Source organism: Lactuca virosa, chromosome 4, assembly GCF_052849685.1.
Source record: "Lactuca virosa cultivar CGN04683 chromosome 4, Lactuca_virosa_CGN04683_v6, whole genome shotgun sequence".
In the NCBI taxonomy this organism is placed as follows: Eukaryota; Viridiplantae; Streptophyta; class Magnoliopsida; order Asterales; family Asteraceae; genus Lactuca; species Lactuca virosa.
In genome coordinates this window covers 335,561,027-335,633,115 of record NC_136429.1, presented here as the reverse complement: position 1 = coordinate 335,633,115, position 72,089 = coordinate 335,561,027, and the positions used below count along the sequence as shown (strand labels likewise).

The 72,089-nt window shown below is 37.2% G+C and overlaps 1 protein-coding gene and 1 non-coding gene across 2 annotated transcripts; one reads left to right on the top strand and one right to left on the bottom strand.

Moving 5' to 3' along the window:
- Window positions 1–365: 365 nt before the first annotated feature.
- Window positions 366–2,080, bottom strand: LOC145168930 (transcription factor bHLH84-like). Its single transcript, XM_079087574.1, has 4 exons — window positions 1,375–2,080; window positions 977–1,246; window positions 742–873; window positions 366–614 (listed from the first exon to the last, which is right to left on the bottom strand). The coding sequence occupies exons 1-4, from the start codon at window positions 1,984–1,986 to the stop codon at window positions 522–524; spliced, it is 1,107 nt and encodes a 368-aa protein (XP_078943700.1). The 5' UTR covers window positions 1,987–2,080; the 3' UTR covers window positions 366–521.
- A 36,090-nt stretch (window positions 2,081–38,170) lies between these two features.
- On the top strand, window positions 38,171–38,277 carry LOC145110276 (small nucleolar RNA R71). The gene has a single exon (XR_013709660.1). It is a non-coding gene; the product is annotated as a small nucleolar RNA R71 (small nucleolar RNA).
- The last annotated feature ends 33,812 nt before the right edge of the window (window positions 38,278–72,089 follow it).

Here is a 72,089-nt window from a genome sequence, read left to right as displayed (position 1 = left end):
AATGCGCATTTTATAAATATAATATTTGTTTGCTTCAAGTTTAATGATTATTATCTAAAACATGTGATGCTACCATGATACCGTCAAAATCAGACTCGGTTCATGCACATCAGTTTTCAGCAATTTCAATTTCTAGTATTAACATGAAATTTAGAAACACGAACATGCAAGAATATCAATATCTTATGTATATTTGTTATTAACTTTCTGATGCATTATTGAAAAAGAACTCATCAAAGTAATAGATTCAGTGGATCATGCACTTTATCAGTTAACATATATATGATTGATTGCAATGTTCCACGGATCTTGAGAAAGCTTAATAATCCACAACATGTCCAATAACATGGGCAGTTAATTCAAGATCCTATATCATTACACCTCATGAAATCAATATCTTGATCCAGAAAAATATATTCCGTAATTACATTATAAATACACGTCGGATTATATAATATGTTTTGGTTTCTTGAGTGAAGTAACTAATTAGGTAATGAACAAAAAGTTCTTAAAGGTGACTTTTATATGGCGGGTGAAATATTCTGGTAGAGACCCATATCCATTCCATTATATGCTATTGGAGCATACATCCACATATCATCGGAGCTCAGCAACTGCAAGATTTCACCAGAAAATAATTAAACATAGGTAAGAAGTATGAAGCACAGAATTTTATAAAATTCGACTTCTAATATTTAATAACTTTTGTAAAAACGATGATTCAGTCTCTACAAATCTTACCTTAATTTGAAGCTGCAAGAACTTCACATAATGAACTGCTTCTTCAAGCATTGTGCTAATGTCAACCTTTGTCCCATTTGGTACAATGTTTTGAAGGATTCTTAGTCTTTCATTAATTCTTTCTCTTCTTTTCTGTAAAATTGAAATTGAAACCCATATTAGTTTCAAAAGAAAATATACACATCAATTTTTTTTTGAAAAGATAAGTAACAAATACACATTTTAAAAAACTTACCCTTGCATAGATGCTTTGCGGATCAGTTGCAGCGCCTCTACCAGCTCTTGTTTTCGCAGTTAAGTTAATTGGTCCTTCATTTAAATCTTGAGAAACATTTGAATCGTCTTCGGAGCAACTAGAACTAAGACTTTGTGCAATATTCCCTTTTCCATTATTTTTGTTTGTAATTTTCTCATTGTTTTGATGTCTCTCTTCCGTTTCATCTTCATTGCTATTTGTAGCACTCATCATCTTCTGGTTCTTTAGTGGCGAATTCTTCTTGTTTTTCTGTTAAAACAATGGTTAAGTACACTTCATTGATCATTCTCTTCATTAAGAAACGTTAATCATGTAATTGAATACATCCAATTAACTCCACATTCTAAGAATAATCAGATGAAATACTGGATACTTACATTATCTCTTGCAACCCGAGTTTTCTTTTTGGGGTTTTCAAAATTTTCATTGTTGTCTCCATCTTGGAAAGTAGTGGGAAGTTCAAGCATTTCATATTTCCTCTTGATAACGGAGTGGTCCATTTTACCCTTCTCCATCTCCTCATCTTGTTTCAAACAAAGTATTTCTTCCATTATATCATCAGAAAACACCTTAGCTAGAAACAAGTAATTGCTACTGTCACCTTCCATCGTAGATAGATCCTTATTAGACTGATGGGACACATTATTTGTAGGTGTTTCAGAGTCGCAAAACTGGAAAATATCTTGGCATGGGTAGGGATGAGAATCTGTAGCATGGTTACTTTCTTGAGAAAAATAATTATAGAAAGTAGGTTTAAGATCATGATCAGAAGCATAGACTAAAATCTGATCATCAAGAACAGATGAATTAGAACTATTAGATTCATTGGCACTTGACCAAAGAATAGAAGGAGTTTCAAGGTCCAAACCATGATCATGTTCACCTGAGAACAACCCATGGCCTGCGAAATGACTGGAATCTTGATCACAAGAGAACATTGAGCTCAGATTCATCCATTCTTCATCAATACCATTTCCATAAGACGCCATTTTTTTTGTTTTGCTGTGCTTTTGATTTATGGGAGAATTTATGTTTGATATGTTCTCTCTTGGGAGAGTGTGTAGTGTGTTGACAACACGAATGTTTTTGATATGTGCTTGAGGATGATTGAAACGAGGAACATATTTATACCCTTTTAAAGTTGTGACCGAATGCTATCAGGATTGACTTGATTAATAAATCGAAAATAATTCAGTTATTGGTAGAAGAAGAACCATAATTTTATTTGTGTGTAGGAAATCAAGAGTCCACTGTGGGCCTAACCACCAACTAGTTTACAACTCCCAAGTCGGACCAATCATTTGATCGATTGAGATTAAAAAAAAAACCGTTCGCTATGTCCACTAATAAAAATTTCAAATTGTTAATATATAGTAACACAGTTGATTTTTCTTTGCCTCTTTTCCATGGTAAACTCTCAGAGCACTTGGCTCTGTAAAGGAGATTATAATCGCTTTATTTTATATTTGTCGTTTGCTAGATGATTCACGGATAAAATTCTATCAAGTTTAAGAAATTCTTAAGAATTAAGAATATTTATTTTAGCTAAATATTTAATTATTACGATTTGTTTATATATATATATATATATATATATATATATATATATATATATATATATATATATATATATATATGGTGAGGTTCAATAGAGAACCGTAATTAACCAAAGAACCAATCGTGAGCGTCGGAAATCATAACGATCAACAGCCAAGGAAATAGATATACAGTTTTACATTGGACGCACACACACAGGATTATACCAAAAAATCCACAATTTACAAAAAAACCCAACACTTTTTTTCGTTTAAAATTTTTTTTAGGCCATGTTTTTTATAAAAAAAAAAAATCGAAAATATCGTTGATCACGATTTTTCGTCCTCTTTCCATAGAGATCTATGATGATATATAAAAAACAGATTTTTTTTTTCGAAAAAAACCCACTTCATTTTCTTTAATGAAAAAAGTTAAGGTCTATTTTTTATAGAAAAAATTTAATAAATATATCAAAATTCATATTTTTTTTGTACTTTTTAAACATAGATTCATATTCATGTTAAAAAAAAAAAACGATATTTCAGTTCAGATTTACATTGTGAACCTGTTCAGATTCATATTGTAAACTTATTCAGATTCACATTGTGAACCTCCTCAGATTCACAGTGTGAATCTGAACTGATCGGAGCTTTTTCATATTGTGAATGTTAAAAATTGAAATATTTACAGTTTAGATTCACAGTGTGAATCTACATTGTTCGATGTTTTTTTTAATCGTTGTTGATCTTTATTAATAGAGTACAAAAATTTAATATTTTTGGTATAATTAGTTTTTTTTTTTTTTTTTTTTATAAAAATAAACTTAAATATTGAAAAAACTAAGAAAATTAAGTGAGTTTTTTTCGAAAAAAAAGTTCGTTTTTAATATATCATCATGTATCTCTATGGAAAGAGGACAAAAAATCGTGAACAACGGTATATTCGGTTTTTTTTCAATAAAAAACTTGGCCTAAAAAAAATTTTAAATGAAAAAAAGGAAGTGAGTTTTGTTATAATCCGGTACATGTGCGTCTATTATAAAATTTTACAACCCTTCCTTTTGCCGTTGATCGTTTTAAATTCCGACGCTTTAGATTGGTTCCTTAGTTCCTTGATTAATAATGGTTCTCTATTGAACTTTTCCATATATATATATATATATATATATATATATATATATATATATATATATATATATATATATATATATATATATATATATATATATATATTGAGCCCAAAGCCTATCAAGCGACAAGGCAGGGGAAAACAAAAAAAAACAAACAAAAGCAAAATAGAAATTACAAAATTTTGAAAGGGCAAGAGCACCGATCAACCCAATAGCAAATCCCATAACGCCCCTAATGATAACCCAACTAAACACCTGATAATGTTATCAACCAGTCTAGTGACCGACACACAAATTTTATTGAAAATTTTATCATTACGGGCCCTTCAAATGCTCCATAAATAGCCATAAATGATGGCTAACAAAATTTTCATTTCTTTAGACAGTTTCCCCAACCCGCAGCAAAACCGACAAGCCTACTAACCGAAGAGCATTGCTGAAAAGGAATATCGCACCAGATCAAGATCCGCCGAAGAACATCAGAGGAAAAAGGGCAACACACGAGAAGATAATTAGTTTCATCAACCCCATCGAGACACCCGTGACAAGCGTCAGAGGAAACATGAATACCCCCCCCCCCCCCGCCCCCGTAATAGAGCCAAAGCTAATAGAATGCAATTCACACACATGCGCCAAATAAAACAGGTAACCTTGATAGGGACTACATTCAATCATATTGTAGGATTACACATTGGGGTTGTTAGCTTGGAATCAACCAAAGCCGTATTTTTCAATATAGAATTTTGTTAGCATACGTATTGCATTGTATGTATTGTATTATAGATTAGCCCACATCATAGCCCTACTCATATGAAGCCCATATGTTTGATGTATATATTCTGTCATTGTATTGTATGTTGAGGCAATGAGAATGATTTCATTTACATTCCATAATATGGTATCAGACCTTCCCTCCTAAAATCTCTCCCTTCCTTCTTCTCTTCTTTTACTGCTGACATCACCCTAACTAAACCCTAAAAATTTCTTCTTCCCTTCCTCATCTACGACTTCATGACAGGTCCTACAACACCACCACACAAAGTGTTTTGTGTCACAAACATTAAATCTCACGTTCCGCTCATTCTTGATCTCAAAAGAATGAATTATGATGCTTGGCGTGAACTATTTTCTACCCACTGTCAAGCCTATGATGCCATAGATCATATTGACTCCACATATGATGCTCCTGCACCTCTGCCCACTGATGCAAATTGGAAGAAAGTGAACTCTGTTGTGAAAGGTTGGATTTATACCACTCTATCACAAAACCTTCTCAACATGATCATCAAAAGAGACGTCCTTGCTCGTCATGTTTGGCTCACTATTGAAAGACTATTTCACGACAACAAAGACACGAGGGCTATTCAACTCGACACCGAACTCTGCAATATATCTATGGGAGATCTTAGTGTTAATGCTTATTGCACAAAGATTAAGTCTATTGCTGATCTTCTTGAGAATCTTGACCCTCAAGCCAAGGTTCCCGATAAAAACCTTGTCATTTACGCCATTAACGACCTTTCTTCTCGTTTTGATTACGTGGCCAGCATCATCCGCCATCGCCTACCTTTTCCATCTTCTGAAGACACTCGATCCATCTTGCTCTCAGAAGAACAAAGACTTCAACTTCATAGGGCTGCTCTACAGCTGGCTCATGGTCATCACCCCTCGTCACCATCCATCCTCCACACCATGCCTGACAGCAACTATCGACATGAACGTCGCCAAGACCGCCGCCTTTCACAGAGTCGGCATCGACAGCAGGGAAACGACGACACTGGACCGTCTCAACCACCCCAGCAATATGGTTATGTGTTTATTCCTCCACCAAATCAACATCAACGCCCTTGGAGCTCTCCTTCACGACCCAATAGCTATAAACAGTGGGTTGTTTATCCCCGACAACCCACTCCTGGTATTTTCTGCCCATCTCCACAGCGGGCTCCCTTCTCTACTATACAAGCTCATGTTGCCACACCTGCTGCTTCATCAATCCAGTCTAATTCAACATCCATAACACCTCCTTGGGTTTGGTTTGGTACCGAACAATGTCCCACAACTCTTCCTCAAATGTTCAACTCGATGTCACTTCAAGAACCAACCGAATGGGCCATGGATACGGGTGTAACGGATCATGTGCATGCTAATCAAGGTATACTCCATTACCTTCTTGATAAGAATATTTGTCATAATATCCTAGTTGGAGACGGGACCAAGATACCTGTTGTTGCGACTAGACATACCCTTTTCCCTCTTCAAAATAACCACCGACCCCTTTACCTAAATAATGTCCTCATCACTCCCTCAATCATCAAAAAATTTATTTCTGTTCGTCTATTTACCCGTCATAATAAATGCATAATTGAATTTGATGAATTAGGTTTTACTGTCAAGGATTATTGTAACATTCATAAAAATCATGTCAATTTAAAACTTCTTAAAACATTTAAAAACAAATAATCATTAGAAATTTGTTTTCAAAATAGTATCATGTCAGAGTATCCCCAGAATCAAATTAAAAAAATATAAGGAGGTGCACAATCACGCCTTCGCCTTCCCGCGATCATCATAAGTACCTAAAACATAATCAACAACTGTAAGCCCGAAGCTTAGTGAGTTCCATCAAAATACCAACTCCATGAAAATATAACCATATCATATAAACAACATGCATAATGAGCCATCAGCCTGACTGGACCGCCTCACAGGCCATCAGTCTATCTGGACTGCTCTCCGAGCCATCGGCACGTTTGGACCGCCTCGTGGGCCTTCAGCCTATCTGGACCGCTCGCCGAGCCTTCGGACTGACGAGTACGCCCTAACCAGGTCTGCAGTCTATCCGGGCCGCCGTGGGTATGTTGGCACAAAGAACAAAACATGACCGCCTCAACCCAACCCCCAATCAAACAATCATGTGCACATAAATATCATACGCTAGCTAGCATGTACACATAGTCATACAGATCTAACCGATCTCTAACATAGCATCATCCTATAACTAGGATACATATCTAACCAATCTCTAACATAAAATAATCCTATAACCAGGATACAGATCTAACCGATCTCTAACATATCATCATCCTATAACCAGGATATCGATCTAACTGATCACTAGCATATCATAATCCTATAACCAGGATACAAATCATAAAGGGTCGACCTTGGTGCCGTAGACCCTGTTGATATAGTGAGAAGAACTCACCTCACAAGTAGCTCGGGATGACGATGTCAAACTTCCCAAATACAGCTCCAAACTCAAACACCTACATCCACCAATAATCCACTTCCATAAATTTCCAAATTACTAAAATATCCCCAGAAGTCAAACTGGTCAACCTTTGTCAAAGTCAAAGTCAACGGTCAAGGTCAACAGTCCATGTTGACCTAACTCATCGAGTGTAGTTAACAGACTCGTCGAGTTCCTTCAGAACACAAGAAGTCGCAAAACCCTAGTTGACTTGCCGAGTTTCCAGACAACTCGTCGAGTCCATGTGGTGTCCAAATGTCGGGAAAAACCATAACTAACTTGTCGAGTCATCTCACTGACTCACCAAGTCCATACAGAAACCAAAAACGCCCAATCTTCATCCTACTCGTCAAGTTGACCATGCAACTCGTCGAGTTCCTTTAGTCAATTCTCATTCAGATGTTTTTACGTGAACCCAAATCTCCAAACTGTAGATCTAGGCTCCTAGGGTGTTGTTATCAAGTAAAGTTGCTAACACTACGTGCATGCAAGGCTCCATGAAGCTAAAACAATCATAATTAGCATTAGAAGGAGGTTTTGGACATGAAGGAGGGCCAAAGCTTCTTAAAGCTTGAGGCTTTATGTCCATAAGGGCCTAGAGGAGTTCAGATCTGAAATTATGACCTTGTGACAAGCTCAAATCCAAAAGTGACTCCTTTTTGCACCAAAATGCCCCTTTTCTCACATAAGAAGAGATCTAACAAATGGAAGGCCAAGGTAAAGGCTTTTTACCTTCAAACGCAAGCCAAGACAATATAGACACTGGATCTGCAGGCTTCTTCTCGTTCCAAGCTTCTAAAACTGCAAGCTTCTTCAACAAATGCACCAAAAACACACTTTAGCCTCTCACACACTCAAGAACAAGGTTTAGACTGATTAGACTTTCTTCTGGCCGCCAAAAGGTGGTAAGGGGCTGTAGGAAAGGACTTAAGGTCCTTTAAATAGGGTGCAAACCATAAAAATTATGGTTTCCATGCACAACCTCTACTCGTCGAGTCGGGGTCCTCCAACTCGTCGAGTAGGAGTCATAAACCACGCGGGCTAACTAGGTTCGACACGACGAGTTGGAGCCTCCAACTCATCGAGTTCCCTCAGTAAAATGAATATAAAGCTTTCGAAAATTATACCTTGGAGTCGGGATGTTACAATTATAGGACCCGTCTACCCCTAATCCGATGTGACAGTGATGGTCCTCTCTACCCGGTTGTTCCTTAGACTTCTTAAGCTCTTGTCTCCACAAGCTCTTCCTTGTGGCACCAACAACTTGGTTATCCTGGCGTTCATGTTTTTCAGTTTTAATTATCTAATAAATTGATTCCATGTAATAAAAGTGACAATGCCTTTTTTTGTCAAGCATGTCAACTTGGCAAACATATCAAACTTCCTTTTAGCTCTTCAGATTCTATTGTTTCTCATGCTTTGGAAATTATACACTCATATGTTTGGACATCACCTATTGCTAGTATCAGTGGTTTAAAATACTATGTCATATTTCTTGATCATTATTCCCACTATCTTTGGGTGTACCCGTTAAAACATAAATCCAATGTGTTCTCCAAATGTGTAGAAATATTTAACTATATCAAAACTCAATTCAACACAACCATAAAATCCTTCCAATGTGATAATGGGGGCGAGTACAATAAAAAACAGTTTCCTGACCATTTCGCCACACATGGAATGAAATTTCGTTTTTCATGCCCACACACATCCCAACAAAACGGTAAATCTGAATGTATGCTCCACACAATAAATAACATCACTAGTACTCTCTTATTTCAAGCTTATATACCCCCAAATATTGGCTGGAAGCCCTTCACATGACCACACATATTCTCAACATACTTCTTTGCACTTCTATCCAAAATGACATACCTACATACCGCCTATTTAAAAAACACCCCACATATACCTATCTTCGTTCTTTTTGATGCCTTTGCTTCCCTCACCTCTCCACAAACCATAAATTTTCACCTCGATCATCTCCATGTTTCTTTCTTGGGTATCCATCTCATCATAGATTTTTTCGATATCTTGACCTCAACTCTCGCACTATCATCATATCTTGTCATGTTACCTTTGATGAGACAATCTTTCCGTTCAAATCCGTCTCCCTAAATACTTCTCCATGTTACACCTTCCTGGACACCTCATTCGACTCATCTCCATTCTTCTGCACTCAATCTTTTTATCAACCCGAAAACATTACCCACTCCATTCCTGAAACAGATCAAACCAACTCCCCTTCACACAATTCCCAAACAGATAATCCCCCATCGAATACAGAACCCACAACTCCAACTAACACTACCTATCCTCCTCGTCCTCATCCCATGAACACCCGATCTCGTAGTGGTATTGTCAAACCCATACAAAAATTAAACCATCATAAATCATCCCTCTCTCCTGTTCCCCGGTCGCACATACATGCTATTAAGGACCCTAATTGGCGTCAGGCTATGCATGATGAGTATAGTCCTCATATCTCGAATGGAACTTGGACCTGGACCTTAACTAGCGTCAGGCTATGCATGACGAGTATAGTGCTCTTATCTCGAATGGAACTTGGACCCTTTTCCCTAGACCCCAAAGGGTCAATATTGTTCGATCTATGTGGCTTTGTCATCACAAATTTAATGCAGGTGGCACTCTCTCTCGCTACAAAGCAAGACTTGTAGCGAATGGTCGTAGTCAGCAACAAGGTATAGACTGTGATGAGACGTTCAACCCGGTTGTCAAACCAGCTACCATACATACAGTTCTCAGCATTGTTATTTCTAGACATTGGCTGGTTCATCAGCTAGACGTCAAGAATGCCTTTCTTCACGACCATTTGCAAGAAACTGTGTACATGCATCAGCCTCCAGGATTTCGAGAGACTCAGTTCCCAGACCACGTTTTCAGAGATCACTATATGGTCTCAAACAGGCCCCGAGAGCTTGGTATCATGGATTTGCACACCATGCTGCCACTATTGGATTTTATCACGGTCTGAATGACTCGTCTGTATTTATTTTACACTCAGCTGGCGAAATGGCATATTTGTTACTCTATGTTGATGATATTATACTGATAACTTCTTCCACTGCCCTCATGCAGCAAATCATTGACAAACTCAGTCGAGAGTTTGCAATGACAGATCTTGGACCTCTTAACTATTTTTTGGGTATATCTGCAGTCAGATCATCTACAAGGCTTTTTCTATCTCAAAAGAAATATGCCATCGAAATATTGGAACGTGCAAACATGATGAAATGCAACCCATGTCCGACACCCGTTGAACCAGTTCATAAACTAGACTCGTCTGGATCTCCAGTTGCCGATCCCACACTTTTTCGCAGTCTAGCCGGTGCTCTCTAGTATCTCACTTTTACTAGACCTAACATTGCGTTTACCGTTCAACATATTTGTTTATACATGCAAGATCGCAGAGAACGTCACCTTTATGCTCTCAAACAGATTATTCACTATATAGGAGGCACTCTTGACCATGGGCTCCAACTTCATATCTCCCCCACTTCATCCCTTGTTGCTTACTCTGATTCAGATTGGGGGGATGCCCAACCACTCGACGACCCACATCAGGCTACTGCGTCTTTCTTAGGGACAATCTCATATTAGTCCTCAAAACGACAGGGCATGATTTCTCGATCTAGCACAGAGGCAGAATATTGTGGTGTTGCAAACGCCATTGCAAAGACTTCATGGATCCGTAATCTCTTACTTGAGCTTCGTTGTCCCATGCCAAAAACAACTATAGTGTACTGTGACAACATCAGTGCGATCTACATGTCAACTAACCCAGTTCAACATCAACAGACAAAACACATAGAAATCGACATTCACATCGTCTGTGACAAAGTAGCTCTCGGTCACATACGTGTTCTACATGTTCCATCCTCAGCTTAGTATGCCGACATTTTCCCCAAAGGTCTACCCACCGGCCTATTCTCGGATTTTCGCACCAGTTTAAACGTTTGTAACTCACATCCCGATCAAACTGCAGGGGAGGTTAGCATACGTATTGCATTCTATGTATTCTATTATAGATTAGCCCACATCATAGCCCAAGTCATATGAAGCCTATATGTTTGATGTATATATTCTGTCTTTGTATTGTACATTGAGGCAATGAGAATGATCTCATTTACATTCCATAATAGATTTGAAATCAAAATATATATTTTTTATCTTTGTTAAACATAATAATATTTATAATAATATATTTTATTAATTTTGTAAAATGTCAATTGTGTTAGTTTTGTGACAATCATAGTTAGTTAATTTATTAATTTTAGTTGTGGTCTATATAATTTAAGAGATAATCGCTTTATATTTTAGTCCTGGCACCACTCAGCCCTTGTGGCCATGAAGGTTCGCCTGCAGTGACTCCAGGGCATGAGGCAAAGCCTCATGTTTGCAGCGGGTGATTAGTCGGTGCGCGAAAGCTGGCCCGGAAACCCTCGTTAGGGAAGTTCCCTTTCCAAAAAGAAATACTGAAACGTTTCCACGTGATGAAAATAATAATAATAATAATAAGAACCATTGTAAAAATAAATATTCATTTTAACAATGTCATATTTTTTGTTTAAATCTATAATATTATTACATACATCGTATGTATGTCATTGGTAATATACAATGTTAATTTACAATTCTCACATCAGTTGAATTATTTCAATACTAAGATATTGAAGAATGGGATACGTGTTCATAGTATCCATATAAGTATATAACAGGTATAAATATTTTTTTTCATCTTTGACATCTATATATAATATATTGGGAATATAATATATTGGGAATATGGAACAAGTACACGGTATTTGCACGATCACATAAAATAAAGATCGAAGTGCTTACTACTTATATACATTTAATCTTCAACAAGATGTACAACATATATTTATGATATTATTCATTAAGGCTTTTCATGGTATTTTTCCAACGTCATATGTGTTTTGGTTAAGTAAATTTATTGTCTATGCTTGTAACCTAAAACACATTTAATATTATATACGCATACTTCTTTTAAGGGTAAGGTTAAAGGGTGTGGTGTTATTCTTGCCTATCAAAACTACAACCGGGAACCCATTAGTCTAACTTCAGAAACCAACTCCATCAATATACTCCTTGAAACCGGGAATACATTAGTCTAACTTCAGGATCCATACCCTAAGGTTGATGATCATCCTTTCGTGGTACCTACCCCTAGTCCCCTGATTAGGAACACCACCAAACTATGCAAAAGAAATACTTAAAACATCTTGATCGTGAATTTCACCCAATCCCAAATCTGGAAAATTGTTCCAAAATACCTTAAATACACACTTAACTTCCTGACAAGTCATCACCAACCCGCTGCTCCCACGAGCAATGATGGTCAATTCAAGAGTCTTACGTTACATCCAAATACCTCATTAGCTCAAGTGTACATCCACCTGACAATCACTCGAAAATTTACAACGAACTTCATGACTCAAGATTTCAAAACTGATACCCAACATTGGTAACCAAACTCCTAGTAACCAGCCCGCAAGCAAACGGGGTTCAAAAAGAAACAATTCAACAAGAGACTTCTGATGCACAATTAATACTCCCGAGAAACTTTTACTGTCCACATGATCCAAACTAGTTGGCCACCGAGTCTCCCAACTCCCAACAATGCGCTAACACTTAAAAATGCCAATAAGACGAACGATCTGAGACCTAAGAGCCTCAATCAAATAACTATCGGGTCCCACCCATATGAATCATACGACCACTAGTTCACGATACATCGTGATACCTTCTGACCACTAAAACGATAAGCTCACGGTATTACGCCAATCTTGTCGTCATTCCATCACTGGCCTGAACACTCAAGACCAGCACCACTAGGGCCTAAAGATATTCAACCATCAACCCACCGACTTGCAAGAAACCAATCCACATTCCTCTCAACACTAACCCAACACAACACGAGCCATACCCTTCTATAATGCACAATTCCTTTCACAGAACATGCTGCTACCAACACAAAATCAGACGAAAACATGGTCACACACAACCAACGAATGAGATAGGCTGTTGTACTCTTGTTCCAATTCAAAGGCTATAATCCAAATAAGAACCATGCCATTAATTCGAACCAAGTGCTCCTTTGTTATCTTGTCCAGTCCACATACACCCCTCATGACAATGTCTAATGAACTTACCACAATACACACCCTCAATACAACCCATAACCAACCCTGGATCTACTGCATTCCTTTTTCCTCACAACCTTACCTAAATAGTGAAGTACCAGTCAATCTAACGAAATGATGAACCTCAACCGTTATTAGAAGCATACTGGTGATTGGTCGAAACAAGGATGATTGAAACTGAATAGATCCAACCAATACATAAATAGCTCGATAAAGATTCCAAAGTGATCCAAAAATGCTACTAAAACCCTGGTTGGATCAATCCAAAATACCAATCCCGCCAACGTGACATGCCAAAATGTAATTCTACGTAGATCTAAAGTTGCGCCTGAAAAACCAACAACACTGCTCTGTCATCCGAACTTCCAATAACCAAGGACAACTGCCAAACTCGAGCCCGCTATGAATAATAATTCCATGACCAACAATTGAGGGTACCCATACCCAGAACCAACATATACAACATACGTAAATTGATGATAGTTTGACGCATCCATTGAACTTCAACTATTACAACTCGAAACTTTCGAAGAACCTCAGCTATTGACGATGAACGAAATGACCAACGACCAAGAATTCCTTGACAACTAATCCGACGGCCCAATACACTAGAGAACAAGTCCACGAGGAACTACACATACCAAACTTGAAGTTGATTGACCGATCAGTAATGCCCATCCTAGACTATAGATTGCAATGTATACAACTAGCTGAAAAATCCCTTAACAATCGATACTCAACCTGAGCGACCAAAACGTCTCTTGATCTATTCATCAACATTCCTGAAAGGAACCACTGGATACAACGAGCTTCTTTTCCAACAAATTCCTGCAACGAAGACAAGTCATGCATTCCTGAGCACATACATCTGGTGGTAACTTGTTCTGCACCCCCGTCTTGACCATATCTTGAACCAAAGTCTCGCATACCCGCACCGCAGATTCCCGTGACCCATTATTTTGAAACCATAAACTCGGACAACTCGATGATTCTCCAATCAGAATACCTAGTTCTCCCACACTTAGGGTTCGAACTACCACCAACTAGCGTTGTAAACAAACCACATCTCAAGTCGGTTCAACCATGTACATACCATCCATGATGGAGACCTCAGAAACTTCCCAATCATAACCGCCTCCAACATTTAGAATCCTATGCAGATGCACAAACAATAATTCCGACAGTCCATCCATAACACCGATTCTCTATCTAGAAACAAATTGACTACCACACACCTCATCCATAAATCCCCAACCATTAATTCATCGTGAGAATCATTCATAAAACAAGAGGCATCATTCTCATAGTTGGGATACATTAGAGACAAGAAAAGTTTTCATTCCCGATTCACTTCCCTAATCACCTGAAACAATTAACTAGCACCTGAACTACATATATTCAAAGAAAACATACCCTTGTTCTCATCTCAACGCAACCCTACCACAAGAATCCTCTTGTGCATTCCCACGCTGCCATACTTGCCACCAAAAACCACAACTATCTAGCTATATATTGGGTCTACCTCCCAACTCTAAGAATCATATGTCTGCTATCTCTTTCCTCTGAACACAGAAAGCTGGAAGAACATAACTCTCATCGTAGATAGAGACATCCCAATCCATCTGCCAATCACTCCGCCTACGGCTGCAATCCTCGAGCCGATTATAACAATCGCTTCTTTCTTGAATTCCATGTCTTAACTAACACTACCTCAAGCAAGGCCCTCGAGACTTTAAAACCAACTAACTCAGCTAGGTCTGCACCATTCAACCCAAACTGACATGGCCACTAAGGCCCAAACAGTCACCAGACTCATCCTCAGCCTGAACAACCATAACCAAGAGATCAACAGATACAGAAACACTGCCATGCATCATGGTATCAAACCATGCTATCTACCCTCAACCAACTCCTTAGAATCCTTCTGACTTCCCTCGATTCGAGTATGAATCTTGTGCTTCCAGTAGTACGGGTCCAATCCTTCATTCCACACCTATCCATACTTTCCTCAAGAATCATCCCGAGTCCTCTAAGTCACCTACTCATAATAATACTCTGAATATCCGCTACACATCGTAGCAACTACACTAAAGCACTGGCATCAGCTGCTGAAAAACCACTATTAATGTCAGCTAACTATTTCATAAATACAATTACATGCAACACAACTTAAATAATCTTTCTACTAAAAGACCCAATCCTACAACGATTAGACTCAGACGAGAGCTGTGCAATAGGGCCAAATCAATCATTCTAAAAATATTTAACCTTTGTAGCATGTAACTTAACATATTCATTTAATAGTTAATTCACATCAATATGAGTCCCACAAAGCATAAAACAAGCAATATTCGAGCAGTGAAACCGACTGGCACTAAGACATCATAAATATCAGGTACATTCTTGCACACATTTCCTAATCACCAGGCCCAAGAATCTAGGATACACATACATCCTATATCTACCCTCTCAAGAGTGGCTAATCATTCCTCGTGATGGCCTTCTACAAACCATACTCACTCATGAAACTTTCACTAACCCTGCAGCCGCTTGTGTATGCTAATCATACATAACACTGGATTTGATAGACAGTCGAATACCTGATTCTAACCTAAGCCCACAACCAAACTAGGAACAAGAAATAAGGCTAAATCAAACATTCTCAAGCTATAAAATATTAGTTATGTATAACCATGATGCATAAACTAAGCAACTATAGTAAAAATGTAAGTTCCATATAGCATAACAAGAGATTCTCCAAGGCTATCATGCATCATACATCATGAAATTCTATCATGCAATTCCTGAATATCCTTAACCTATATACTAGCATATAGTTCTATCATATCATCAATACACAAAATGAATGTGGGTATCTTGGGGAATCACTTTCCTAGGCTCCAGCTGATTGGACACATCACATCCTTTCTGTCGGTTCTTTTAGAGTTAAATTTTGAAAAACATTTTGCAGGTCTTTAGTTTGAGTCTAGAATCACACAAGTGTTCGTCCAATTCTCTCAAACCAGGGCTCTGATACCAATTTGTAACATCCCAAAAACCATGATAAAATTTTTCATTTTTTAAAACACTTTTCACAAACCATAAGATGATCAACCATTGTTTTCAAATCAAATCCATAAAATTAGAGTATCAAGCAATCTCTCAAAACATAAATCAGCAGGAGGATGTGTATGATCACGCCTTTTCTTTGCCCCTATCCTAAGATGTACTTGAAACCATAAAGACAAACTATAAGCCAAAGCTTAGTAAGTTACCCCAAAATACCACATGTATTAAGAATGTTAAAACATGTAATGGGTCCAATCAGTCATCAGACTGGAATACCCCGTCTGAATCAGTCATCGGATGGAAATGCCAACATGCAATGGGTCCAATCAATCATCGGACTGGACTAGCTCGGCCCAATCAATCATCAGACTGGAATGCCTCGACCCAATAAGTCATTGGACTGGAATGCCCCGGTTTGTTATCTTACGTACATAGTAGTAAAGCCTCAACCCATACCGTACTATGTCGACATATACAACAGATAAAACATATAACAACAAACAAATAGTCATGCAGATCTAACAAATCACTACAACATAACAACATCCTATATACTAGGATACATAACCTATTGGGCCAGCATTGATGTGTTTGATCCACAAGTACAGTGAGGAAAAACTCACATAAATAGCAAGTTTTCACCATAATAATTTCTTGTTATATCGTCGCCTCGAGAAAAGGAGCAATGCTAACACCATCCTTATATGTTGATTCCTCCTAAAAGAATGAATATTTTCATAGTTTAAAATCATACGCTCAACGAATGAATATTTTCATAATTTAAAATCATTGTTATAATTCCATATACTAATAAAATGAAAGTTGTGATAAACCAAATTAATTGGCCATACTGATTATGACCAATTAATTATATAATCTAACAATTAATAGTTCTTTCTTTAATCGAAATGGTCATTACCAAATCATAAATCAAATGAATAATTTCCTTTTGTTAGCCCGTTAAGATTCATACCTAATTATTTTTTGTACCCAATGGCAATACTTGAATAGCCCACTAGTCGAAGAGACCAAAATGGAAAATGGTCCAACTTAAATTAACTTAGTCAAATAAGTCAAAGAAGGAGAAGAACGCCTACCTGCGTCGTCCATCCCACCCGCACCGATAACAACTCCAATGACAACTCTCTTACCAGAAGCAACTCCCTTGGCCTCTAGTGACTTCCTTTTTCCATCGTTACCTCGGTTACTGACGACCATGACCTTGATTTGTCTTCCTTCTAGTGCCTTGTCAGGGCTGCAAGGACTTGTTTCTCCTTCCCCGACGACTTCTCACGCTCCGGTACTGACGGTCCCGTTGCATCCCCTTTATCTTCATATGAAACGCTTCTCCAGACTAACCATGGAAGAAAACGATGAAGTAACAATGAAAGGATGGCTCAGTGGGATTTAGAGCTAATCTTACCACGTCCAAACCTTTATAGATGATCGAAAGGACCCCCTATGGAACCTCATGGCTCTTCGATGTCTACACCATCGTCTTTGGTTGAGTTCATCACTTAGCTTCTCCTACTGCTTTTCCTATCTTCTTAGCTAGCGTCAGGAAAACACCAAGAATCTCAAAGGAGAGGTGCAGCTGGGAGCTTGAGTGCTCATCATAAAATTCCATCAAACTCATTTGTTTATCTCCTTCCTCTCGATATTTCATCACTTTTGCTTTCCATCTCTTAATCTACTCCAGTCGCACATAAACACACACACACACACACTCCCATTATATGCTAAGGTCTTGCTATTGTATTTAATCTTGTGCATGTCCTCCGAAAAATGGAGTGGAGTATACCTCTTGCTATGACGGGAAGAAGGGGACAACATATGGTTGATTTTTCCGAAACAAGCAGGAAATACCCATCTAGTTCAAGCCTTTTACACATTTACCCCTTAACTCTAGTTTCCATTCAAAATGGTGTAACATCCCAAAAATCACGATAATTTTTTTTCAACTTAAGTAAAAATCATTCTTCAATCAAACCCATGTAATAAAAACAATATATCCAAATACAAAGATACCAAAACCAGAGTATCATAAAATCTCCAATACAATCACTGAAGGATGTGTACGATCACGCCTTCCCCTTGCCTCGATCTTCTGAAGTACCTGAAACATAACACTTAAACTGTAAGCTAGAGTTTAGAGAGATCCCCCCAAAATACCCCACACAACAGAACATATAAAAAGATGCATGTTGGCTCCAAAGTCATCGGACTGGATTACCCTCGGGTCCACAGCCAACGAGCTGGTTTACCCTCGGCCCACAGTCGTCGGACTGGATTGCCTCAGCCTAATTAGTTATCAGACTGGAATGCCCCGGTTTGTTGGCTTACGCACATAACAGTAAAGCCTCAACCCATACCGTACTATGTCGACACATGCAACAAATAAATCATATAACAGAACAGATAATCATATATATCTACAGATCACTATAGCATAGTAACATCCCATATACTAGGGTACATAACCTAGTGGGCTGGCATTAGTGCCTTTGACTCATGAGTGCAATGAGGAAAACTCACCTTAATGATAGAAATATTGCAGAAACAAATGTTGCTCCAACCACCAGCTCTACGGGTCACCTATACAACACCTAGGGACCAAACCTCATTCTACCACTTAAAATATCCCAAATGACCTAAAGTCAGACTTGGTTAAAGTCAACGGTCAACGATAAAAGTCAAAACAAGGCTTAAAACAAATGAGGAGGGGATTAGGGTTTTTTTTAGATCTCAAAGAGATTGGTGGAGGTTGCGGGTGAGCAAACCATAGTCTTCCCATTCCTTTAAATAGGGAGCAAAACCCGGAAATAAGGTTTTGTCATTTGCCAGCTGCCACGCTGTGGCGGCTTAAAATGCACCCGTGATGATTCTTGATTTTCCACGTTGTGGTGCCTCCCCCATGCCGTGGCAAACATTAAAATGCAAAAAAAAAATGAATTTGAATTACCTCAGGATCTGAGTTTTACAAATGGGTTTCATGAAATGCACTTTTAGTCCCTTCATTCCACATTTCCTTCATTAAGGTCATAGTAATCATATCATTATTATTATATTATCATTTATAAACCTTAGTTATTTATTCAATTAATTACTTGATAGTTACATGGAAACAATCTTATAAATATATTTATTTATTTATTTAAAACCCCCATGATTCTCATTCTCTAAATAAATTAGTTATTCTGATTATGTATATTCTCTTTAAAATAGTTAAAAAGAGACAAGTGTTACATGTAAAACTACTCATTTTCTGAATAAAAGTTAAGAAAGCCATTTGTTCCAATGTATATTGTTTAAAATCAGAGTATTATAGTAAACGAGGAATCTTTATTGATGTTGATGAATATGTAGAGTCACACCTTCACCTTCCCTCGATAACCGATGATACCTGTAAAACAATAACAAGTGGGTAAGCACAAAGCTTGCTAAGTTCCCCCAAAACACCCCATACAACAAAAACATATATACAACACACATATTGGGTTTGTTGGCCTGTTGCCTCAACTCAACCGCTCCCCGGGTTTTTGGCCTGCTGCCTCAACCCAACCGCTCCCCGAGTTTGTTGGCCTGCTGCCTCAACCCAACTGCTACAATATGTCGACATATAAACAATCAAGAAATCAAGTAGACACATAAATACAGGCAACTACCAATCATACAACTCACTACCACCTACTGGACCACTCACATCACATTTTTTCTACTACCACCAAATCTCCATGGAATGCATGGCCATAAGTAACCAGAGATGAGATAGCCACCACCCGAACGAATGATCTCACTCTAGAGCCACAATCAAACAAGGAGTAGGCAAGAAAGCCTAGACAAGAGTTCTTAGGTTATCCTACATGGCTAGATACAACCCCTAGGCATTTCACTAGATGATAACCAGCCTATTGGTACTCTAACCAACATAACACTACTATTGCATCCTAACACATAAGGATATAAATATATCTAACAACTCGCTATAGTGCAACAACATCCTATACACAAGGATACATAACTAAATCTAGTGGGCCGATATTGGTGCCTTCGACCCATGAGTATAGTGAGGAAAACTCACCTAAATTGAAGAATCTAGAAGCACTGCGACATGATCTCCTTTCTACACTGCTTGCTTCCTCAAGCCCTCTAGCACCAAAACATGGAAGAATCTTAATCAACATCCCAAATCTTTCAAGTTTAACTCAAAGTCAAACTGGTCAAAAAAATCAACAGTCAACGGTCAACTGCCCCTCACGACGTGACAATCTATTGGTCACGTCGTGACCCACTAATAGACAAAATAGTCACGGTCCTTCGATCCTCACGACGTGAAAGGCATAGTCTTACGTCGTGAGAACTGTCTTAGTGACATCTTGATGAATTAAATCCCTTAATCCATTAAGCCACTAATCCACCTCCTCTAGAAGACTTCCTAACATCCCAAAAACCATAAAAATCGATGTTTTAAGGTCTTGCATGAACAATGCTAGACTTGAGCTCAAATTAGGGCATTTATGAAGAAAAGGAGGTCAAAACCTCAAGCATGAACAAAAACTGTTGGTTTGGGCCGAAAACTCTCTTGGGTTTAATTGTAGCTTGGACCGAAAACTCATGTGTTTTCAGTCAAGCAATTGGGTTTTTGGTTTGGGCCTTGTACTTTGGGTCTATACCTATATATAGAAGTAATGGTGAGGAGTGTAAAGGCTGGCCATATTGTAAAAAGGGAAGCCATTGTTGAGCACCTTGAGTTCTAGATAGAGAAAGTGAGAGAGAACATTGTGTGTATGAATCTTATGTATTGATCATAAGTCAAATCATTGAACACATTGAAGATTCATCTAATTCTTCTTCTTCTTCTTCTCCATTTCATCTTGCATCATCCACTTGATTGGGATTCTGTAACAACCCGATATTTAAAGTCAATGTAATGACCTAAAAGTCAAGTATTTTAACCTATATTGAGATGATAATAGAAATAGCAACAACATGAAATGTTCAAAAATCTCAGTGAGAATGTACTAAGTGGTAGATATCGTAACAAGGTTTTCAAAAATATAAAGAACACTAAAATCCGAGTTATAACGAAGAAGTTATGACCAATCAAAGATCCGCAACAAAACTTGTAAAACACTGTCAAGCATAAAACGCGAAATTCAATAAAATACTTTTTAGCCTTAGGTATCTAAATGAAAGTTGTAGATATCATTAAACCGTGAACATACATAAAAAGAACGTCCAAATTTGACTTCGTATGAGGAAGTTATGATTTTTCTAAATTTCGGATACAACAGTAGACAGCTAAAAACTCGAAATAGAGATCGAGAGACTTTTAGCCAACACAACCTAAACGAGATTCGAAGACCTCAACAATTGTAACACAACGGTAAAAAGGCAGACGAAATCGGACGTCGGATGAAGAAGTTATGGATTTTTAACGGACTTTTCCAGTCCCGGCCTGTTAAAAATACAATATTAAAAATAAATTCAAAATTAGCCGACAGAGTCTAAACGAAAGTTGTAGAGCATAATCTCACCTACGCATGGATATAAAGAACGTTAAAATCGGAGCTCGTATGCAAGAGATATGAATTTCCGAAGTTCGGGACACGAAACCTCACACTGTCAGAAACTCACGACGTGAGCCAGAAGCTCACGACGTGAGCTAGTGACTGATGGGTGCCAGGGTCGGGCTATCATACGTCGAGTCTATGGGAAGGGATAAGATCGAACTCACGACGTGAGCCACTCCATGCTCACGACGTGAGCTCCAAAAATGCACCCTATATAAAGGATGCGAGGGCTCCGGGTTTTGGTTGCTAATTCACTACTTTCTCTCCCAAATTTCGTACTTCTACCCTCTCGAGACTACCCCGACGCCCCGGTTTCATATCCAAGCTCTGAAGAAAGTTCAAAGCCCCGAGACTTCCAAGAAATCGACTTCTTTCCGGTCGAAGTGCTGCCCGAGCAAAGTATCGTTTTCATCAAAATCGTCACTTCTACCAAGTGAGTTCATACCCCTATCACTACAATTTCAAATGTTTTTAAATGCTTTGAAACACTTTTAAGGGAGGGGAATACAAGTAAACACACGGTTAAACTCGTGTGAAAACATCAATCTTTTGCTATACTTTCATACTATCGTATTAACTATCATATAAAGTTGTTAACATGCAAAACATCACACATCACAACTTTACCCTCATGGGATACAATATGTTTTATAAATAGAAATATGCTTTATTTATCTGCTTGCATAACATATCATGACAAGAGTAATCATTTTGGACATAAACATATACATTTCAAAATACGTGACCTAATTGAGAATATGTGAGTCATTCGTCTTCATCGTACCTATCAAGGTATACAAGAAAGCCATGTTTTATAACCAGAGTCTCCGCCCGGAGAACGTGATAAGTGTGTATAGATCTATACGGGACTGATGATCCCGCACCCTGACTGTTAGCTACAGTCCGCAGGGTGACAACTATCATAACGTTTCGACACTTGAAGAACGTTGCCACAGGCAAATCCATCATAGTACGGTTATGAAAACTCACAGGATAGACAATTATTATGGTATTATGTTTTTGCGGAAAAGTGATATTACAGTTATTTTTGCGTGAAAATACAAACTTCTTATAGTTTTGTTTACTAATAAAACTATACATCATTATTTTAAGTATGACATATTTACTTACAAGTTACAGTCTTGGGCATTTGAGACTGCTCCTCACTTTTAGGAAAATATAGTTTTTTTCCTGGTTCGATACATTCATTTCATACAAACAACGATTCATAACTCCTTTTATGAGAAAATATCGGATTTTCTGGAAAACAAACGTAAACTTTCGAATGGCATACATTTACACAAATATCTACTTATGAACTCACCAAATTAAATGTTGACACTTTTTCTTTGAAATAACTTGTATTCTCAGGGAATCGCTAAACCAGGTTAGCAACTGCTTTTGGGGACTAATGCTTTGGCGTTAATAATATATTTTGGAACATCATATTGTATTTGAATTTTGAAACATGTAATACAACAATCATGTAAACTTTTCAAATATATGTTATGGTGGTGTGTACTTTCTTTACTATTCAACTGTTATGATATTGCACATGACGTCCTCCGCCCCCGAATGTTTCCGCCGTTCAGGTTTGGGGGTGTGACAGATTGGTATCAGAGCATTGTTTATAGTGAACTAAGTATATCAAAACCATTTATTTTGATATACAACTATAAACACAACTGGACAAAAACACTCTGATTAAGAGACATACTTTTAAAAATATAGATTTATTAAAAGTATACATGCATACATGACATAACAATAACAGTATCATAAGGAAAACAATATAGAAGTATTATAGATGAGTTGTGCTCTACAGGTATGACTTGGAATATGTAATCGGGACTGGGATAAATATACCCTGATCAACTATATTTATCCGAGAGCCGAATAACATACGTCAGGGAATATTTGCAGCGGACGACAAGTCTAAAACTTACCAAACATACAATCTTTAGGATCAAACATAACATTTAGAATACTATAGGAGTATTTTGTAAATGCAATAGTTTAAACTTGATGTTCAAATTTATATGCTTTAGTGTTTAGACAATTCTCATATCCCTGTTCTCGTACAGACACAATGGTCGGATTCCACCTGCCAGGGAACCCTTACTACCCAAACCAAGGTAACGGAGGCTGGGTGGAAGATGATCCAGAAGAGGATCCCGAGGAAATTGTGGACGAAGAGGAAGAAGAAGAAGAGGAACCCATGGAAGAAGAAGAAGAAGAGTCAGAGGGGATCGATACAGAACCCGAAGTGTACAATCCCCCACCAGCCGTCCGACCTCCTGCAATCAGGAGAGGTTTTCAAGGACCGACCCCCATGTGGGCAAACCTCATTCACCAATGGAGCCGACTACAAGGAGTGCGCTCTCCATATGGGATGTGCCGAGACTTCTACGACGTTAGCAATGGAGGTTCAGCTGACAGGGCACTCCCTGTCATTGTGGATAAAATAGCTAACCAAAATCGACCAGTCGAGGATCTCGATGACCCGGATTTGAGAAGTCAATGCAACGGCAAAAATAACACTTCCGATATATGTCGCCTGGACGAAGTACATGATGAGAACCGAATCCATTTCGTGGCACTCCAGGGCCAAATGGATGCAACCCTCGCCGAGATAAGAGAAATGAGGGAGCTACAAGTCATCCTTGAGAGGCGACTAATTGGAGCCGAACACTCGGAAGCGGAGTATAGCTCTAAGCGCAGTACGCGTCGCAAGTAGTGCTTGCACAACTTCAAATTTTGTTATAGACTAGGACCACGACTAAATGTTTTACTTTTGTTAACTTTCGGTACTGTAGACCTATAGATAAGGTCAAAATTTTCCAACATTACGATGTATCCACGATATATATATATATATATATATATATATATATATATATATATATATATATATATATAAGTATTTGCTTTGCGTGTTAATTCCTTGGATATCACTCAAATTCATAGGTTTATCTGTTATTATATAAAATACTATTATGAATCGAACACAAATCACTGTTTAAGTCGAATTTTAATACATGAAGAATCTAAAATAGCTAACTTTTTAACACTCGACTTTCAATCATCAAAGACTTAGTGTATTTCATTGTTAATTCTTTGACAGCAAGATGCCTCCTCGCAGATCTGACAGACGCATCAACAATGCAACACCAACACCAACACCACCGCCACCACCTCCACAATATGATCCCGTCATGGTAAAGACTGCTATCACTGCAGTAGTAGCAGCTTCTCTTACTCAAATAAACTCTAACGGCGCTGACGGAGCTGGAAGCAGTACTAATCACTTGAATCGTGGCACTGGCCATGGTCATACCAGGGAATGCACATATAAAGAATTTTCAAATGCAAAGCCAAAGACATTCAACGGGGTAGGAGGAGTCATTGCACTTATGCAATGGTTCGAGAAGACCGAAACGGTCTTCGAGATCTGTGCATGCCCGGAAATAAGCAAAGTCAAGTTCGCTGCTTGCACTTTCTCTGATCGAGTCCTCACCTGGTGGAAGGGCCATGTGAAAGCCCTATATCTCCCAATTGCAATTGCCATGAACTGGGAAGATCTCAAAATCTTGATGCTGGAAGAATACTGCCCGAGGGGCGAAATCCAAAAGTTAGAGCAGGAGCTGTGGAACCTAAGGATGACTGGATCGGACCTAGCCACTTACACAGTCAGGTTCAGTGACTTGTCAGCCTTGTGCCCAGGAATGGTAAACCCAGAACCAATGAAGGTGGAGAGATACATTTGGGGATTATCACCCCAGATCCAAGGGCATGTCTTGGCTTCTAACCCAATCACGTTTGACGTCGCGAAGCGCTTGGCTCAACGATTAATTGATCATGGTGTTAAACAGGGTACTATTACCGCTGCTTCTGAGCCACCGAAGGAGGTAGAGGACCGAAGGAAACCCTGGAACAAGAGAAAGGGGCGAACCACGCAGGAAAACCCTAAGAAACAACAAATAGTGACAGCCAACACTGTTACTGTCCCGACCACCCCAGCACCAACAAAGTCGTACATCGGCAACCTACCGAAGTGCAATAGATGCAACTTCCATTATCACGGACCCTGCCGTGAAATTCATTGCACTAGGTGCAATAGGAAGGGACACACTGTCCGTTTCTGCAAGGAACTGACCCAACCGGCCGCTCCAGCAGCAAATGTCGGAGTAGGCCATACTTGTTACGAGTGTGGAGCAACAGGGCACTTCCGAAGGGACTGCCCGAAAGCAAACAACATGAATGCAGATGGAGGGGGCAGAGTATTCGCAATGGGCCAAGAGGAAGCCATTGCTGATCCCACGGTGGTTACAGGTACGTTTCTCCTCGATAACTCTTATGCATGCATTCTATTTGATAGTGGAGCGGAGAGGAGTTTCATGAACCACAATTTTGAAAAATCTACTCAAACAAACACCCCAGTCATTAAGCGAAACATTCATAGTAGAAATGTCTAACGGAAAGACAGAAGGTGCTACATAAATATACTTAAACTGTACCCTTACGCTAAACAACAATTCTTTTCCAATCAACCTCATGCCAGTTTCAATAAAGAGTTTCGACGTGATCATAGGCATGGATTGGCTGAGTTCTCATCATGCGGACATTTTATGTTACGAAAAGGCCGTTCGCCTTAATCTGCCTAATGGCGAAACCCTCGTTATTTATGGCGATAAACCTAGTACCACTCTTCATATCATCTCCTGCGTCAAAGCTCAAAAATATTTACGCAAGGAATGCCATGCGTTCTTGGCACACGTCATAGATGTGAAGCGAGGAGTAGAAGACATCAAGAGCGTGCCTGACGTCTGTGATTTTCCCGATGTCTTCCCCGAAGATCTTCCAGCAGTACCTCCTGCAAGACAAGTCGAATTTAGAATCGACTTAATTCATGGAGCCACCCCTATAGCCAAAGCACCGTATCGTTTAGCCCCAGCAGAGATGCAAGAATTATCCAGTCAACTGAACGAACTAGTCAACAAAGGATTCATCAGACCAAGCTTCTCACCTTAGGGAGCACCAGTGCTGTTCGTGAAGAAGAAAGACAGATCATTTAGAATGTGCATCGACTACCGAGAGCTAAACAAACTCACCATTAAGAATCGGTATCCCCTGCCACGAATAGACGATTTGTTCGATCAACTCCAAGGGGAAATTACTTTTCGAAGATCGATCTGAGATCGGGATATCACCAACTACGGGTCCTGGAAAGTGATATTCCTAAGACGGCTTTCCGGACAAGATACGGTCACTACGAATTTGTAGTGATGCCTTTCGGACTAACCAATGCACCCGCCGTGTTCATGGACTTAATGAATAGGGTATATCGTTCGTTCCTGGAGAAATTTGTGATCATATTCATAGATAACATACTCGTTTATTCAAGGAGTAAAGAAGAACATGGCCAGCACCTGAGACAAGTCTTGGAGATACTACGAGCAGAGAAGCTTTAAGCAAAGTTCTCGAAGTGCGAGTTTTGGATTCGGGAAGTGGACTTCCTAGGTCACGTGGTCAGCAAAGAGGGAATCCACGTGGACCCTTCCAAAATCAAGGCAATCCAGAATTGGTCAGCACCAAAGACGCCAACAGAAATTCGCTAATTCCTAGGACTTGCTGGCTATTACTGTAGGTTCATACATAATTTCTCCAGCATCGCAAAACCCCTTACCTCCTTGACCCAGAATGGTGTAGCTTTCAACTGGGGAGAAAAACAAGATGTTGCGATGCGTCCAATCAAGGGCTGGGTTGTGTGCTGATGCAACGAGGAAAGGATATTGCTTACGCCTCACGACAACTAAAAACACTTGAGGTCAACAACACCACTCATGACCTAGAGCTTGGGGCAGTAGTGTTCGCCCTAAAGATTTGGAGGCACTACCTATACGGAACAAAGTGCACCATCTTCACGGACCACAAGAGCCTTCAACACATATTCGACCAGAAGGAGCTAAATATGAGACAACGACGTTGGGTCGAACTACTCAACGACTACGAATGTGAAATTCGTTATCATCCGGGTAAAGCCAATGTAGTGGCGGATGCCCTAAGTCGAAAGGAGTACTCTGGTCGAAGAGTGAAAGCGCTAACCGTGACAATCCATTCACACCTGTCAATGCAAATGAAGGAAGCCCAACTAGAAGCCTTGAAACTAGAAAACGTGACAGGTGAAGCACTTAGAGGAATGAACAAGAACGTGGAAATTAAGAGTGACGGAGTTCGTTATCTCATGGATCGAAATACCGGAATGGAAGTGGGAGCAGATTGCCATGGATTTCATAACCAAACTACCCAAGACGCAAGGTGGTCACGATACCATTTGGGTGATCGTCGACAGGTTAACCAAGTATGCTCACTTCTTGCCAATCAAGTAGACCGATAAGGTGGAGAAACTGACAAGAACTTACATACGGGTGATGTGTGTGAAATGCACTGGTTTTAATCCTACTTTTGAGTTATAAATTAAGCATACAAAGGCAGTGAACCTGTCTTTTAGTGGTATAGTTGGGTAAGTAGAGTGTCGAACTCAGGGAACGGTAAATTAAAACTAAAGACTAATTTTATCTAAATTAAATAGTAAATATGGGTTTTCTCTAGTTTTACAAGACTAGAAACTTACTAATACTACTTAGGCTAAGAACTAGAAAAACAAAGATTTAACTGAATTTAATAATAAAAGGGACTTCTGTTTAGTTCAACTCAATTGATCCTATGGTTGATATTATGGTAATAGTGCAATGGATTAATTCTTCTATTGGCTACCGATTCAAGTGATTAGCCTTGCGTTCGCTACGATAATCCTTAGAAAACAAACTAACTCAAACAGTGATCAGTTGTCTAATTTAATTTAATTCACTAGATTATTTATTCGGGTTAATTTAGACTTATAATAGCTAACTAAATTGGTCCTTTAGTTAACCTCTTGCTGATGGTCATCAAACAAGCTCACACATGAATTTACCTAATTTTTCTTATTAATTCTAGTTTCGCGTTCGTTAGTCCTAGACATATGATAAAGTGGTCACATAAACATATGGGGTTGATAATTAAAAGATGTTCATACTATTTAATTATCTTCCTATTAACAGAAAATTAGTTATCATTCACACACAAGGTTCTTTAACAAGCTAAAATTAACAAAATCACCAATATTTAATTAATCCTACCATTAATCAAACCATAATATCAATTTTGTATCCCCAAACAGAAGTTTAAGAGTTTTAGCTCATGATTGAGGTAATTAACAGCAATAAAACGAATTCTAATTGTCTAACCATAATTGAGAAACAATAGATTAAGTAGAATGATGAGAATGTGCCTCAAATCTTCTTCAGAATTGGATTCTAGGTTGTATCTTCGTTCTCTAGGGTTCTTCTGGCTCTTCAATCGCAGCTTGCTTCTCCCCAAAGGTTCCAGAAGTCCTTCAATCGGATTAAGACCCGCTATTTATAATTATCACAAAACAGGGGCTACTCGGCGAGTAGGTCGTGGACTCGCCGAGTACTAGTGTGAAATCCGTGTTCGGTAAGGAATCTTGACTTTTCTTTCGGGAACATTCTAATGAACTCGCCGAGTACATGCGTGGACTCGCCGAGTAGGTGTGTAGTTTTCCCTTTTTCTTCATTCTTTGGTCTCTAATTGCTTCTCCTTTTTTCCTTTCTGCTTCCAAGCATGTCTTTTGGACTAAAAACATAATATAAGCATTATTAAGTACCTTTTGTCCATATTATGCATATAATTAGCCAAAAATGAATAGAAATATATGTTAAACATATGATTAATTATGCACATATCAAAATACCCCACACTTGACTTTTGCTTGCCCCCAAGCAAAACTGAATTTTAACACATTAGAATCACATAGGACAACTCAAGTCAAACCCAGCCATTATGCCAAGACCGCAACGCGCACATTTGTGTCTAAAATTTTCCTAATAACCCCCCATACTCTAAATACTCACAATCCTTATAACCATTCGCCCACTCACCCCGAACTATGCTCATTTTATGCATCCCTCCGAATCCATCCTCAGAAAACCTCTTAACCTCAAGGTGTTTTTGGTTGAGTAACCCAAGCATACATAATCTAGATAATTACAATGTATGATACCACATTGGAGCTCTTTGGAATTCTTCATTTCTTTGGCATTTGATCTTTGATCTCTTTGAATTCACCACTTTGTTGTTTGGTTTTTGGTATCTTCAACTTTTTGAATTTCTTGGAATTTTTGATCTTCTAATTTCATATTTGACTTTGATGCTCCAAAAATTCTTCAAACTTTTCTTTTGTAATTCTCTTTTTTTTTCATGTAACTCACTTTTTTTTCACTCAGTACCTACATGCTTAAGCAGGGGCGCTCAACTTCAACCTTTATTGATTAATGATAACAATTTTCCTGGATACATTTCAAGTACACGATGCTAAACATATTGCATCCTTCGGGCTAAGCGAGGTTGTGTTTTTGTCCCATGATTTCACTAGAATAAGGGGGCCACAAATGCACTATAACGTATATAGGCTCAACTAAACATTTGGGTCTTCATACAATCATCCACACAATTCTAACATGGAATCCTAATTACTTTTTACCAAAATTTTCTAAATTAAATCCTAAGTAACATTTTTGGTATGCAATAGTGAAAATTTTTTTTTTTAAAAAAAATAGACCTAAATTATGATATTAGGATTCTAAATTTGCTAAGGTTCAACCAACCCCCTACCCCACACTTATTTCATGCAATGTCCCCATTGCATGCTATGCATGATAAAGAAAAATACTAAAGTATAGAGGGAATTGGAACAAACTCCCCTGGGATAGCAGTGGCGAGGCTGATCATCTTCAATTTAGCTCCATCTTTGAATGACTTTAAACATGGGAACAGCTCATCCATGTCTTGGGTGTCATGTCGTGTGTGGTAGACTTGCAAATGACTCAAATATGTAGGATACAGCTCCTAGAAACCTCCAGCAATGATTCTCTATGAAAGAGTTGGATAAAACTGCAACGAACGTGCCCAAAACAACTCTGGAATCCGAAAAATGATGATGGACTCGGCGAGTAAGTCGTGTACTCGGCGAGTATGTTGCTAACTTGCAGAGAAGTCGTGTAATTGTCCATGCACTCGCCGAGTAGGATATGTGCACTCGGCGAGTAGGCGCTGAGTTTTCCTTTCGACGGAAGTGCTGGATTGCGGTAATTCAGTGACTCTTTTTCTAATTACTTCAGTAATAAAGCACTCTACACTCCCAACTCTAACGGACTCGAACTTAATGGAAAAGACTTCTCACTCCCAATTGAACATTCCTTACTTGAACCTTGACCCATTAGACTTCTAAATGCATCCTAACCTTCCAATCCTGAAAAAAATGCAGACAAAAGTGAAAGCAACCAAAAGTCCTAACAAGAAATAAAATCATCCAAGTTTAACAAGTTGTCCAAATCAAACATCACGAAAATAAATTAAAAACACAAAAGAAACATTCTTCATTCTTCATCATCCATGTCGGCTCCTCCAGCTCCACTTCCTCCTCCTTCATTTCCTTTCCTCATCCTTTCTTCCCAACTCATGATGTAGGGGTAGCCGGGTCCAGGTCTCGGTGCGATGTTCATTTGTTGGAAGAGATAGTCAAATGATTGATTGTTATAGTTAACTCCTCTTCCAATATCATCCAAGTAGCGCCGGTACTCAAGTTGATTCCATCCATCGTTCTCTTCTTCCACCGGAATAACCGGTGGGTCTTCCCGTACCCGCTCGCTTCTTTGCCTCACTCGCCTTCCCGGCTCCTCGGGGATAGCCGGCTCATCCGCATGAGGAATAGAAAAAGAATCACCAAACTTTTCCACAATCCTTGCCCTCCTATATAATGCGATGTTGAACGGAGGGGGATAAATGACCGTCAGCGCCCTTGACTCTTGCAAATCTAATACCCCAAATGACCTTGCAAGCCTCGTCACAAACATCCCTCCATTAATCTTGGAGTTCATCTTCTCCTTAACAGCCCCTTCAGCAAGATACTTGGCTACGCGATAGGGGAGATTGCAGAAAACATCGGGAGTAATAATACTCCAAAGATAAAAGAGTCAAGGGTCGGGACCTTGTCCCAGTCCTTTCGCATATTAATCGTGCTGGCAATGAACCGATGAATGAGTCGGTGGATCGGTGAACGTATGTGACCCTCCTGTGCGGTAGATGGGATGTACACCCGGTTAGCAATAGTATTCCACCAGGTAGAAGCAACCACTCCCTCGGGGAGATCTTTGTGGCAATTCTCTAAAAAAACTTCAAAATCTTCATTCAACATAGTGCTTTGCTCATAGATTCCAAGCCTCCATGAAAATTCAGCCATGCTGCATTGTCGCAGCTCCCCACCAAGAGAAAAGGAAACTACATTGGGATTGTAGTACTCACTACCACCTCGGAATGAGATGGTAGCAAAAAACTCCCAACATAATTCAGCGTAGACCGGTTCTTGAATTTTGAAAAGCTGTAACCAACCATCACATATGATGGTTGAATCCCCCAAATTACATTCTTTCACCAAATATGGTGTTAGCTCTTCTTCCAAACCAACTTTCCCCATCCAATCCCAATCCACTGCATTGGGTAAATGAATCTCTTTCTGTTTTAAAGCCTCTAACTTGTTTTTGGCACGGGCTTGAGACGATTTGGATGTGATTTGGCGGAACGAGAGCCACGGGATGTCCCCTTGGCTTCCCCCTCTTGAAGACTGACCTCGTCTGGACATGGTACCTGCATGACAACATTAAGAAAGCACAAACAAACAACACCCAGTAATTAAAATTGAATAAAACAGATCTGTATAGCTTCCTACTCGCCGAGTTCATGTCCTACTCGGCGAGTAGGATGAACATCGGGACCGGAATCTGTCGAACACATATGGGTCACTTAAAACACCCAATTTTGCACAGGGGTTTGCTGTACTAAGTCCATTAACCACTAAACCAAAAGAAAATTCTCCTTACAACTCCTAATTCATGGTAAAATTAAAACCCTAGAATTTGAGGAAACCCCCAAATCTGAATTTAGACAAAATAGGGGCAAATCAGTGATAAAGCTTGAACCTTTGATGAGTTTTTAAGTGTAAAGATCATACCTTTTCCCTTGAAAGTCGAGGATTAAGCCAAAAATCACAGAAATCGCTTGAAGGAGGCTGTGCACGGCGAGTGTGTGGGTAAAATGGGTAAAAACCCTTATTTCTCAGATTTTTATACCGTCTGTGTAAGTTGGCTACTCGCCAAGTAGAAAAGATCTACTCGCCGAGTACAAATGCTTTTACGCTGTTTTTTGGTTATTTAGACAAGCACTCGCCGAGTACTCGTACCTACTCGGCGAGTAAAGCTTGCAGTTTGACAAAAATTGAATTTTTTTTTTTTTTAAAAAATTTTAAAATTTTTAACCCACCACCCCACACTCTAGGCATTGCTTGCCCTCAAGCAATCATTTAGAACATATTTCCAGAAGAAGATGAATGAAAAAGATCCTAAGAAATTAAAAAGAAAGTAAAGGAAAAAGAAATGCAAACTCTAAACTCGGGTTGCCTCCCGGAAGCGCTTCTTTTTAAGGAGTCATTAGCTGGACTCCTCCCATTCTACGTGGCTGCAATCCCTTCCAGCAACATCAACTCTTCCATGCCTTCATTCCTTGGAACTCCTTCTTCATACTTTTTGACTCTATGTCCATTGACATTGAACGGGGTGCCATCTTTTGACAATAGCTCTATAGCACCATGTGGAAACACCTTCTTTACCAGAAAAGGACCATCCCATCTTGACTTGAGTTTGCCCGAGAAGAGTTTTAACCTTGAATTAAAGAGCAACACCTTTTGCCCTTCATGAAATTCTTTATTTTCCTTGATCCTCCTGTCATGCCAATTCTTAGTTTTCTCTTTATAGATCAAAGAACTAGTGTATGCATCATTTCTAAGTTCCTCAAGAGCATTCATTTGCATTAACCGGTTGTTCTTGAGCTCCTCCATGTTGAAGTTGCACATCTTTAAAGCCCAAAAAGCTTTATGCTCTATCTCCACCGGTAACTGACATTGCTTTCCATAAACTAACCTATATGCTGTAGTACCAATAGGGGTTTTGAAAGCTATACGGAAGGCCCAAAGTGCATCGTCTAGCTTATCCGACCATTCTTTTCGATTGCTCCCCACCGATTTCTCCAAGATTCTCTTTAAAGCTCGATTTGTCACTTCGGTTTGTCCACTAATTTGTGGATGGTAGGATGTTGAAAATTTATGGGTTACCCCATATTTACTTAGCACCTTCTCTAGTTGATCATTGGCAAAATGAGTGCCTCGGTCACTTATGAGAGCTTTCGGGACCCCAAATCTTGAAAATAACTTCTTTAAAAACCTCACCACTACCCGGCCGTCATTAGTTGGCAAAGCTTGTGCCTCCGCCCACTTGGATACATAATCCACCGCCACCAATATGTATTTGTTGCCTTTGGATATGGGAAATGGTCCCATGAAATCGATCCCCCACACATCAAATACTTCGCACACTTGGATACTATGTTGTGGCATTTCATTTCGAGATGAAATGTTTCCCGCTCTTTGACATGCATCACATTCTTTGACAAATTGGGTTGCATCTTTAAAAATCGTGGGCCAGTAAAACCCAATGTCAAAGATCTTCTTAGCAGTGTAATGTGCTCCATGATGTCCACCCGTGGGCCCGCTATGACATTGCTCCAATATTTTCCAGCTTTCATTCCCGAACACGCATCTTCGTATGATTCCATCCGTGCAGCTTCGGAAAAGATATGGTTCATCCCAAAAGTAATACTTTATCTCGGAAAAGAATTTCTTCTTTTGTTGACTTGTGAGATCTTTTGGGATGTAATTGCTAGCTAAGTAATTAGCTATATTTGCAAACCATGGTTCTTCTCCCACAGTCACCATAATATACTCGTCCGGAAAATCATCTCCAACTCTATCTTCTTGCAATCGCGGGTTTTCAAGCCTTGACAAGTGGTCAGCTGCTACATTCTCCATTCCCTTTTTGTCGCGTATCTCTATGTCAAACTCTTGAAGAAGTAGAACCCATCGTATCAATCTTGGCTTGGCATCCTGTTTGGCAAACAAATACTTGATAGCGGAGTGGTAAGTAAAAACAGTTGTTTTAGATAAAACTAAATAAGGGCGGAATTTATCAAAAGCGTACACCACAGCTAATAATTCCTTTTCCGTGGTGGTGTAGTTTTCTTGGGCTGGATTTAAAGTCTTGCTAGCATAATATATGGGTCGGAAGTGCTTATCAACCCTTTGACCAAGGACAGCTCCTAATGCAAAATCACTAGCATCACACATTATTTCAAATGGTAAATTCCAATTTGGTGCAATAATGATCGGGGCATTAGTCAATTTTTCCTTTAAAAATTCAAATGCCCCTAAACACTCTTTAGTAAAATTAAATTGTGCATCTTTTAGGAGTAATTGTGTTAGAGGTCTAGTTATTTTAGAAAAATCTTTGATAAAACGCCGGTAAAAACCCGCGTGTCCTAGAAAACTTCTAATACCCTTCACATTAGTTGGTGGAGGTAATTTGGCAATGGTGTCAATCTTTGCCCGATCCACTTCAATTCCCGATTTGGAAACCTTGTGGCCCAAAACTATACCCTCCTTAACCATAAAGTGACATTTTTCCCAATTAAGGACTAAGTCGGTCTTTTCACACCTAGCAAGCATTAGGTCAAGATTTGTAAGACAATCATGGAAGGAAGATCCAAAAACAGAAAAATCGTCCATAAAGACTTCCATGAATTTTTCCACCATGTCGTGGAATATGGCTGTCATGCACCTTTGCAATGTCGCGGGTGCATTGCATAGCCCAAAGGGCATGCGTCGATAAGCAAAAGTCCCACTTGGGCAAGTGAATGTGGTCTTTTCTTGGTCCAATGGGCCTATGGGTATTTGGAAATAACCCGAAAATCCGTCTAGGAAGCAATAATAACTATGGCCCGATAATCTTTCTAACATTTGATCAATAAAGGGTAAGGGAAATGGTCTTTACGAGTGGCATCGTTTAGTTTTCGATAATCGATGCACACTCTCCAACCGGTTACCATTCGTGTCGGAATAAGCTCATTCTTTTCGTTGGTTATGACCGTCATCCCTCCTTTCTTGGGCACCACTTGAACCGGACTCACCCACGGGCTGTCGGAAATGGAATTTATAATCCCCGCATCTAAAAGCTTGACCACTTCATTCTGGACCACCTCTTGCATATTTGGGTTTAGTCTTCTTTGGTGCTGCACAACCGGCTTTGCTCCTTCTTCCAGGTTAATCTTGTGTGAACAATAAGAGGGACTTATTCCCTTGATGTCGGTAATGCTCCATGCTATGGCCCATTTTCGCTTCTTCAAAACTTGCACTAGTTCTTCCTTTTCAGAGTTGGAAAGGTCAGAGGCTATAATGACTAGCTTTTGATGGCCATCTTCAAGGAAGGCATACTCCAAATGTTCTGGTAACTTTTTGAGCTCAGTTTTTGGGTTCTGTTTGTTGTACTCGCCGAGTGTAGGTAAGGGACTCGGCGAGTTGGTAGCTGAATTTACGAATTCTGTTTTTTTTCCCTTGGACTCGGCGAGTAGATCGGCCCTACTCGGCGAGTTGAAGTGTCAGATTGCCTCACCAATTCTTCAAACCCAGCTTCTTCCAGCAGCCTCTCGATGTCCATTAAGTCTTTTTCTGCATCAAATTCTTCATCAAAAATTGTGAACTTGCTGGAATCTTCACTTATGCATTCCTCCAATAATTCATCAAGCATGTCAATTGAGAATGCCGTGTCGTCACTATTCCGTGCATACTTCATAGCTTGATCAACCTCAAATGTGACTGAATCTTCTCCTACCCGCAAAGTGAGCTTCGAGTCCCTCATGTCTACTATAGCACTTGCCGTGTTGAGGAAGGGTCTTCCAAGGATGATTGGGACTTGAGGATCCGACTCCATGTCTAGAATTATGAAATCAGCGGGAAATACAAACTTGTCCACTTTGACCACTAAGTCTTCACATATTCCTCTTGGGAAAGTGATTGTCTTGTTAGCTAAATGAATCGCCATACGAATTGGTCTTGGTTCCGGGAGATCCAGCTTCTTGAAGAATGAATAAGGCATTAAATTTACACTTGCTCCTGAATCAGCCAAGGCATGAGTGGTAGCCAAATTGCCAAATTGGCAAGGTAAAGTTAAGCTCCCCGGGTCACCCTTCTTCTTTGGTAGTTTGTTGAGCATGGCGGCTGAGCAATTCTCATTGAGGACTACCTTCTTCACTTCCTCCATCTTCCTTCTATTAGTGAGAAGTTCCTTAAGGAACTTTGCATATTTGGGCATTTGTGCGACAGCTTCGATGAAGGGTATGTTGATTTGAAGAGCCTTTATATGATTTAGAAACTTTTGGTACTCCTCTTCCTGCTTCACTTTCTTAGCTCGGGCTGGGTATGGCAATGGCGGCTGGTAAAACTTTTCAGGGGTCTGATTGTTCGGATTTGGCAGTGGACTCGCCGAGTCCATATTCTGTACTCGGCGAGTAGAGCTGTCAGATTGAAGATTTTGATTTTCTGCTTCCTCCTTCTGTGATTTTTTGGGTGCTTCATTCTGAATAGGGGCCAGAGGAGTGATTATTTTCCCACTTCTTGTTGTGACTATGTTTATGTGCGCGCCTCGTGGGTTGTTTTCGGTTTTGCTAGGAAGTTCGCCCGGTGATCTTTGGTTTATTTGTTGAGCAAGTTGCCCTAGCTGCGTTTCTATGTTGTGGATAGATGCTTGCTGGTTTCTAAGCATGGTCCTTGTTTCTTGAATTGCAGCATCATGATCACTATGTCTCTTTTCTGAAGCAGCTACAAATTTGGTAAGCATTTCTTCCAAACTTGGTTTTATTTCTTGTGATGGCTCCTCCTTTTGGTAAAAACCCCTTCCCTTTTGCTTGAACTTCTCCTCCTTAGCCTTCTTGTACTCGTCATAAGGGAGCCACTCTTTCTTTGGTCTACGCCAATCTTCATCATATCGGTCCCCACTTGAGTAACAAACTTGCACCTTTTTGTTGCCATTCTCATCCAAGTCGTAGTCTCTAGTAAGGTGAGGCCCATTGCAATTTTCGCAACCCACCCGAATAGCATGTATCGTTTGGTCCATTTTATCCATCCTCCTATCCATGGTTTTTAGCATAGCCATAACTGCTGACAAGTCTTCTGAAGCTGCATAAGCGGCCCCCCTCGTCACATCATTTCTTGGATTGTGGTATTCTCTAGAATGCTTAGAGAATTCTTCAATTAGTTGCTTTATCACTGGGGGTGCCTTCTTCGTGAGTGGACCTTGCGAGTCAAGTAATTGGCTAGTGGTAACATTTACTCCATCATAAAAGATGGAGACTTCTTGTTGACTATTGAGGTCATGATGTGGGCAATTCCTTAGCAGGCTCTTGTACCTCTCCCAAGCTTCATATAGTGATTCTCCAGCTTGTTGTTCAAAGTTAGCTATGGCTTTCTTTAGCTTGGATATCTTGGATGGCGGGCAGAATTGATCAATGAACTCTTCTTGATGGGTTTTTGAGCATTCTAACACTTCCTAAGTGTACATGCAACCCTAATAACCTTGAATCTATGTTTTCTCTATATACATGCAAATTTCTTTTTCAAGGTTATTTCCTAACTAGCATGGCATGGGGATTACATAAAACATAAAACTAGTAGAAATACATACCTTGTTGTTGCTTGGATTCCTTCAAGACTTTGTGAGCCTAGCACCCCAAATGTTGTGCCTCAAATGCTTCACACAACACCACAAGACTTGGAATAACTTGAGAGAATACTTCTAGCACTCAAAATTGGTTATGCCCTCTCTAGTAACACTATGTCCACTAGATCTACTAGGTCACCATTTTGCTAGCCATAGGGTTCCTTTTATAGTGTTGTCACAATTAGGGTTTACACATGAATCCCCTTAATTGTCATGACTCTTGATTTCCCATGACCCATGGATTTGTAACTCCCATGGACTATCCATGGAGCTCCATATGGTTACATCCATAACCCATAAACCATGGATCATTAATCCACCATAAAAGAATTGATGATTGTCATAATCAACCCTATATATTTAATTAGTCTCACTTTGATCACCAAATTAATACTAGATTAATACTTGATCAATACTAATTAAATAATACTATTATTAATATATTAGAACTTATAATATATTAATAATCATAAGTGCCTTATTCTCTCATTTAGTCTATCCAAGTATTGCAATGCCATGCAACCCAAATGGACCATGCCGGGTCGGGTCAAGTACATACCAAATAAAGTTATGGACTTAGACACTATATCCAACAGTCTCCCACTTGGATAAGTCTAATAACTATATTTGCAAATATGACTTCAAAATCCGACTAGCAATCGTAGCTCTTTCAAAGTCTCTCGGAACTGAGATGATGATGATACGCCATTTAAGATAAGTGATCATATAATCCTCTGTTCTCATGATATCAGCCGGACAAACACATGGAACATGGTCTTACTTATTGTCCAGCATTTGTTTCTCGATCTCTGATTTGTTTCGACATAGAACTAAATTGAACACATCAATTAGGTTCTGACCGGGCCCGGTACATAGGTCAAAACCAAATCATCGAGGGGCCCAGATATCGCTTCTATTTCTAGAAGGAACAGATAAACTTCGACTGATATGCTTGTACTAACTACTTGTTGAATTACTCACAAAGGCACGTTTTATGACATCGAGTTACCAATGCGTTTTCGTGCAATCAATGAATAACCAACTCATAGTCAACAACTCATATCTCTAGGTTTGAAGATTTATATGATATTACCGTCTCACGATCACTCGAGATAAATTCCATGAAGTGATGCAAGTGAGCGTGGGTTGAATCCAATACTCAGCCCTTATGAGTACTCATGAATGTTGTAGCAACCATTGCATTGTCCAAAGCACTTTAGACAAATCATACAAGCCAAATTCATGACAGTCTTGATTCATATCTACTTCCAACATATGACTGACTGTGGATGGTTTGAATAATATGATATATACCATAACATAATTATTCTGGAAGTCAAAACATGCAAAGTGAAACACAAGAATAATACTAATCTTATATGGCCCCAACACTTTGAGTGTAAATAAAACACCTTTTATTTAAGCACCATATTGATTACTCATTATTTATGTTTCGATTAATCAACTTTATGCTTGAATTAAAACATTAGTTGTCCCATGCTCCAAGCATGTACACTATGGTTTTCCAAACAACAATTATGCCATACTCCAAGTATGCATACTATGTTTACATATGGTCCTCTCTTTGTGAAATAGATCAATTGACAATATTCCAATGATGCTCATTTCACAATTCCAATCCTTGTTGTAAATGAAAGAATACCAAACTCTTTCCATTTACTGTAATCTGTTAGATTCTAAACTTATATGCAATGATCCCCTTGTAATGACTATGCACAGAAGTCATAAAGACTTGGTAACAGAAATTACAAAGTATTCCAATGGAAAACAATTCCATGGAAATGAAGTCTCAAATTCAAAGTACATTCCTTTGAACATCCTTCTTAGCATTAAGTTCTTTAATCTTACACAGATTCAAAGAATAACTTCCACCTATGGAGACAATTCCATATTACCATTTTGACCATTACTTCTGAACAAGAGTTGCCTCTTTTCAAAATATGTCAATATGGTCCTTACTTTATACTTCTAATTGTCCATGAGCAACCAATCTTTGGTAAACTTCAGATTGTCCTCGACAATTTTGCTTAATCATTTTAGTCATTTCCAGTTCTATTCCTTTTTCCATCTTAATGCCCTAGGCATTTGGAAAATTTAGAATGGATGAATATTATAGCACATGTAATCAAACCTATACCCAAAGCATATGGGACATGATTTATGCTATAAAATTTTTATTTGCCATGTTTTCATAATTCGAACTATGAAGAGGGATGCCGTAATCATAATCGAATTTTGAGAACGCAACATATATAGAATTTCCTTATGTTAAACCATTCCAACATAACATTCATATATATTCTTGACTAAAGTAGATTAAATTCTCAATCTAAGCTTGTAGAATTGGAGTGAAGTATAAAATCCTCTCCCTTAATTATAGCAAAACAACTTTTTCAAGGCGAATTGAAACTTTTGTTTTCTATAATTAACATTGCTAACCTGCAATATTTAACATAATCGTCATGCTCCCACTAGCATAATGATTACCAGCATAACACTTTATGCTCCCACTAGCTTTGACATGTACTCAGAAATCAACTGGACTTCTAGAAATCTATACTTTATTGACTTTCTTACCAAAGTTCATATTTCTGATAGTGGATTGCTTTGATAAGACTTTATCAAAAATATACACCTTTGCTTAGATAGCTCACATGTTTGTCTAGACCTTTTGCAATTCTCACTAGTTAGTGTGCCGGTTAACCACACACGCTCCACTAACTATATGAGAATGCAAATATCACAACCGCTATCTACTTAAAATCTTCTTAGTGGAAGCGTTTCCTCACCATCATTTTCATGAATCGAAGAGAAACCTTATGACACTTAGATTTTATGGTGTATGTGTTCCTATCCATGTGAATTTGTCATAACCATAATCACAGGACTAGGTTAGTGACACTTCCAAATTCATAGGGACTGAACTTGTGCAATCTTAATTTCTTGCCACCTGGTAGCACAATGCCCACCATTGCTTCCGGGTTGTTATGCAAACAATTGAGAACTCATAGAACTCACAAGCATAATCAACTTTCAACTGGAACAGACACAGAAACAAGAATATGTCAACACGATAGGTTACAAACCTCAAGTCGTGGGCTAGTGATTAACAAAACTCTTGATTTAGTTCTTGAAACTATTTCAGAATCATTTAGACTCCCACTATCCTCTTGACATATAAGACTTCTCTTTGTCAAGAACCATTCCTTGACAAAACAAATATTCAAGATCTAGTGCGGATTCTTATCAAGTTAAACACTTCTCACTATTGGTCTTAGCTGGTCTTTGTTTTATCCAAAACATCACAACTTACCAATCTCAAATGTACAAGAATAGGAAACATCTTACTCTACATTTGACAAGTGTTATGAACTTTCTAAAGACTATGTCACTCAAGTTACAATCTTGGAGTATAACTCCAGGATTTGTTTTTGGCACGAAGTATGAATTATCTTTTGATTTAACCATTTCAACAATTCACGATTCCTCTCCTCAGGCAACAAACACACTAAGGTGTCCTTAGAGGATCAATTATGATATGGTTCCATAATCACTAAGATAATCATAAAACAAAATACACAAGTACTCTCCCATCTCTTCAGATTGGAGAAAATTTTATCTTTCTGCCTTATTTGATTCTTCTTATTCATTCTGCCATACATTGAAACTTTTCCAATGTTTCAGAATTACACTTAAACTCGTAAGCATAACCATATTTACTAAACTTTAGTAAATCATAACGAATAATCTTATCTATCTTTGTGGTGGACCTGACCAGCACACAACCAAGTGTACCCAATCTTTTAGTCCTTCACTTGACTCACATGTACACGTGAACAAGGAATTAGTCTTAATTTCCCAAAGACGAAAACTTCTCATTCATCATACAATACAAGTTGCATGATTCCAAGTTTCTATCTAACTGAAACTTGGGCGATGAGAATCTTTCCTTATTTGGTAAATTATGATACTACCACAAATGAAAGAATCAAATCCATTTTCAAATATTGCTATTAATGGAAACATATAATCAACAATTTTTCACAAATGCCATTGTAAGGATACTTAAAATAAATAAAATCAAAACTTTTCTTTATTTTAAAACTTTGCGGAAAACTTGTCCTTACAACCCATATGAAAACCTTGTTGTTATCTATTCCTAAGCAATATGTCTCAAATCTTAAGTAATAGCTCAAAATTCTGATCACCGAACCATGCGATCAAAATCCCTCTTCGCGATCAGAATCAGCATATACTTCCTTTAAGTTTCTTCACTTTTCTTTGATTCTTAAAACATCAACATGTGACCCAGTCACATCATGCAATAAGAATCTCAGAATAGAAACTTAATAGAGTTAGACAATGGACTTTACCTGAAGTAGAGTCAAACATTTGACTTTACTATCCTTATGGACTTTTAGGTAAATTTGGCAGCTTCGCAACCAATTCCCTTCCTTTGGCAACAGAAACATATGGACTCTTTGGAAACGGTACACGGGACTATCACAGACTTAGCCTTTCTCTTTACCATTTGGTCAACCGAGTTGACTATGGCCAATCCCTTTCAATTGGGAAGAGAAAGTTTTTCTGGACTTCCAATGTTACCATTGTCAATGTCCATGGAAGTTTGGGAAGTTGATCTTCCAATCAAATTTTGCTTTACCAATGCTCCAAATCATTGCTGATTCAGCATCATCAAGTAAATAGGTAAGATCATTAAGGGTCATGTCGTGATCTGTTATCAGGGAGTGACCAAGTCAACAGCCAGCTACCTTGAGACTTCGACTCCCTACTCTCCCGGCTTGTCAATATGTGACTTAATCTCCAAGACCTAAGCACATATAGACTTTGTTTGCCAATAGGGATTGAGTGACTTAGAACTTATCATGTCTTGAAACTTGTGGGATAAGGAGATTTATTGGAGGAGGTGGAGGAAGTGAAGTATGATTTCCAGTCCCACTAATGCACAACAAAGGGATTGATCTTTCACCTTGGTTGCCATTTGGGATATCATCTTCATTAGGAAGCTTGTTCCTAAAGATTTGGGAAGACCATAGCTGTCTAAACTAGACATCTATAATGGGAGAAATTCAAGTTAGCTGATTTAAAGTCCTTAATATAACACCCAATATGAAATATTAAGGCTAGGACCCAACAACCTATTTATAACTGGAAGAGGGATGCCGTAATCCAAATTATAAAATAGTTGAAGGTAGGTAAATGACGATTTACCAATTTCCTACCATAAAAACGAAATATAATTAAGTTTTTAATTGGATTTGAAACTCCTAGATCTTTTGAGATACATTGAACTTTCAATGGCATGTTTGAATCTCGATTGTGCCCTCTCAAGTTTGTGACTGGGATGCCGAGGATCACAAACAAGGTGTGAATAACCATACAAATTGACTTGGTACCCTCAACAATATTACCTAATCGATGTGCCGGTTAACCACACACGCTCCACCGATCTATAATAAAGTCAAGTTACCCTTTGCCACTCTTACTAGTCCATGTTAGTGTGCCGGTTAACCACACACGCTCCACTAACGACTTGGTAAGGTACAAAGTGTAATTTTATGGGCTAGCACCAATTTCACATTTTCCTAAAGTAACTAAGATTGAGAATTTATAATGTATAGTTACTTTATAATTCATTATACTTTTAATGAGTATTTAAAGTCGTATCCTACCCGTTCGGCTAACGACCCTCCACCGATCAAGGAAGCGGTGGGTGAGAGTGGATACCCATTAAGTCACCATTTTATAGGCAACAACCTTATACCCTCCTTATAGACCGGCTTCGTGAATGAGGCCTACTAACGGTAAGAATGACATATTCTTATACATATCTATATAATTAAAATTATAATAATAGTATAAGGGTGTATTTTAAACATTTAAAATACTTGGTGGTTTAATCTATTAATTAAACTATACTTAATTTAATTAAACTTAAACCATGTCTTTATGGAATTATTAACTCTTTTAATTAAACACTTTAATTAATTTAATGAAGTCCATAAAGCTTGAATTTTACCTTTAAAAAATTCTAAGAGTTCAATTTGGAATTAAAGTGTAAGGCTTTTCAAATTCCAAAACTTGAGGGCAAGAATTGAAACTATTCCAAGTCTCTTCAATTTGTAACTTATGAGTTTTAATGGTTCATAAAATGAAGACTCTTCATTTTATGAAACCTCTTTAGTTCTTTAATCATAATTAAAAGAAGTGACTTTTGGTTATCCATAACTTGAGGACAAGTTATGGACACCATCATTAGCATTAAGATCATGAATTAAACAAGCATGTAAGTTACACAAAATTCCTATGATCTTCTAAAAACTCATAAGAACAAATATTCATATCAAACAATTTCAAGAAAATCATATAAACATATACAATACTTGAAAATTGATAAAAGTCATGTAAAATGGGTTAACATAATCATTATCATTTGAAAAACAGATTTTACAAGTCCAAAACAGATTGGGATAATGATCTTAATCCATTTCCAGCAACAAAACTCGAAAAAAAACTGCCCAGCACGCTCCTACTCGCCGAGTGCACTATTCTACTCGGCGAGTAGAATGAATTTGTTCATGGACTCGGCGAGTCCTCCCCATGGACTCGGCGAGTACAGTCGTCAGAGTGCAGAATTTTCGATTTTTAAGCAGTTTTGCATCAAGTATACAGAAAACAATCCTAGGCTCTGATACCACTGATGGGTTTTTGAGCATTCTAACACTTCCTAAGTGTACATGCAACCCTAATAACCTTGAATCTATGTTTTCTCTATATACATGCAAATTTCTTTTTCAAGGTTATTTCCTAACTAGCATGGCATGGGGATTACATAAAACATAAAACTAGTAGAAATACATACCTTGTTGTTGCTTGGATTCCTTCAAGACTTTGTGAGCCTAGCACCCCAAATGTTGTGCCTCAAATGCTTCACACAACACCACAAGACTTGGAATAACTTGAGAGAATACTTCTAGCACTCAAAATTGGTTATGCCCTCTCTAGTAACACTATGTCCACTAGATCTACTAGGTCACCATTTTGCTAGCCATAGGGTTCCTTTTATAGTGTTGTCACAATTAGGGTTTACACATGAATCCCCTTAATTGTCATGACTCTTGATTTCCCATGACCCATGGATTTGTAACTCCCATGGACTATCCATGGAGCTCCATATGGTTACATCCATAACCCATAAACCATGGATCATTAATCCACCATAAAAGAATTGATGATTGTCATAATCAACCCTATATATTTAATTAGTCTCACTTTGATCACCAAATTAATACTAGATTAATACTTGATCAATACTAATTAAATAATACTATTATTAATATATTAGAACTTATAATATATTAATAATCATAAGTGCCTTATTCTCTCATTTAGTCTATCCAAGTATTGCAATGCCATGCAACCCAAATGGACCATGCCGGGTCGGGTCAAGTACATACCAAATAAAGTTATGGACTTAGACACTATATCCAACACTTCTTTCATTTGGGCCCATGTAGTGATAGATCCTGGGGGCAATGACTTGAGCCAATCCTTGGCAGCACCCTTCAAAGTAACCGGAAGCATGCGAAGTAGCTGAGTTTCCCGAGGCACATTTGGAACATTGAAATAATCAGCTACATCATTGACTTCGTCCAAGTGTTTGTAAGCGTCTTCGTGGTCTTTGCCTGTGAAGGGGATCTCCTTAAGTAGAGCCAGGATGTGACCCTTGAGCTCAAAAGTAGCAGTAGCGGGAATTGCGGGTTGCACAAGTCCCGGTCCGGTATCATCGCGTATCCTCTTCTTCCATTCCCCCATGGGGACTTCATCAATGTTAGCCATGAGAATAGCTAATTCGTCGTCGGAATCGGAAACGTGACCGAATGTAGGGTCTTCTTCTTCCTCAGTCTCGTACTCAGCGTCTTCTTTAATTGGGTCTTCGATTGTCAAAGAGGCGCTGGATGCTCCTGATTTGCTGCTCTTCTTCTTGCTGAAAACGGACTTTAGGTTCTTTAATGGCGAATTCCTTGAAGAAGCGGATTCTCCAACGGATTTTCCTTTGTTCTTCCTTAGGGCGGATTCCGGGTCGTCTAGAGGAGGGATCAAAGGTGTATCAGATCCTCGGGTCATGAAACAACTGCAAATAAAACAAGAAAAACGCGTAAAAAGAACAAAAATAAAATAAAAGCTAAAACTGTGAACAGTGATGGACTCGCCGAGTTTCGTCGAGTGCACTCGGCGAGTTCAAGGTAAAAACAGAAAAATTTTCTACTTAATTTATTAAAACAGAGATTGATCAAAACCTATACTAACTACTAAATTACCTAAGAATTAACTTTGTGTAAGATAAATCCCACACAAAGGATCGATAAAAATAGAAATTAGTGCTAATTTATAACCGTTCCCCGGCAACGGCGCCAAAAACTTGATGTGTGTGAAATGCACTGGTTTTAATCCTACTTTTGAGTTATAAATTAAGCACACAAAGGCAGTGAACCTGTCTTTTAGTGGTATAGTTGGGTAAGTAGAGTGTCGAACTCAGGGAACGGTAAATTAAAACTAAAGACTAATTTTATCTAAATTAAATAGTAAATATGGGTTTTCTCTAGTTTTACAAGACTAGAAACTTACTAATACTACTTAGGCTAAGAACTAGAAAAACAAAGATTTAACTGAATTTAATAATAAAAGGGACTTCTGTTTAGTTCAACTCAATTGATCCTATGGTTGATATTATGGTAATAGTGCAATGGATTAATTCTTCTATTGGCTACCGATTCAAGTGATTAGCCTTGCGTTCGCTACGATAATCCTTAGAAAACAAACTAACTCAAACAGTGATCAGTTGTCTAATTTAATTTAATTCACTAGATTATTTATTCGGGTTAATTTAGACTTATAATAGCTAACTAAATTGGTCCTTTAGTTAACCTCTTGCTGATGGTCATCAAACAAGCTCACACATGAATTTACCTAATTTTTCTTATTAATTCTAGTTTCGCGTTCGTTAGTCCTAGACATATGATAAAGTGGTCACATAAACATATGGGGTTGATAATTAAAAGATGTTCATACTATTTAATTATCTTCCTATTAACAGAAAATTAGTTATCATTCACACACAAGGTTCTTTAACAAGCTAAAATTAACAAAATCACCAATATTTAATTAATCCTACCATTAATCAAACCATAATATCAATTTTGTATCCCCAAACAGAAGTTTAAGAGTTTTAGCTCATGATTGAGGTAATTAACAGCAATAAAACGAATTCTAATTGTCTAACCATAATTGAGAAACAATAGATTAAGTAGAATGATGAGAATGTGCCTCAAATCTTCTTCGGAATTGGATTCTAGGTTGTATCTTCGTTCTCTAGGGTTCTTCTGGCTCTTCAATCGCAGCTTGCTTCTCCCCAAAGGTTCCAAAAGTCCTTCAATCGGATTAAGACCCGCTATTTATAATTATCACAAAACAGGGGCTACTCGGCGAGTAGGTCGTGGACTCGCCGAGTACTAGTGTGAAATCCGTGTTCGGTAAGGAATCTTGACTTTTCTTTCAGGAACATTCTAATGAACTCGCCGAGTACATGCGTGGACTCGCCGAGTAGGTGTGTAGTTTTCCCTTTTTCTTCATTCTTTGGTCTCTAATTGCTTCTCCTTTTTTCCTTTCTGCTTCCAAGCATGTCTTTTGGACTGAAAACACAATATAAGCATTATTAAGTACCTTTTGTCCATATTATGCATATAATTAGCCAAAAATGAATAGAAATATATGTTAAACATATGATTAATTATGCACATATCAACGGGAAATCGTGTGACTTCACGGAGAGCCGATATCTATTATCTCAGACAGAGATAGTAGATTCACATCACGATTCTGGCAATCACTGTAGAAAGCCTTGGGAACTAGGCTAGATATGAGTACAGCCTATCACCCACAAACTGACGGACAGAGTGAGAGAACTACCCAAACCCTAGAAGACATGTTACGGGCTTCTGTAATAGACTTTGGTAAAGCATGGGACATCCACTTACCGTTAGTTGAGTTCTCATATAATAACAGTTATCACACTAGCATCAACACTGCTCCTTTTGAAGCCCTCTACGGCCGCAAGTGCAGATCACCTCTGTACTGGGCGGAAGTGGGTGACACGCAGTTGGCAAGAGGCCTAGTCCCTGATAGCACTCTCATTGGTCCGAAAATCATTAGAGAGATGACTGAAAAGATTGTCCAAATCCGTAAACGACTGAAAGCCTCAAGAGATAGACAAAAGAGCTACGCCGACAAGAGACGAAAACCCTTGGAATTTCAGGTTGGTGACCGTGTCCTACTGAAGGTCTCACCCTGGAAAGGGCATGATACGCTTTGGGAAGCTTGGAAAACTAAATCCAATGTACATTGGACCCTTCGAAGTTGCTGCAAGGATTGGTCCAGTAGCTTATAGATTCCAACTACCACTCGAACTTAACAATGTACATCCTGTGTTTCACGTGTCTAATCTAAAGAAGTGTCTATCAGATGAAACCCTTGTAATTCCACTTGAGGAAATCGAATTAAACAAAAATATTAACTTTGTGGAAGAACCCGTCGAGATCATGGATAGGGAAATCAAACAAACAAAGCAGAGTCGCATACCAATAGTGAAGGTTCGCTGGAATGCTAAGCGGGGACCTGAATTCACTTGGGAGCGAGAAGACCAGATGCAACAAAAGTACCCGCATCTCTTCCCTAGTCCATAGACACTTACCTTGTAAATAATTCTGGGACGAAATTCCCTCTAACGGGGGGATGATGTAACAACCCGATATTTCAAGTCAATGTAATGACCTAAAAGTCAAGTATTGTAACCTATATTGAGATGATAATAGAAATAGCGACAACATGAAATGTTCAAAAATCTTAGTGAGAATGTACTAAGTGGTAAATATCGTAACGACGTTTTCAAAAATATAAAGAACACTAAAATCCGAGTTATAACGAAGAAGTTATGACCAATCAAAGATCTGCAACAAAACTTGTAAAACACTGTCAAGCATAAAACGCGAAAATTCAATAAAATACTTTTTAGCCTTAGGTATCTAAATGAAAGTCGTAGATATCATTAAACCATGAACATACATAAAAAGAACGTCCAAATTTGACTTCGTATGAGGAAGTTATGATTTTTCTAAATTTCGGATACAACAGTAGACAACTAAAAACTCGAAATGGAGATCGAGAGACTTTTAGCCAACACAACCTAAACGAGATTCGAAGACCTCAACAATTGTAACACAACGGTAAAAAGGCAGACGAAATCGGACGTCGGATGAAGAAGTTATGGATTTTAACGGACTTTTCCAGTCCCGGCCTGTTAAAAATACAATATTAAAAATAAATTCAAAATTAGCCAACAGAGTCTAAACGAAAGTTGTAGAGCATAATCTCACCTACGTATGGATATAAAGAACGTTAAAATCGGAGCTCGTATGCAAGAGATATGAATTTCCGAAGTTCTGGACACGAAACCTCACACTGTCAGAAACTCACGACGTGAGCCAGAAGCCCACGACGTGAGCTAGTGACTGATGGGTGCCAGGGTCGGGCTATCATATGTCGAGTCTACGGGAAGGGATAAGATCGAACTCACGACGTGAGCCACTCCATGCTCATGACGTGAGCTCCAAAAATGCACCCTATATAAAGGATGCGAGGGCTCCGGGTTTTGGTTGCTAATTCACTACTTTCTCTCCCAAATTTCGTACTTCTACCCTCTCGAGACTACCCCGACGCCCCGGTTTCATATCCAAGCTCTGAAGAAAGTTCAAAGCCCCGAGACTTCCAAGTAATCGACTTCTTTCCGGTCGAAGTGCTGCCCGAGCAAAGTATCGTTTTCATCAAAATCGTCACTTCTACCAAGTGAGTTCATACCCCTATCACTACAATTTCAAATGTTTTTAAATGCTTTGAAACACTTTTAAGGGAGGGGAATACAAGTAAACACACGGTTAAACTCGTGTGAAAACATCAATCTTTTGTTATACTTTCATACTATCGTATTAACTATCATATGAAGTTGTTAACATGCAAAACATCGCACATCACAACTTTACCCTCATGGGATACAATATGTTTTATAAATAGAAATATGCTTTATTTATCTGCTTGCATAACATATCATGACAAGAGTAATCATTTTGGACATAAACATATACATTTCAAAATACGTGACCTAATTGAGAATATGTGAGTCATTCGTCTTCATCGTACCTATCAAGGTATACAAGAAAGCCATGTTTTATAACCAGAGTCTCCGCCCGGAGAACGTGATAAGTGTGTATAGATCTATACGGGACTGATGATCCCGCACCCTGACTGTTAGCTACAGTCCGCGGGGTGACAACTATCATAACGTTTCGACACCTGAAGAACGTTGCCACAGGCAAATCCATCATAGTACGGTTATGAAAACTCACAGGATAGACAATTATTATGGTATTATGTTTTTGCGGAAAAGTGATATTACAGTTATTTTTGCGTGAAAATACAAACTTCTTATAGTTTTGTTTACTAATAAAACTATACATCATTATTTTAAGTATGACATATTTACTTACAAGTTACAGTCTTGGGCATTTGAGACTACTCCTCACTTTTAGGAAAATATAGGTTTTTTCCTGGTTCGATACATTCATTTCATACAAACAACGATTCATAACTCCTTTTATGAGAAAATATCGGATTTTCTGGAAAACAAACGTAAACTTTCGAATGGCATACATTTACACAAATATCTACTTATGAACTCACCAACTTAAATGTTGACACTTTTTCTTTGAAATAACTTGTATTCTCAGGGAATCGCTAAACCAGGTTAGCAACTGCTTTTGGGGACTAATGCTCTGGCGTTAGTAATATATTTTGGAACATCATATTGTATTTGACTTTTGAAACATGTAATACAACAATCATGTAAAATTTTCAAATATATGTTATGGTGGTGTGTACTTTCTTTACTATTCAACTGTTATGATACTGTACATGACGTCCTCCGCCCCCGAATGTTTCCGCCGTTCAGGTTTGGGGGTGTGACAGATTCCGCACCATCAAGTGGATCGGATTGATACATCAAGCGATTTTGGGGACTTACAGTTGGTATCAGAGCTTAGATTGTATCAATCATTTTGGCAAGATCTTGAACGTTTTTATATTTTTTTCTTGAAGGTTTTGACATTTTTGATTAGTTTTGGACAAAATATTGGGTGTTTGTTCTTCGTGTTCTTCATAATAATGACTTTTTGATCGACTTTTGCTTCAAAAAATGGAAAAATCGCGTTTTTTGGTCGTTTCCAGCGAGACCTCGGCGGCGACCGAAATCTCGGATTAGGGTTCCTCGGTGTTTTCGGCCAGAAACGATTTGCGGTTGGAAACAGTTCTCGGTGGAGCGTGGCCGAAGCTGTTTTCGGTGGAGCGGTGCGAGGGTTCTCGGGCGAAAACGCGTTCTCGGCCACAATCTAGTTCTCACCTCGGACGTTTTCGGTGCGCAGGAGTTTGCAGTCAGCAGTCCTTCTCGGTCGGAAGCTTCGCATTTTTGGTCCTATTTTAGGATTTTTGACATTTTTGGCCCAAAAAAATCAAATGTTTCGAATTTTGAAGTTTCATTTTCGACTCAAAGCTTTGACTTTTGATTTTTGACTTACTAGTTTGACTTTTGCCCTTAAAAATTGACCTTGACTTTCAAATTTGACTTTTGACTTTAAACCTTGACTTTCTCGTTTAACTTTCAAATTTTCACGTTTGGCTTTTCGATTTGACTTATAAGTTTGACTTTTCAAGTTTGACTTTTCAAGTTTGACTTTTCAAGTTTGACTTTTTAAATTTGACTTTTAAGGTTTCAAGTCAAAGGGCACTTTTGGTAAAAAATGAGTTCCTCAATCACCAAGGGTAATGAAACTTCATGTTCTCAATCTTGTGAAGCTACTGTTAAATTTTTGCATGATCAAATTGATTTATTACGTAGAGAAAATGAGGATCTTAAGTATGAAGGCTATACCCTTAGGAAAGGACAAAAACCTCTTAAAGAACAATTAGAGGCCAAAACCAAGGACTTTAGGAAACTTCAAGAGGAATATAGCAACAAATGTGCAAATTATACCTATGTTAAAGAACAGCTTGCTAACTTGACTGTCGAACTTGATGCACTAAAAGCTAAATATAAAGATGCTGAATTCAACTTTAAGAAATTTGATGTGTCAAGTGAGGTAGTTGCGTCCATGATAGAAAAACAACTAAAATTTAAAGATAATCAAAACAAGGGTCTAGGGTATCATAGTGTTCCACCTCCTTTCAATGACAACTATAACCCACCCCTTGAAACAAATGAGGAAGAAATACATACTCAGTATGGCCAAACCCCTGTACCAGCTTCAGTTAAGACTGAACAATCTGGGCCAACTGAGAGTGTTGAGGTGAAGGATACTAATGTTTCTACTTCCTGTACAGGTAAAGTAGTGGAAGATGAGAACAAGGAGAACATAACTAACTCTAGTTCTGTTCATTCTGTTGACTGTCAAACCAATGTCTCCTTGAACGCTAAATCTGTTGCTTCTAATTTCGTTGCTTCTAATTTTGTTGCTTCTAATCAACCTGTTGTTGGTAAATATAGGCCACCAAAACAAGCGAAGCAGAGTGCTTGCTGCAAGTGTGCTTGTGGGAACAATCAGAGACAAGGCAATGGCATGTTTCCAGGGACAGGCAGAAACAACTTCCAAGTGAAGAAACAGACTGGCTTCCACTGTAGAACACCTGGACACATTGCGAGAAATTGTCCAAATAGCGCATATGTTCCCTACTACGCTCAAGGATGGCAGAACGCGCCAAGAGGGAGATTTTCCAAAAGAAACCCTTCGAGGCCACGTTCAAGCAATGGTGACTGGAACGCGCAAAAGGCCAAGAATCAAACTCCAAAGAACAAGAAGGAATTGTCTGCCAAGAAGTCCAATTCAAGAGATGCTCTAGTGAAACCAAGACTGGTTAGGTCAAAGTCATCTCGGCAATCGACATCAAGTTCAAAAGCAAGTGCCAAGGTATCCAACCAATCGAACAAGAAATGGGTTAAAATCGACTACAGATGGGTACCGAAGGTTCACACTCCTTAATCTTCAAATGATTCTAACATTTCTTCATCTTCTGTTTGTGATAAGCAGGATATGTCATGGGAGAGAGTACCTTGCGTTAATGACAAAGGTCAACCCAGTTTCAAAATGGACTGGGTTCCAAATACCAACTGATCTCGCTCTATGTTCTGGAACAGCTATAGAGGCATATCATCAGACTTCGGTTTGTTGTTAGTGACTGTTCCAAGCACATGATAGGGGACATCTCTCAACTGTATAACACTCAGAACTTTAAGTGAGGGTATGTGTCCTTTGCGGGAAAGGAAGAAAGAAGAGGATCACAAGTGGGGTTTGCGCTTAACGATGTGAAGAATTTTTGGATCTATTCCAAGATTGAAATACGCGTGTTGCTCTCAGATTATCTGGTTGCAACTTCCATTGGTGAATTATAGTTTGAGTTTTCTTCTCGATACTCCTGAGTTTTTCTTATAAAACAAAAATCAAAAAAATATGTACTTATGTTTTTCTTTTGTAGGTTCTTATTTGGGAAGTGATATGAAGCTTAGTGCTAAAGGGCATTCTGAAAATCGTGTAATGCACTATAGTTGAATTGTCTAGACTCTATGTTCAATGTGCTGGTAGGCACAAAGGATTCAAATGGACTAGACATGGATTGATAATGAAAGGACTATGACAGTATGGACTTAGATAGTTTCGTTTAGACTGACAATACGACGCTCGGGTAGATTGAGCAGTGGGATAAACATGGGAACCTACGAGATACATTAAAATCTTATGTATCTAGAATTATGGCTCAACCTTTCCTCGATGTACGGCCTTATGTCCTTAATTTCGGTACTGATAGGGCCACTAGGGGGTTCTGATAAAGTAGGTCTGTAGGAAATTATTTTCTTGCTTTCTATCTGTCAGTCATATGTTGCCTCCTTTGCGTGATTGTAATATATCCGACTTGGAATGCAACATATGCAACTCTATTTCTATGCATCTCCTTATCTATGCAATTCTTTCTATCTGTTAGTCATATGCTGTCCCCTCTGCGTGATCGGAAAATCCGACCTGGGACACAGCATATGCATCTTTCTATCTCTCTAACCCTCTATCTATGTTAGTCATATGTTGTTCCCTCTGCGTGATTGGAAGACATCCGACATGGGATACAACATATGCACTTCTATATCTGACTTCTTTCTTAGTGATTGAATACTCACCTAAAGTAAGGAGTTCTTTGGAAGTTCTTGATTACCGGGGTATGTTGGGAAGTGGGGAACATGTTCTAGTACATCTAAAAATGAACCATTTAATAGGTTGTCTGTAGATCTCGCTGCTGAATTTAAGTGGACAACAATATCCTTGGTCGTCGTCAGCTAAATGGTCCATTTAGGAATATAGGTGAAATGTCTTGTCCCTTATAATCTGTCCAATTTGTCAATATCCTTTGTGTTTAAATGGATCACAATATCGGTGATTGACCAGATCTAAGCATGCAGGTGTGTGCTGATAAACGATATTGAATTGTCTGACAACTTTGATCCCAAATCAGTCTTAAAGTTAGCTATTATTTTTCTTTTTGTTAAATTTGTTCATAGTTTTCCTCTATGCACAAATTTAGGGGAGAATTAAAAAATTAAAAATCAAACAAAAATCAGAAAACTAAAAATCCAAGAATAGTGTTATTTCTGTTTTATTTCTTTTTCAAAAAAATCAAAAATCCAAAAATACTATGTGCTAAGTTTTCTTTTAGTTTTATTTTTATCTCAAAATTTTCTTTGTCTTGAAAAGTGAATTCAGATGTAGATGAGACTCATGAAGATTGTATCGGAACTTTCTGAGCCAAGGTTGGGTCCTTGAACAACTGTGGTGAGAAGGGTTTTTCATAACTCTGTGATCCACAGGGACTTTTTAGTCATTTGCTACTTTTCAAGGCGCAACAATGATTATTGAAGAACGTTCATTCGAAGGAGCACCGAAATGAAGATTATTTTTCAACATTAAATCTTTCAACCCCATAAGCAAGGTGAAGCTGTATTTGAAGATTATGTGACAGATTGCATTGAAGCCTCCTCAATCAATTTGCTGCTATCTATGAACCTGCTAAAGTGATCCAGAAGATTCATTCTCTGTTATTCTCTCGGAAGATTCTCAAGCTCAAAGTGCTGATTTTCAAGAAGACTCCACACCCAACGTGCGTTCAAAGTCAAATTTTTGAAGACAAGCCCAACTGTTCAAGATGAAGTTTTTCATATAGAAGATTCATATGTTTATCTTGAAGTTGTGAAGAAATTGAAGATTAACGCTGAAGCCAAGCTCAAAGTGAAGATTGACAAGAAAAACAAGCTACAAACCTAGGGGGAGTTTGTTAGGTCAAAAGAAAAGAAAGCTATAAACCAATGGGGATATTATTGGGTCAAAAATATGGTTTATATATTGCTTTTCTAAGCATTTATTGTTTTCGGTTCTGGGCCAAAAACTATCTTGGGTTTAATTGTAGCTTGGACCGAAAACTCATGTGTTTTCGGTCAAGCAATTGGGTTTTTGGTTTGGGCCTTGTACTTTGGGTTCATACCTATATATAGAAGTAAGGTGAGGAGTGTAAAGGCTAGCCATATTGTAAAAAGGGAAGCCATTGTTGAGCACCTTGAGTTCTAGAGAGAGAACATTATGTGTATGAATCTTATGTATTGATCATAATTCAAATCATTGAACACATTGAAGATTCATCTAGTTCTTCTTCTTCTTCTTCTTTTCCATTTCATCTTGCATCATCCACTTGATTGGGATTCCGCACCATCAAGTGGATCGGATTGATACATCAAGCGATTTTGGGAACTTACAAAAACATAACCCAAACTTCAGATCTACCACATATAGTCACCAATGGACTCTAAGGACCCATAAAGTTTCCAACTTTATGGAGTCCCAACACTCTAACAAATCTAATCATGAACCATAATGTATAAAACTCTAGATCTAGCAACAAGGAACCATAAAGAATAAAGCTTAATACTCATAAGGGTCCAAAGAGGTTGCTAGAAGATGCCAATGAAGCTTACAAGCTCGATCTATGCCCCAAAGATAATCCCTTCTCCTTCAAGTCACTAAAATACCCTAAAAAACTCAAGAACTCATGGACGGGGCTAGGGTTTCGTTTGAATGGAGTGGAGGCTAAACAAGATACCCTAGGTGATGAGATAAGTTACTTAAATATGGAGAGTTCCTAAAATTTCATGGGCTTAAGCTGCAACTACTCTCACGTCATGACACCCTATGTGTCACGTCCTGAGCTTAGCTGGATCCGAATTTTTTTATTTATTCACTTGTCACATCGTGACCTCCCTATGGTCACGTCGTGACACCCGGTTTTACCCAAAAACCATGTCTTTGACTTCTTGATGCTCTAAACCAATCCATTCTGAAAACTGGGTTTTACAAAAAAAAATCATAAAGAGGAAAAAGAAATTTTTGATTATCTCCAAAATGTTTTCTTAAATTATTCTTCAAAGATAAATTAATAAATGGTTTTGGTAGCTTTCTATTGAAGTATTTTTAGTTTAATAAATTAGGAAATATTTGGATGATGAATACGAGGCAATTTGTTGGAGCAATTTTATCCTTATTAATGTTAACATGATGATATGGATGATTAAGACCGATAGGTTTTCTATCTTGAAGGAAGATTTATATATTGTGGGCAATTCATAGAATGATTTCAATATTATAGGGAATTTGGTTATGATTTTGATGAATTTTACTTCATTTCTTGAACTGGTGAGCTCTTCTACTTTCACAAATTTGAATAAGAAGATGTATCTAGATATTGTGGTGCTCCTTTTTTAAACAACAATCTAACATATTCCAAAAATATATACAACCTATGTCTTCTAGTGATATTTGAACCTATAACCTTTTATTTGAGAAAGTCACTCATTATCCTTAAACCAAAGACCTTAACCTATGTCTTCTAGTGATATTTGAACCTATAACCTTTTATTTGAGAGAGTCACTCGTTATCCTTAAACCAAAGACCTGCTGGTATTGTGGTGCTTATTTTTTTATGATTGATTTGTTGCTATCGAAATAGTTTTATTATCGAAGTGAATTAACTGAGGAGTGACTCAATTGTTGATGTTAATCAGACTACTTAATATTCTTGGTTGAAGTTTATATGTACAAAATTTTATGTAGATCAGTTTAAATTCCAAAAATATCTGATTATATTTGTGATTTTATTAGCTTGTTTCCTGCTCGTTTGGTTTAAACAATATCGGGTCGGCCTTTAAAAATATATATGGATGTTTATCTATCTATTTGATTTAACCAATTTATGGATATATTGATTACCTTTTTTTATCATTTGAGGTCTCTATTAATTTTTTTAAGTTCGTTTCATACAAATTTAATGTAATTTTTAAAATATAGTTTTTCTATCTTTTAACACTTTTTATAATAACAGCAGTTAAACGAAAATGGAAAAACTAAATCCAAACATAATGAAATACATATGATGGACATACGAATGAGCCAAAAAGGCGTTGATGAATCATATTCAATTATTACTGCTTATCTTATGTAAATGTTGGTTTGGTATCCCGTGGATGGGATGGATTTAATAGATAGGGTAAATTACACCAATCGTCCCTCGTGTAAGTGTCGAAAAACACATTCAGTCCCTATTTTCAAAAATTAACTCGTCCGGTCTTTTATTTGTTTTAGACTTACACGCATCATCCCTATTGACATGAAACGACTAATTTGCCCTTAGTATTTTCCTTTTTCCTTTTTTTATTTCTTTATCAGTTTAAATGAAAAAAATATATATAATAATAAAACAAGGGTAAACAAATATCCCCCCTCCCGTTTAATCCCTATTTTTGCAACAAGACACCACCACCACCTATCATCGCCGACTCCTCCGACACCACCACATATCAACGTTACCACCTCCAACGTTACCACCTCCGACACCACAACATATCACCGCAAACACCTTCCCCTTCCCTTTCCCCAATTTTCTTCTACCTTCGTCTCCCTCTTCTCACCCATTCCCGTTAACCATCCAAAACCCCAAATCAGTGTACCAAAATCAGAACCAAACCACCATCCTTATCTTCGTTCTCTCCCTCTGCCTTAAGAACACCAACGACCATCGAAACTACCAATTTCAATATATCTGCTTCGTGGTGAAACCCAATAATCAAATCGATCCATCTACTGCTCTAATCGAGAGTTATTGCTCTGAACCATAAGCATCACCATCAAAACAATAATTCAATCTTCGAAACCTTGAAATACTGACAAGATTTAATCAACACAAATGACACCTAAAAGCAATCACAATCACAAGTTCACGACATCTCACTGCATTCAAAGTCCCAACCTATCTTCATCTTCAAAATCGAAACAAGTAACCGATTGAAATCAAGTCCAAGACAAATCCATCGAAATAAAATCAAACCAAACTTGAAACGAACCTCAAAATCAAAATGAAAACCTACATCAGTTTCTATTTTTGGATTTAATGACGATGAAGAAGGAGGAAACTCAAAATCAAAATCAAAATCAAGTATTTCTCTCTCTTATCGTGCTACATCTCCATCTCACACATTTCCTATGGTCTCCCTTTTTGCTTTCATCGAGTCCGTCTCTCTCAACCCATTTCTCTCTCGGTATCGTTCTATATCTCCATCTCACTTGGCCTCTATCTCGATATCGTATCAGAACATATGTGTGTGTGCATTTTGGGTTACTCTTTTATCTCCGATCAGTAGTGGATGGGTTGGAAAAGATGAGAGCAGGTATCGAAGAAGAATGGGGAGAGAGAGTGAGAGATCGATCGATCGGAGGTAGTGGTATTTACCACTGTAACTGAGAGAGATAAAGATTACAATTGTTTTTTATTTTCTTTGTTAATTGATAAATAATAATATACAATACTAGAATAATTAAAAAATAAATATCCAAGGGCATTATCGTCATTTCAAATGAGGCACAGACTACATTCACAAGAAAAAAGCATATCAGGGACGAAGTGTGCAAGTTTTAAGCAAACGAGGGACAGTCCAAGTTAATTTTTTAAAATAGTGACTGAACATGCTTTTTGGCATGTGTACGAGGGACTATTAGTGTAATTTACCCTAATAGATAATTATGGATTGAAGAAAATCCTGAAAAACGTTTAGGGTGTGCCCAACTCTACAGTAAATGATTTTATATTCAGCTTTGAATTATCCACTAACTTTTAGGTTTTGGATTAAGTCATTTGGAGGTATTTGATTTTACATTTTGTATCAAATTTGTATGTAGGTGGTTTTACAAATTTAGTATCATTCAATTGTAGGTACTTGATATATCCATTCCCTAAAAAATCATTTTGTTTGTTCTTTGGAGTCCTCTTAAACAAAAAAAAAAAATTATGACACAACCTAAACCTTATTTAAGGGTTATTATTTTGCAAGATGTTGTGATTCGAGGGGGTAAGCCATAAGGGGTTTTGGTTTGTCCCTTCAGGTTGAACTTGTAGAAGGTAAAAAACGACATTGTTCGAGTTTGAGTTACATGGCTTATATACTAAACTTACGTATTAGATCCATCTCATCTCAGCTACATAGATGCTAATTCAACATTTACCTAAACTATCTAGTGATAGTGATATTTTTTGAAAAACTTTGTCTAAAAAATATTTTATTGACAAAAGTCATTAACCATATCCACGTAATTAACATTTAAACGTTTTGTTTTTCAAATAAACAAGATAATTAGCATAACCTACTACACTCGATAATAATAAAAATTGTTTTTTAATATCACAAAAGTTTAATGATAAATCACTTATAAAAAATATTACTTTTATTACTAAATATGTACACACAAGATAATACATTACACTTTCATGTTATTAACTCTAAGTGGTTATCTTTTTCTTTTGACCGTGGTATTTGGCCATTCAGCCGATTGGATCGATGTATCCAAATCCACTACACCATATACAATGATTCAGATCTTAGACTCGTATTAAAAATATGATACTCATATTCTTAAAAGTCCACTTGATTACCCCTTAAGGGTTAACTTAATGGTTTGCTGGGAATAGATTCTTGTTGGTAGGTAGCTTGACGAGGATTGAATTTGAGAAATAACTAGCTGTCTCCTCTAACTCTTGTTTTGGCCCAAAGGGTACGAACCTTACTTACTTTGTTTGCATATGCTTCAAGTTGAATATTAAAGCCATTGAAAGGGCAAACTATAATGCAAGTGACAGCTTATATTTAAAATTCAGAAACACACATGAACATCTTAGAAAACTTTTACGTCGTGCAAAGCCGATCATTAATTAACGAACAAAATCTGATTACGATGTCGGATGGAAATCTCAAGATACGGGGTATTCATCCTATTTGATTAATTTTTTTTTAAGTTTTTGTTTTTTATTTTTGTTTCATGAATGTTTTGTAATATATGGTTGTATTATGATAATTGAAAGGTTGTTTTGATTTGAATTCACGTTTCTGTGTTTAATACTTTCTCATAATAGAACCAATGCTATGATTTTTTATACAAAATCAGGAATCATTAGATAAACTTTCTTTTATTCTGATACAATACGATGAAAATAGAGGTTGTATTAATTTATTGGGTTTGAAACATTTAGTCTGTCATCAAATGGGCGATGTGTACTTTTGTTCATAATCTAACTTCTTAAAATGAAAAACACTTATGGTCTTTCAATTTACATACTTTTGAACTGTAAAAAAACATATTAAAATTTATAAAAAGTTTGAAAACAAGACCTCTTATGTGTAGTATATACCCAATGTATATTCTAATTCCATCATTGGTAACATAGTTATTGAAAACATTAGGGAAAATGACTCTGGAGGGTAACTAACTATTGTGTTTGTTCTCATTTGGTTCATTTCTTTTTTTTTTGTATTCAATATACCATCGAACTTGTTGTTTGTGTTCACCATAACCCTTTGACCGGCTATCACAGGTGATAGCCGGTCAAAGGGTTATGGTGAACACAAACAACAAGTTCGATGGTATATTGAATACAAAAAAAGGAAAGTGACCAAATGAGAACAAACTCAACAGTTGGTAACTCTCCTGATTCATTTTCACCAAAAAGTTAAATGAAATTAAAGTTGAAAAAGTATCAAAGACTGCAACCTTCTTTGGGCATGACGTACATGAAGAGCGTTTTGGAGGGGTAGCTTCGTTAAAACATAGTCTATGTTATGCTTACTTTGGTTAACTGTCAACACCTCTCTGGAAAATGATATGACTGTGTATGAGAGGTATATTTATCGGCATAAACGTTTACCTCAAGGTACATTATGGTGATGTGTCTGCAAAAGTTGCATGATCTTGTACATATTGATGTTGTATCTTCTCCCATTAATTCGATCTTAAAGCCAAGTAAACTAAAAATCACAGCACTTCGGATTCTACTCGTTTGTAGACTTGTCCAGAATCCATTATACGATAAATCATTTGATTGGAAACATAAATGTAGTCATGAAATGCACCTGATTAGTTAAGATTCCCCTAATAAATATTCAAGTGCATTACAAAGTTGTACATATATGAATAATGTTCTTTCGTGGGTTATGTTTTGAAGAGAAGCAAAAATGAATCTCATAAAGTCATTAATATAAGCAGGAGATGACGTGAGATTTTCTGTAAATGAGTAAAGGGAAAATGACTCAGGAGGGTAACCAACTGTTGAGTTTGTCCTCATTTGGTCCCTTTTTTTGTACTCAATATATCATCGAACTTTTTGTTTGTGTTCACCATAACCCTTTGACCGACTATCACAGGTGATAGCCTGTCAAAAGCCGGTCAAAAGGGTTATGGTGAACACAAACGACAAGTTCGATGGTATATTGAGTACAAAAAAGGACCAAATGAGAACAAACACAACAGTTTGTTATCTTAAAGGTCATCTTCCCAAAACATTATTGTGATACTAGCCTCTAATTCTTTTCATCGATATCGGTGATATACCAAAAATCTCAGGTTGTTTTTAAACACTAAAATTCTTTTCTTGGTCATGCCAAATGAAGCTAAAATTGATCGTCTTTAAAAGGCAATATATAAAATATACTTCCCGTGGGCTAACGACAGGTAAGGTAATCTCAATAAGAGGGTTCGTCACCAAGCAAACCAATGGATAAACTTTATATATTTAGAAATCAATAAAAACAATTAAAAGTTGTTAGGGCGTGTTTCGTAAAAATAGTTGAAAGTTGGTACTTAAAAACTGAAAATGATAGCTTTTAGACTAAACTGTAAATTTGGTCCCTGTGGTATGCAAAAAAATGTGGATGGAGTCCAAAATGTTTTCAACTTGCACCACTGGTCCAAAATCGAATTTCTTTTGTGATTTTGGTCCCTGAAAAAGTTGAAAAGACCATTTTGCCCTTTTAATTTCTTTTTCTATTTTTTCTTAATATTTGAATAATAGAAAAAATAAAGAAAAGACCCCGCCCACCTTACCCCTACTGCTCCCTTTTATCTCCTTCTCTCTTTGACCCTCTTTTTCTCTCTTTGACTCCCTCTCTCTTACTTTGACTCCCTCTCCATTGTTCTTCTTCATCACTTTTCACCTGCAAATCAAACATCTCATACAGACATACATATGTGGTGAAGCTCCGATGGTTTCAAATCCACCAAAGTGAAACACGATCCAAAGTAGTTACAAGAAAAATCGAAGAGTCTGATGCGCCTCCCCTCCTTCCCACTCTATCTGATCACCTTTTTCATCCTATATTCTTCCTACAACTCAAACCACAGACACTTCACACTACATACATACTGGAAATTAGAAAAGGCACATAATTACCAATTGATACCTAGAACTCAAACACATATACACATATGCCTCACACATACTCTCTAAAAAATAAAAAAAACAAAACAGATAGGAAAATTTACAACAGATAAATTAATTTGAGGATTTACTTTAGAACTTGTTATGATTCTCCAAAGCCCAATCCCAATTGATGTCATTGGAACCATATGCTTTATTAACATCAAGATACTTAATCCAAGAATGAATTTTACATGTTTGCTACCAAATAACAGAGTAAATTTCAACCAATGACTGCCCTACTCGAAATTAAAATCATACCTAACTTGAACCACAAAAGTAGAAGAAAATGGAAGATTCCGTCGTTGTTGTTGCAGATAAAGAGTGAACCATAGTAGGAATAAAGAAACTCCAATTGCATCAACACATAAAGTAATCTTAGCCCCAAAATAAACCCTAGAATTTTGCAATGTTCTCGTTAGTCATATGTGCTTACCGTAAAGATTAGATGAACAAGTTAACAATCGATTACTTCCTCTTTCAATAAAGGATAACGGATGGGGGTTGAAGGAGGACGACAAGAGAATTCCACCGGGTTGAATCTAGTATCAGAGAAAAACATCACAATTATAGTGAAATTGTTGCTCGTTGTAATTCCATAACGTTGGGGGGTCGTGACACAGACTTCGGCAAGCAGCGGTGGTGGGATCGCTAAAACGAGGAGTTAGGAGAGAGATGCAAAGTTGAGAGAAAAAGATGACGTATTTGTTTCTTGATACGTATTTTGAGAGAGAGAGAGAGAGAGAGATAGAGAGAGAGAGAGAGAGAGAGAAAGAGAAAAAGAAGGGAAGGGATAGGGTTGGTTGAGTCTTTTCTTTATTATTTAACTATTTAAGTATTAAGAAAAATATAAAGAAAAATAGAAAAAGAAACTAAAAGGGTAAAACAGTCTTTTCAACTTTTTCAGGGACCAAAACCACAAAAAAGAATCGATTTTGGACCAGTGGTGCAAGTTGAAAACATTTTGGACTCCATCCATATTTTTTTACATACCACAGGGACCAAATTTGCAATTTAGTCTAGCTTTTATTTGTATAAAACTGTTCTTTTATTTGTATAAAACTGTTCTGACACAAATAGTTGGAATCTTTTGAAATAATTACATAAAAATACATATAGATATAAAGTAAACTTGGAATATAATAATGATAAATTAACTTTTCTAAACTATGACTAGAAAGGTTACCCCCGCTACGCGAGGGCTAGAAGCTTTCAATGTTGTTTCCGAATTGATAAATATGACAGACATAGAAAGTGCAAGGATGAAAAGTCCGGGCTTTGCCCCGGACAAAAAATATAAAAGTTTTGATTGCAAGGACCAGAAGTGTGAAAATGGCTAAAGAATTAAAGGGGTAGGAATTAACAACTTTTTAGAAAAGGGATCAAAGTTGTCAAACCGTTAAAGTTTTGTGGCCAAACTTTAAATATTAAAAGGTTCCAAAAAAGTGTAAAAATATTGATTGCAAGGACCAAAAGTGTCAAAATGGGTAAAGAATAATCACCAAAGTTGCCAAAAAACATCCAAATTTAGTATTCCTAACTTCCAACAATAATACAGGGACCAATTCTGCCAAAAAAATGGAAAGTTGAATGGAACACAAACAAAAGGACATGAATAAATTAATTAAAGAAGTATAGGGACCGGATATGTAAATCAAGGGACCAAACTTGGACAAAGTATTCCAAATTTACTATTCCTTTTCTTCCATAACTTTAATATATATATAATAATAATTATCAAAAGTTGAAAATTATTAAAATTTTGATACCAAATACACATTAATATTCTCACGTGGTAATTTTTTATGCATATTAGTAAACGATGAATTTTTAATAAATAAAGTAAATAAAACTTTTAAATTTAAAAAAATCCAAACATTTTTGTTTACATATTAAAAATATTTCGGTTTTTCTAAAACAAACAATTTTATCATATAATATTACTTTAGGTAAACATAAATTTATATAAATAATATTTATTATTTCGTTAGATGAAGATTAATAAATTATAAAAACGGTTGATACGACTCATTCAAATAAAGAGATCATAATTGTTAACTATATTTATATTTAATCATATAAAATATATTTTGTTTCGAATAAATACATCATAATTGTTAAAATATATTTATATTGAATCGTATAAGATAATTACCAAAAACATATTTATTTTATAAAGTGTGTTTAAGTTAATTTATTATAATGTCTTATTTTTTTTGCTAAACTTTTTTTGGATTTAAAATTTTTTATTTAACATAAAAGTTAAAATCACCTACCGCTGAACCAAATATTTTTTGAGTTTTTCTACTTACCTAAAACATAGAAACTAAATATCGTCCAACAAGGGACTTGTTGGTCTCAAATGGATTTTTGCCAAAAATATGTGTCTAAAATCGGCCAAATCAATGTAGGAATCTAGGATCCACGTTTGTGTCCCATGTATGGCACCAAAATCATAGTATGTATTTGTAGTACTGATTGTATCAGCATTAACCAAACACAAGCACTAAAACTAACCGGAGTGGAAAATTTTCAAAACAAAATCACATAAATATGTTTAATATGGCTGAAAGTTATGATATAAAAAAGACAAAATTGCAAAAATGGTCCATGTGGTATGCATTTTTTTAGGGTTTTAGTCCAAACCACAACTTTTTTGGATTGGTGGTCCTTTTGACCTAGTTTCGTTGCGTTTTTGGTCACCCAGTAAACTGAAAAGACTATTATGCCCTTTTGATATATTTTTTTTATGCTTTTTCTATTTAATTTAAATGAAAAATAAAATAATTAATTAATTTGGGTCTCTCTCTCTCTCTCTCTCTCTCTCTCTCTCTCTCTTTCTCTCTCTCTCTCTCTCTCTCTCTCTCTCTCTCTCTCTCTCTCTCTCTCTCTCTCTCTCTCTCTCTCTCTCTCTCTCTCTCTCCTGTGTAAACCCACCGCCGATCCAAACCTCATTCATAATCCATTTGAACATCAAATTCCAACATTAGAGATTCCAATTTTTTCTTGCAAACAATCGATTTCTCCGATTCCTCCATTCTCAAACAACTGATTCTCACTTTTATCCTGCAACTTAGATTAACCCACAAACTTCTAGATCTTCACCCACTTACACTATGAACACACACACACTCAAGATCAAGGTATATATCCGACATCGATTCAACAGCAGAGTGCAGGTCCGGTGATGAGAGGCTGAGGTCCACTGATTTCCGACGGATGTTGAGAAGACTCAGTTTAGTGGCTATCAAAATCGATGCTGCAAAGAAACATTAGTGATGCTAGAGGGGACGATAAACAACAATCAATTCGACTACTCAGGGTTATACCCATGATATCACCTGATTTAAACGACAATCAATCCAGAAACATCGTCTACATACAGGTTATACACAAACACCCATTCGACTGGTAATACACATAAATTAGAGAAAGAGGAATAGTAAGAGAAGGAAAAAAAGAGAAAGGGGTGAGCTGATAAAGGGGAAGAAATCGAGAGGGGCTGTTGTAGGGAGCAGCTCCGGTGGCCGGCAAAAAGGAAGAAATCGACGCGTGAGATACGAGGGGAGGAAGAAGTAAGGGTCGGGGATGTTTGGGGCTCCTGTACTCGACAAAATAAACACGGTGGTGGTGGGTTTTTACCATGGCTGCAGGGAGTGGCGGAGGGAGCTGCTCCGGTGGGGTATTCCGACGAAGATTGGAGATGAGGTGTTGGGGTCGAGTTCAGGTGGGATGAATCTCATCGGAGCTTCTTTGGTGGGGACCTCCCCTGTCGCTGCAACCTTGATGGTGGTGAAACGGATGGTGGGTTTAGATGGTTTGACGTTGTTGAAGGAGATGGGTTGCGATTGTTTCCATGGGGAGGTTTGGGGATTACGAGTGCAAAGAGGGAAGCTTGGGTAGCCATGCCATCAGTGTTGGTGGATGATTGGAATAAATAATATGAAGAAATGGGGAAATATTTTTCATACAGTAGATTACACACACACACAGAGAGAGAGAGAGAGAGAGAGAGAGAGAGAGAGAGAGAGAGAGAGAGAGAGAGAGAGAGAGAGAGAGAGAGAGAGAGAGAGAGAGAGAGAGAGAGAGATTTTATTTTTTTAGTTATTAAAATAAATAAAATAGTATTAGGTTTAAAAAGAAATGAAAGAAAAATTAAAAATAAATACCCCAAGGGTATTACAGTAATCTCACTATTCGAAGGGGCCAAAAACGCAACGAAACTAGGTCAAAAGGACCACAAATCCAAAAATTCGTACTTTGAAATAAAACCCCCAAAAAATGCATATCATATGGACCATTTTTGCAATTTTGTCTATAAAAAATCTAAACTAGACAATTAATATTAAAAATTCTTATATCGCTCGTCAAGATGGAAATTGTCCAGATTATCCACTTTGAAATCCTACTCGATTGTCTATATTATTTGAACATGATTTATACTTTATTTAATAAATGTATGTATTAAAAAAATGTAAACTTAGACTAAATTAATAACGATCAGAATATTCATTTTTAGTTACGAAATTACCAAAATTGTTTTCGTAGTTAACGTTTTCTATTAATTTATCAGAAAAATGTGACCAGCAAAATTTGTTTGTAAATTATTAGATTTTCTTATACATTTTATGACTTTGTTGGTAATTTATATGGAAATAATTAGGTTTATTTCTGCTCGGATTATTTATTTGTACTTATATTTGAGTGAAAAGTTGATGCAAATAAATTTGGTTTTGTTAAGCATGGAATATGTTTAGATTTATCAAATAATACGTAGTTGACCATCAGAATTAGGAGATATTAATAACTATCAGAATATTCATTTTCAGCTACTAAATTAACAAAATTGTTTTAGTAGTTAAAGTTTTCTATTAATTAACAAAAGAGAAAATTAAATTATCTCCTACCTTTTATGTCTATAATTATTCTTACCCACTAAAATTATGACAAATCACCATTCAATTTAATTTTATTTTATATATTCCTAATATAGCCTTAATTAGTTAGTTAAAAAAATATGGAATGACGACACTTGTCATAATTTTATTGGGTAGACACATTTGTAGGCATAAAAAATAGGAAGCAATTTAATTTCTTTTAATAAAATTCTTATGGAGAAAGGAGAAATCGTACCCTATGAAACTAGCTGGTTCATCCGAGATTGAATCGTTATAGACATAATCCTTGTTTTTAATTCTGAGAAAAATTCTCACATTTCTAGACTAGTCGAGGAAATTGGGACAGCTTAATTTTTCTTTGTCTGTGATGGAACGGATGGAAAGAGTGTGGCGAGTAGATACATTTGAGTTGGTTGTCATCTACAAAATAGCAAGGTTTAATTATAATATTTTTGATATCTAAATCCTTTAATTATTGTTTCTTTAAAAAACATTAATATTTTAAACGTTAAGATCCACATCACACATAACCAGAGACAGATCTTCTTGAGGGCCAGGAGGGGCTGCCCCCTCCACCCTTTTTATTTTTATTTTGGTCACAATTAATCTATAAGTAATGAAATTTTTTCATATTAGGCCTAAAACTATAAAACTTGGTTGTGGACCCCCTGTTCTGCAATTTTATACACATTATATTTTCGACCATCCAAATCAAAAGTTCAAGCTCTGTCACTGTACATAACCACTTGAGTCAGTGATTCACAACTCGAGGGGTTATATTGATTGGTAGGTTACGATAAGCAATTAAAACTCTAATGTAATTCTTATGTCTTTATGGGATTGTTAGACATCTTATGTCATTTTCGCATGTTTAATCACATCAATGTCGTTATAACTAGTTATAAGAATCATGATGCAATGTGCACGTTTTAAAATGTTGGAAGGCATAGACTTAAAAGTTTGTTAAGGATACATTTGATATTTTAAATACCTGATTTTAAAAGTATAAAATATCTTTACAATAACAACTCATGCATAATAATGGTACATGTAATTTTGGAAAAATATATTTTTTCATAATTGATTCTAACGATGAGAATTTAAAAAATATTTTTTTAAAGATTCTAGTAAAATATCCATTTTCAGTGCTATGACCAATTTTAATATTTACTAAACATTTTAGTTTTCTGAAATCTTCATTTTAGAATATTTCAAGCTTGCATAAAAAATCTATATTTTATATTTATTCCATTTATGTGTGAGTTTTATTTATACAAAAACTATATATTTTTTTAAAACTATAATTTCTAAAACCTCAATTTTATGATATTATGTGTGAAATTTGTTATAAAGCATATCAACCATAAATAATTTATATCATACATAAATAGCAACACAAATCCATATGATTATGCCATTTCCTAAGGGATGTTAACATCCAAAATCCAAATACTAAGGAACTAGATTTTGTAATCAAAAGATAACACAAATGTTGCATCCTCCAAGTAGCTTCAAAAGCACCATCTTTAAGGAACTCAATTCTTCATTTTAAGCTTCATCCTTATGTTTGATAGCCTTGTTACATTTATAAAATTTCAATAACAACTAACTACACTATTCTAGTGATTTTACAATCCAAAACTGACTACAACTCTGAAAAGTAAGAATGGAACGCGACAAGAAACAACCATAAGGTCTAGTCGATGGCATAATCATAATCACAACACATAAACAAGTTTATTTTAGGCAAGATATTACTAACATGTTATTGGATCTATATGCTCAAGAATCATTTTAGAATGATGTTTTCCATTAACATATGATCATATACGGTTACACATTCAACAAGTTGTCACTTGTTGAATATTACTAGTAATTTGTTTATTAGTATAATAATAATTCAAGAGAGTATAAAGTAGTTATTATATCATATAATATGATATAATAAGTCATGTACAAGTTTTTGGACACTTGGGATTCCACTAGACTTTTTATGATACACTAGTTTATTAAATTTGTGAATTAGTCATTTAAATCTCTCCTCCCTCCCCCATTAAAGTCGTAGGTAGTGGAGTGATGGGTCAAGCTTGCTTGAAAATTTTCCTCTTACACACAACATAATCCAAATGTCCCATACCTTTGACCTTTGTAAAGGTATGGGTCTTAAATATTATGTGTGCATATAAAAGAAAGCATAAGGCTTTAATTTATAGTTGCTTCTTGCTCCCTTTTTCTCCATAAGCATGAGCTCCATGTCACACCCCTGAACCAGGACGACGGAAATGTCCGGGGGCGGATGACGTCATTGTATAATATCATAACAGTTGAATATAAATGAAACATAGCAACCCAAGCAGCATACATTGAGAATACAAACTTATATAGTTTACATATTGTACTTGTTCATATGCTACACAAAAGTGACAAAAAGTAAAATTACATAATGATGCATCACTTGATCCCAAAACATAGTTGATTACATGTTACTGGTTCCCTGAGAATACAAGTCATTTTGAAAATAGTCAACTAAAAAGTTGGTGAGTTCATAAACATTTTTGTATAAAAATGGATTTGTAACAGTTTAAAATGATTTTCGTATACTTTCATAAAATCCGATATTTTCTATAAACTGTGTTGTTAGTCTTATATCCAAAACTAAGAAAAATGTATGAATGACTCTTGTATCTTTCCTTGTAAAATGATAATGTATGTATGTTCCAAGAAAATCCAATATTTTCTTATAAGTAAACTGTAGTCTTAAACCCTAAGACCGGAAATGTAAGCAATTGTGTACTGAAAATGATATGTAGTTTTATATTTTAATAAAACCAGTGAAGTGTAAGCTTCCCGTAAACCAAGATAGTATTGTTAATCCCTAAGTGAGTTATTATAACCATGCTAAATGTGACTGTTATGCGTGTACGGCGTTCTTCAGGCGTCCGAATCGTTAAGATACTTGTCACCCTAGACTGGCCCGTCTAGCTATAGCGAACAGCTCAGGTGTGGGGTTGTCAATCCCCGTATATATCTATATACAACTATCTCGCTCTCCCTCCAGGAGACTCTGGTTGTAATGCAGGGCATAAAATGTACGCTACGTAGATACAATGAAGTGAATGTCTCACTAGAGCATTAAAGGATTTACGCGAACTACGACTCCCTTTTATTGTATAACGTAATGATTTCAGTATTTGAAAATTTATGACAGTTGTTTTATGACATGTGTCTTATGACACGTGAACTATACTGTCATCAATTTATTTTGTATACCATTTTGTGTAAACTCTTTATAACACTTTACATAAATGGTTTATAGTGAATATGTCTAGTAGTAATATATGTTGGAAAAATTAGCATAATATTCTTGTGTTTAACCCCATCAAAATAGTGACGACAATAATTACGACCATTTTTACTACAAAAGTTTATTTTTAGTAAAAATTTTCAAAAATTTGTAGTTGCACATTTTATATTTTACCGGTTAAAATTTGTAACACCAAAATAGTTTAAATTGGTCAACATTGTTGGGTCACGATTTTTATAAAAAAAATCATACGATGACCTCAACACTTTTATATTTATACAATTTTTAACTTGTAAAAGCAGGTCAAGTAATTATCCAAAGCTCAAAACATATTTGGGCTT

Coding starts and splice junctions, on each gene's coding strand:
- LOC145168930 (XM_079087574.1), bottom strand. CDS start 1,986: ATGGCGTCTTATGGAAATGGTATTGATGAAGAATGGATGAATCTGAGC. Junction 874..976: donor CGCAAAGCATCTATGCAAGG/GTAAGTTTTTTA, acceptor TCAATTTTACAG/AAAAGAAGAGAAAGAATTAA. Junction 615..741: donor TCTTGCAGCTTCAAATTAAG/GTAAGATTTGTA, acceptor GAAATCTTGCAG/TTGCTGAGCTCCGATGATAT.